This window comes from Leopardus geoffroyi, chromosome C2, assembly GCF_018350155.1.
Source record: "Leopardus geoffroyi isolate Oge1 chromosome C2, O.geoffroyi_Oge1_pat1.0, whole genome shotgun sequence".
In the NCBI taxonomy this organism is placed as follows: Eukaryota; Metazoa; Chordata; class Mammalia; order Carnivora; family Felidae; genus Leopardus; species Leopardus geoffroyi.
Window position 1 is genome coordinate 135891502 of NC_059333.1, and position 72089 is coordinate 135963590.

The window sequence follows — 72089 nt, forward strand, 5'->3', positions numbered from 1 at the left end:
AGAGGGCTGGATCAATTCATCTCTAAAGGCTTCAGTGACTCCCTTTCAGGGGTAAGATTTGCCCAAGCTAAGGATCATGCTGGGTGGGTATGCATGCTATATAGGACGGTGGTCCTCCAATTTTAGGATTATATGTTCTATGTGTTTCTCTGCTACAGATCCTGGATCTTATGATGAAAAGGATAGAAGAAAAATAAAGCGAAAAGAAAAACCCCAGAACGTTTCCATATTCACCAATATTCTGCTTTATATTAATCATTTACGGTAAATGTTAAGTAAAAGTGTGTACAGCATGTTGAAAGTCACTTTTACTAGTATGCCTTAAAAATACAAACAAAACTAACAAATTAATAGTTAAAAAATTGTTATAGTGCTGCTGAGTAGTTTTTACTGCTCTGATACTAAAAGTCAAAGATGATAAATAAAGCATTCAAGTTATATTATTTGTAATGGATTTTTATTGCTAGACTAAAATCTAACAAACAAAAATAATAACTATGATACATGAACTATAGTCATTAAAGTGGGATTGGAAAAAAGTGATGTAATGGCTGCTAAGAATATTCTTATCCAAATATTAAAGCATTTCTGATAGATTCACCACGTATAAACACAAATTTATAGTAACAACTACTTTTCACTCATGACAATTAAATGAAATGTAAATAATTAGGTTTTTTGGTTAACATTAGTATTTACTTTGTTAGCCCAGGTGAGCTTGTTCCAGGAAGAAAGAAGTCACATATCCCTAATTAAAGAGAAATATATGTCTGTTTTATCAACAAAAGTATGTACCAGAAGACCCAATTCAACATAACCACTGACACAGAGATGATTAGGACAATAATGTCATAATGCCTCGAATAATCTGTTTTTAAATTTTTTTAAATGTGTATTTATTTTTGAGAGAGAGAGACAGAGAGCATGAGCAGGGGAGGGGCAGAGAGAAAGAGGGAGACACAGAATCTGAAGCAGGCCCCAGGCTCTGAGCTGTCAGCCCAGAGCCCGACCCGGGGCTCGAACTCACGAACCGCGAGATCATGACCTGAGCTGAAGTCGGATGCTTAACCGACTGAGCCACACTGGTGCCCCACCTCAAATAACCTTACAGTTAGGTCGCACCTCTCGCCTTTCAAGTCGTATTGCAGAATTTCCCGAGGAGTCCTTTGAGACTCTAACACGTTCGGGTTTGTCATCAGCAAGGAGCACACCACACTCCTGTCTCCACTTTTGGCACCATCCAGCCCTATGGAAACAAAAGCTGGGTGAACAAAAGTTTGGGATGCTGCAAAGGGTCTCAACTTTTATATGGCTCTATCACAGGTTAAATAAGCAAGGCTGATCAAAAATGGCCGGTGAACTAATGATTAAGGCTGCGCTGGTAGAAGAGAGGATGTCAGTGACTCTAGTAGATGGGGAGAAGGATAGAGGAGTAGAAACTCAAAGGACGGACTCAGGCCAGCAGGGAAAGAACCATATCAATGATATGTATGGGTGGGCAAGAAAGGCGGTCATTGGCAAAGACACAGTGTCCGTGTTTGTTTTCTGCTGGTCTGCTGAAGGCCAGAAGGCTAATTCTTTGCACATAGGCTCAGCAGAAGATTTTTTTAGGTTATCATGGGAACCGAGTAAGAGGATTCATCATCGTTCTTAAAAATGAACAAACAAAACAAAACAAAACTGTGTTATATGGATGCCATTTCCCTAAATGAAAGTCCAATTCCTGTGCCACAGGCTGGGGAGAGAAAGTAGAAGCTGCCCTTTGCTGAACTCATTTTCTCCTTCCATTTGCTTCGTGAATCCTGCCCATCCTGTTTCTCCTGTGCAATTTTTTTTTTTTTTTTTTTTTTGGCTACTTTTCTTGATTCCCAAAGAGGCCACATCCTTTTAGTATCTCAGTCTGCTCAGCACCCATCACTTGCAGTTATTTATTTCCTCCTTTACTATCATTTTATTTGGCCTCCGGAAGGAACAGAGATAAACACTGTGAGGGCTAATTTTATGTGTCATCTTGGTTAGGCCGTGGTACCCAGGTGTTTTGTTAAGCACATCTGGATGTTTCTGTGGAGGTGTTTTTAGGTGGAATTAACATTTAAATCAGTAGGTTTTGAAAAAAGAAAACCCTCCGTAATGTGCATGGGCTTCATCCAATCAGTTGAAGGCCTGAAGAAAACAGACTGACCTCCCCTGAAGAGCGAGGCATTCTGCCAGCAAACTGCCTGTGGACTTGAACTGCAGCATTCGTTCTTCCCTGGGTCTCCAGGATGCCAGCCTAACCTTGCAGCTTTTGGACTTGACAACCTCCACAGTCACGTGAGCCCATTTCTTAAATTAAGCAATCAATTGATCTCTATTTTTATTGATTTGTTTTGTTTTTGCATTTTATTTTATTTATTCTTTTTCTTAATATGAAATTTCTTGTCGCATTGGTTTCCAGACAACACCCAGTGCTCATCCCAACAGGTGCCCTCCTCAATGCCCATCACCCACCCTCCCCTCCCTCCCACCCCCCCATCAACCCTCAGATTGTTCTCAGTTTTTAAGAGTCTCTTATGGTTTGGCTCCCTCCTTCTCTAGCTTTTTTTTTTTTTAACCTTTGTTTTGAGATTTATTTTGAGAGAGAGAACATACACGTGTATGGAGGAGGGGCAGAGGGAGAGGGAGAAAGAATCCCAAGCAGGTTCCATGCTGTTAGCACAGAGCCCCTGCCACGGGGCTTGATCTCACCAACTGAAATCAAGACCTGAGCCAGATCAAGAGTCAGACACTCAGCTGACTGAGCCACCCAGGTGCTCCTCTCTGTTTATATTTATTTCACTTATTAATATATAATATAATATATAAATGATTATAATATAGAAATTAAAATGATAAATGATAAATAAATACATAAATACACAAACTAATATATATTATTTAGTAATATTATACATTTATATGTAATTAAAAATAAATATATCTATTTCTTTTTTTATTTTTTATTTTTTTAATTTTTTAAATTTTTATTTTGAGAAACTCTGAGAGAGAGAGAGAGAGAGAGAGAGAGAGAGAACAAGCAGGGGAAGGGCAGAGAGAGAGAGAGAGAGAAAGAGAATCCTGAGCAGGCTCCATGCTGTCAGCACAGAGCCCGACGTGGTGCTCGAACTCACGGACGGTGAGATCATGACCTGAGCCGAAGTCGGCCGCTTAACCGACTGAGCCACCCATGCGCCCCTAAATATATCTATTTCTATAGAGAACCTTAAAACAAACACACGTGCTCATTCCTCCACATTTAACTGAAAGTCACACTTTGTCTTCCTTTAGCATGATAAAGATGTCAATTCTCCTTCGATTTATTATATTTGCATGGATTTACATATTTCTTTTACTGACATAAACGTGGCATATTTACTTTTTTTGTACCTTTTTCAAACCTAAAAATTTGTTAAGGATCTCTCCATCTCAGTGTGTAACAATTTTTGTTTCTTATGACTGCCTGCTATTCCCTTGTTTGCCTGTGTCCTAAAGAAGGACATCTGGGGGTACTTGGGTGGCTCAGCTGGTTGAGTGACAGGCTCTTGATTTCAGCTGGGGTCGTGATCTCAGGGTCATGGGATTGAGCCCTATGTCAGGCTCCACACTGAGGATGGAGTCTGCTTGAGATTCTCTCTCCCTCTGCTCTTTGCCCCCACTTGTGTTATCGCTCTCTCTCTCTCTCTCTCTCTCTCTCTCTCTCTCCCAAATAAATAAAAAGGGGGCACCTGGGTGACTTAGTTGGTTAAGCATCTGAGTCTTGATTTTGGCTCAGGTCATGATTTCACAGTTCTTGAGTTCCAGCCCTGCATCCAGCTCTGTGCTGATAGCACAGAGCTTGCTTGGGATTCTCTTTCTTCCTCTCTCTCTGCCTCTCTCTCTCTCTCTCTCTCTCAAAATAAGTATATGTAAACATTTTTAAAATATTACAAAATAAAAATAACATTAAAAAAAGAAGAACATCTGGGTTGTTCATAATCTTTTGATATGATAAAAATTTCTGCAAGGAATGACTTTGTGCATAAATAAGGGGGGTTTTCTGGCAGCTTAACTTTTGGATAGATTTTTAGAAGTGGAGTATAGGGTTGGAAAGATAATGCATGTTATTTTTCTAGTTATTAACAACACTGCCTCCATTAGCCTTTTACCAGATTAGATTTCCATTGGTAAAGTAAGAAAATGCTAATTTCTACAGTTTTCTAGCCTGTATTTGTCAAACTGTGATTTTTCCAAATCCAGTAGGTAAGAAGGAGAACTTGATGCTCTTTTATTTTTATTTCCCTGATTAGGCATTAAGGTTGAGTATCTTTTCATCTATTAAAGAGTATTTTTATGTGTTAATCTGTGAGCTTTCTGCTGTTGGCTTTTCCTCGTTATCTATTGGTTTGTTCATTCTGTCCCTCAGATTTTAGCAGTCCTTTGTATATTAGAAATACCGATATTTTGTGTTATAAATTTTCCAATAGTTTTTGTTTTTTATGTTTGCTTGATTTGCCTTCACATTTTTTTATGTAATAATATTTACCTATCTTCAGTTGCTTTTAGATTTGAGTCATAGTTAGGAAGAATTTCCCCGTGTCCAAATCACAAAATTCTCTCCCAGGATTGATACTTATGGGGGCCAAATGTATCCATGATGTTTGTATGAGGTATATATCTAATTTCACATTTGCATTTTTCCAAAATGGCTATCCAGTTAACCCAACACTGTTTATGAAAAATTCCATCTTTCCTGCACTGATTTATGTTGCCCTTTTTATATAACACTTCATTCCCATAATCATTTGTGCCTTTTTCTTTATTGATCTCTCCATCTACTTATGCAACAATATTTATGCAACGATATTTACTATATTGTTTCAAATGTAGAAAGTTTTTAGAATTTTACTTTTAGGTTTTAATATCTGGTAAGGATGGTAGCCCTTTATGGCTCCTTTATTGTATTAAAGAAATATCCATTGATTCTCATTTCAGTGAGTGTTTTATCAAGATTGTTGGTTTTTTGGGGGTGCCTGGGTGGTTTGGTCGGTTGAGCGTTCGACTTCAGCTCAGGCCATGATCTAGCAGTTTGTGAGTTCGAGCCCCACAGCCGGCTCTGTGCTGACAGCTCAGAGCCTGGAGCCTGCTTCGGATTCTGTGTCTCCCTCTCTCTCTCTGCCCCACCCCCGTTCATTCTCTCTCTCTCTCTCTCTCTCTCTCTCAAAAATAAACAAACATTAAATAAATAAATAAACAAACAAACATAAAAAAATTAGGGGCACTTGGGTGGCTCAGTCGGTTAGGCGTCTAACCGGCTCAGGTCAAGATCTCATGGTTTGTGGGTTCGAGCCCCACGTCCGGCTCTATGCTGACAGCTCAGAGACTGGAGCCTGCTTCGGATTCTGTGTCTCCCTCTCTCTCTGCCCCTCTCCCATTTACACTCTTGTCTCTGTCTCTCTCTCTCTCAAAAATGAACAAAACAAACAAACAAAAAAAAGATTGTTGAATTTTCTCCAATGTCTTTTCATATTTATGAAGATCATCATATAATCTCTCCTCTTAGGGGCGCCCGGGTGGCTCAGTCAGTTGAGCATCCGATTTCAGCTCAGGTCATGATCTCACAGTTCATGAGTTCCAGAGCCTGGAGCCTGCCTCAGATTCTGTGTCTCCCTCTCTCTCTGCCCCTTCCCCGCTCATGCTCTGTCTCTCTCTGTTTCTCAAAAATGAATAAACATTAAAAAAAATTTATAATCTCTCCTCTTAGTTCTATTAAAGTGATAGATTACCTTATAGATTTCCTAATATTCAACAATCCTTGTATTTCTGGAATGATTCTATCCTGATCCTAATGTACTGTTATTTAAAAAAAAAAAAAAACAAAAAAAACTTTTATTAGGAAATAACTTTAAACTTGCTTTGTATTATTGTAAAAAAAATGTAAAAAAAAAAACCCATAACTTCTTTATACCCTAATTCAGCTTCTCCAGCTTATCCAATTGTTAAGATTTGGCACAGTTAATGTATAATTCTCTCCGCCTCTCTCTGTATGTCTCTTTACACAATACACACACAGTTATCTATATCCACACATATCCAACTACATATACACATACATAAAAATTCTTTTCCGAACCATTTTAGGGTGTTAAATTATACTCCTTTACCCATAAATACTTCATTGTGTATTTTTCAAAAACAAGAATATTTTCTCACATAATCTGTTATTATCAAATTTAGGAAAAATAACATTAATGCAATATTATTATCAAATTTTTCTTTAATCATTTGGTACACTGCAACAATGAGGCAATCTAGGCCAGTGCTTTTCCTAATGGAAAGATTTTTATTATTTTATTTCTTTACTTTGATATTCACCTGTCCAGATTTTCTATTTTTTCTTGAATCAATTTCAGTAGTTTCTGTCTTCTGAGGAATTTTTTCATTTTGTCTAGATTATCTAATTTTTTTAGCTTACCATTATTTGTAGCATACCTTTATAATCCTTTTTATTTCTGTAAGGCCAGTAGTGATGTCCCTCTTTAATTCCTGCTTGTAGTTATTTTAATCATCTTTTTCTTTTAGACAGTTTAGCTAAAGTTTTATTAATTTTGTTGATTTTTTTCCAAGAAACCAATTTTGGTTTCATTGATTTTCTCTATTTTTGTATTTTCTATTTTATAATTTTCCAATCTAATCTTTATTATTTTCTTTCTTCTGCTTACTTTAGGTTTCATTCGCGCACGTGTGTGTGTGTGTGTGTGTGTGTGTGTGTGTGTCTTAATGTGGAAAATTATGTCATTGAGTTTAATTTTTACTCTTTTAGGGTAGTGTTTTGAGCTATCAGCTTTCCTCTGTGTGGTGCATAGCTGCATTCCATAAGTTTTGGGAATTGCAAATACATTTATTTCAAAGTATTTTCTAATTATCTTTGTGATTTCTTTCCTCACCCATAGTTTTTAGGAGTGGGTGTGTTTTGATTTCCACATATTTGTGAATTTCTCAGGTTTCTTTTTGTTATTCAGTTAATTTCTGTTATTCATTTCGTTGTGGTTGAGAAACATATTTGAATGATTTCAATCATTTTAAATTTATTGAGGCCTATTTGATGGCCTGGAGTATGATCTATCTTGGAGAATGTTCCATGTGCACTTGAGAAGACTGTAAATTTTGTTATTATTGGGTGGAGGGTTCTACAGATGTATGTTAGATATTTGGTTTACAGTTGTTGAACCCTTCTATTTTCTTTTTGATTTTTCTGCCTAGTTGATCTATGCATTATCAAAGGTGGGTATTGAAGCCTCCAGCTATTATTGCCAAATTGTCTATTTCTTTCTTTTTAAAAAAAAAAATTTAATGATTTTTTTATTTTTGAGAGACAGAGAGAGAGAGAGAGAGCCAGAGCATGAGCAGGGGAGGGGCAGACAGAAAGAGAGACACAGAATCTGAAGCAGGCTCCAGGCTCCGAACTGTCAGCACAGAGCCCAATGCGGGGCTCGAACCCACAAACTGTGAGATCATGACCTGAGCCAAAGTTGGAAGCTCAACCAACTGAGCCATCCAGGCACCCCTGTCTGTTTTTCTTTTCCATGCTGTCAGTTTTTGCTTCATGAATTTTGGGATTCTATTTTTAGGTGCCTATATGTTATATGTTACATCTTTGTGATAAATTGACTCTTTTATTATTAAAAAGTGTCCTTTATGATAACTTTTTTGTATTAATGTCTATTTTGTCTGATTATTAGTATAGCCATTTCAATTTTCTTATGATTGCTGTTTGCCTGACAATTTTTTTCAGGTGATATTTGTAAGTGAAATTGATCTAAAAATTCCCTTTTCTTGGGCAATCTTCATCATCTGGTATCTATCTTATACTTGTCTTGTAAAAAAAAGTTTTCTTTCTTTTTTCTGTTCTGAAAAATATAGTAATTATAAATAAATTTTAAACAATCATGAAAATTACATTATGGACTTGAACATGAGGTGATTCCAGATAAATATGGTTAATTTTATGGCATTATGGTTATATAAGAAAATGTCTTAATTTTTAATGATGCATATTGCAATGTCTAGGGACAAAATGATACAATGTCTGGGCTTACCTTAATATACTTCAGCAAGGAAAAAATATCTCAAAACTTGATAATTATTAAATCCAGGTGATGGCTACATGGGGATTTATTATATTCTTTCTATTTTTTTTTGCACTTCAATTTTTTTTATAACACAAGGTAGACTTAAGTTCCTATCCAGATTTACTTTATTTGAATTTTCAAGTAGTAAGCCAAGGAAGCTGTATTTTTGAAAAACCTCTTAAGAAACGAGGACTGTTGCTTAAAGCCACAAGGGCAAAGAGAGTGGAAGGAAGCATCATCAGTTGAGAAATTTCAATAAAATTTTAGAGATGCAAAGCATTGGACGTGTGGGAGGTGATAAAACAGATTGAGGGAAGGTACAGGTTAGAGTTTTTACGAGGATTGCAGAAAGGAAGAGAAATGATGTGCACTACAAGCTCAGATGCATCAATGTGGTGACAGACAGGAGTGCGCTGAGGGGCTGAAAACAAGAAGAAATTGAATGAAAATCTGTATTTGGAAGCGCTGACCTCCCTACCTCCCCCTAGAGCAAGAAGAACCCTGGTAGCCAGATATCTACCCCCAGAAGGGATATTGGAGCTTTTCTCTCTTCAGAAATTCAGTGGCCCCAGATAAAAGACATCGGCATTGAAGAGACTGCTCTGTGTCTAGCCCTGTAAAAACGTGAAAGTTACTTCAGGAGGAACTTAACCTTTAGAAGGGCTCATGCTGACTTTTCTGCAACAATAACCACAAGTATGTCCAACTTTCAAAGAGCTGTTAGCTTTCCTCCTGCTGTGCTATCATATCCACACAAATGTCACCTTCTAAGGGAAGGTTACTTAGAAGCCCCATGTACTTGTCCCCCCCCCCCCCCCAGCTTTACTGACATATCATTGACATACAGCTTGTGTAAATTTAAGGTGTATAACGTGATGATGTTTTGATACACATATATGTTACAAAATGCTTACCGTAATAAGATTAGCTAACACCTCCTTTACCTCATGTAACTATTATGTTGTTGTTGTTCTTGTCGTCACGGTGAGGACATTAAAGCTCTACTCTCGTAGCAACTTTCAAATACATGCTACCATGTTGTCAACTATAATCTCCATGGTGTACATGAGGTTCCCAGAACTTACACATTTTACAACTGAAAGTTTGTGCCTTTTGACTGGTAACTCCCATTTCCCCAGCCCCTGGCAACCACCATTTTACTCTCTGTTTGAGTTCATCGTTTTTAGATTCCATATGTAAGTGAGCCCCCATGTGCTTTGAGCCAGCCTCCCGACCCTCGAAGAACGGGTCTCCAAGGTAGGATTGCTCTGGTTCCAATCTTACCTTTACTACTTACTAGCCTCCGTTTCTCAGACTCCTTGCGGTGAAGGGCGACCAGTGGAATGTGGGCAGAAGGGCGTGCTCCTTTGAGTCCTCCCATGTGGAGTCTTTCCCCCCCTTCATCTGGCCAAAATGGAGTCAACCGTCAACGCGAACTTGGTAGCCTCAAAATGGAAAGCCCCACAGTTCCCTGGGAAAAATGTTGTCTGACCATTAGTAATACCTAGCTTAGACTTCAGATGAGTGAAACGAACTTGTATGGCGTTAATCGACTGCGATTTGGGGGGGTTGCTCTCTCAGAGAAGCCAGCTTCACACCCCTTCTTTTTCTGCTTTCTTATCTATCTTAGCAAATGAAAACACAAGTCTAGCTGCACCAGAAGAAACGCAGGAGAAAGCAATGCCTTCACTTTTACCCTTTGTTCCCTTGCAGATAAGTGACTGGCTATTCCACACGCCGCAGGAAAAGCAGTGGAATGTTTGAAAAGACCACAGAATGCTCATTTCCAATAAGCAACGGATAATAACAACAATAACAGTAATAGCATTAATGGCAATAATAATAAACATTAATCTCTCTTCGGGCGAACCCTGAATGGTGTTCGGTGGCCCCAGGGCCATTATGACTCGGGCGTGACTAGGCCCCGCTGTGGGCTTTTCTGAGGCAAAGAGAGGGACACAAGCCTCTAAGCCCAGCGCACAATGGAACATAACCTCCTTCTCTCTGTTGCTTTTCACAAGCAGCCAGTGGAGATCTGTCAGGGCAAAAGCTTTCTGCAGAGCCTCCCAGAATGAGAACGCCTGGTGCCGAACCGCTTTAACTGGAGATCAACAGGCAGGCATAATAAAGTCAGTAATTTCTCCTGCCTGCAGCCTTGAATTAGGCCACATGGTAGAGCTTTTTAGGCTGATGAAAAAAAAAAAAAAATACCACACAACTTTAGAAAAATGGTTACGCCTTATTAAATTATCTGAAATCTCTGGAGTTGTATCTCTTTTATGGCCCCCAATTGGCATACCTGTTAACTTCGAGTGTTCAAATTTCTCTAAAATATTATTGTATTTAAGACATAGTGCCATCCCCAAACTGCATATGAATTACAGAGCATCAGGGAAGGAGAGAGAGAGACTCACCATTTCCCGGCTTAAAAACCTTCACCACAATTAGTAGTTAGTAGCTTTCAGAAACATTTGCTGGCTAAGTAACCACGGTCAAATCGCATAATTTTGCCCCTACCCCCTCCTTCTCTCTTTTCTTTTATTCCAGGGTTTTGAGTGCTGGCCTAAGAGCTATAATTTCATCTTTAGGCATATTTCTTCAGGCATTCTTAATGAGGTATTTGATTTGTCCAGTCCTGCCTTCCTGCATTCAGCCTTTTAGGGATTTGGGTCTGGGAGAGTGTGGGAAAAGGGGAACGTGGAATACTACCATGCTGCCGAGAAGATACAAGGTAAAGATTTGAAGAGATTGTGAATTATCTTCTCTCCCCTTTAAGCAGGGCTCTATCTAAAAGCCTTTTAGACAGATAATTTTCCATTCTCAAATATTTACTTCTATTGTGTTCTGTACATATTCTAGGCACGAGACAAAAAATGAATTTAGATTATTTTTTAATTTTTGAGAGCCACAGTGTGAGCGGGGGAGGGGCAGAGAGAGAGGGAGACACAGAATCCGAAGCAGGCTCCCGGCTCTGAGCTGTCAGCACAGAGCCCAACACGGGGCTCGAACCCATGAACCCTGAGATCGTGACCTGGGCCAAAGTCGGATGCTCAACCAACTGAGCCACCCAGGTGTCCCTATGTTATTTTTTAAAAGCTTAAAAAAGTGGGGAAAGCTTACTATCGTTATGAACTTTTTATGAACTCAGTCTCACAGTAACTAAATATTCTACTTTTCTTATGTAGCAACTTCAGACATGAAAACAAGGAAGAAGGAGAAGTAGGAATCTATTAAAAAATAACTGGCTTTTTGCCTATATGTTTGCTTAGTTTTGAGAACCCTAAATATGGGCTCATTAATATTTGCCCAGTAAATAAGAGAGTTCTGAGAAGAAAGTCATTTAAATAATCGTCCGATAATTGAAATAAAACAGTTATGCCGAAATGAAATATTTCCAGACAAGTTAAATATTTCCATACCAGGAATATGAATTTTTGTTTTTATCACTCGGCTTTGTGTTTATGGAGTCACCAGTGGTTACATCTCTAAAGTGTATGTCCTGGTGGCTTTGGAACCCCATTGCGTCAGAGAAATAATGTCATACGTGGTGGGTAGGTCCCCAGTCTATTCAAGATCCTGCAATATAGCTTTTCAATCAATGAAGTAGAAACTTCTTTTTTTGTACAAATGGATATATTTGAGCAATGAAATTCAGTCAGAAACCGTACTCTTCTGCTTGGCCGTTATCGGAAAAGAGCAAGCATAATTAGGAAGTACAGAAGATATAGGTGTCAGTAGCTCTGACAGAGATTTGGAGATAAGAGTTTTCAAACCCGTGGCTGGCTCGAGTAGGTTAGGGCATTTGGTTGTTTGTTTTGTGTTTCTTTTTGTGAGGGATGGGTGGGCAAAAGGTTTAATGCTTCAAAATGTATTTCATTTTCCTTTTCTCAATACTGATGTGTTGGTAGAAACCCCCTTTGATTCATCAGTCATATTTTGGTTCACCAAGGAAATACAAGGCAGGAGGAGGAAGAACAAAAGAGAAGTGCTTTCTGAGGGGAATAGAACATGATTGGAATTATGAAGAGATCAAAAATACAAGAAAGAGACTGTGTGGAGGGAGCAAGAACAACAAACGATACACAGAGTAAGATGCCAGGGGCCCGGCGTCGATTCACTCTACCTGAGGAGGACAATACATGGCATTAGAAGAGAACCTTCTAGAAGTGGCTGTCACGAACAGCCCAGATGAACGTCTTAGGAGAGTGTGGTCAACAGGCACAGTGGGTAAACTGTATTAAGGGGAACAAGATAACCGGTCTGAGAAATGAATGGTCTCTTGTTGCCTTGGCCGTGAGCTACCAGGGGAAGAAGGAAAGATACTTCTGCGTTTTTCTTCGAGGGTTGGCAGAACTTATTATCCTGAATGCGAGCTTTCCTTAATATCAGAGGTGGGGGGGAGTTAAAAAGCCTTTGTGTGTTAAGCTAGTGACTGAGGACTAGATTGCCCCAAAGTTGGAGGTTTGGGATGAGGAAGGGGCAAAGAGGAGGGTTAACTCTGGGAAGAATGAAATTTGGGTGGGGGAGGGGAGAGGTAGGTCTTCTGCCTTGTGTCTAGGTAATTGTGCCAAGGTTCCCAGGGCCTCCGGGGAGGGGGGTCTCAGGGAAACTGGGACTGAACACTACGTGTTGGTGACCCCAGGAGCTGTGGAACAGGTCCTAGAGGCACATCCGGCACCAGCGAGTGGACGTTATGGAGGTTCAGCCTTCCTGCTTTCAAGAGGTCTGCGTAGATTCAGACAACGAGCGTCTTAGATGTGACCCCAGTGAACTGAAAGTTAGCAGTTCTCTCCAATGTCTCCAAGTTGCGGTGGCAGAATTCTTGTGAGATTTCAAGTGAGGAGGAGAGCCATTCTCCAAAGTGACGGAGATGTGATTTCTTGGAACCCCCGATAGGCGGGGATTGAACTACATTTCATCTAAAGTAGAAAAACAAAAAATATGTTCAGCTGTTGGCATGTCCTCGCATTCTTGTTTTTATAATTTTACTACATATGCAGCGGTCCTTAAAAATACATAGAATTGTTTTGAATGTTTTAGAATTTTATATAAATGGTATCATACGGTTAAGAGGAACAGGATGGAGGGAACAGAGCTGTGTGTGCACAGTGCTATTTATTTTAAAAAAGATCTAAAGCAAATATAGTAAAATGTTAACATTTGTTAAATCTGGATGGTGGATATACAGGTGTCTTACAAGTTTTTATTCCTCTACTTCTCTGTATGTTTAAAACATTGCGTTATTTTTAAAAAGAAAAGAAAAAAAAAAAACAAGACAGAAGCCAACATAATGTTTCTGGACTCCAAGCGTCATGGAATGTTTAATACCGATTTCACTTAAAATGTTGTTGCGACTCTGGAGTTACTTTTACAGCTCGAGTTGAAGCCTTTCCAATTCGATGACATAGTGGCCTTGCATACTGAGCGTGTCCCGAATGGAGCTCTTGAACTTTTATCACCGTGTCTCGTTTTCTCTTCTCCATTTTCGTAAAAGTTCCAACCATCCATTTGATTGCTCTATCCCGAAACCTGGCGTTCATCCAGGATTCTTTTTTTCCTGATTTCCCATGCTCAAGTAGTTGATTCTGTCTCCAAATATATACAAGAGATCCAGACTTTTATCTTTGGCTTTACCGTTGCTATCTTATTTGGACCATCTTCTTCCCCACAGAGTACCTCAACAGCCATCCAACTAACATCTCTGGTGTGATCCTTCTCGTACCGACTCCTTCCCCAGACAGCAGCAAAAGTGATTTTCTTAAAAAAAAAAAAAAAAAAAAGGAAATTAGATCACTTTACTCCCCTACCTAAAAGTCCCTCCATTTATGCCCTAGCTACTATTCGTTACAGGAACACACCAAGCTCCTTCTCATCCTAGAGGCCCTTACGTTGGTTCTGTCCTCCACCTGTGACCAGCCTTGCCAAAGCCAGATCCTTCCTTCTTGAGGTCTAGCCGACTTAAGTCCCTTGCTGACCCCTGTATTTCGAGTAGATTACACCTTTCTCTTCCTTTATTAACCCCCATTTTTGCTTCTTTCATAGAACTTTCTGCAACTTCCAGTTATTTCACAGTATTTACTTATTGGTTGATCGATGTCACTTGTCATTAATTTTTGACTGCCCTGGATCTAAATTCCCTCCATGCATTTGGGGAATCTCCCACCTGAGGAACCTAAGCCTATCTCCAGTACAGAAGTTGAAAATGGCTGATGTACACTTTCTCAGAATGCCTTGCATCTTGGACACATCGTCTAGACTGTGCCATTCAGATCACTTGCCCAGATTTTGACTGAGAAGCTAGTGAAGTTACAAAGCAGTGACTGCTCAGGATCCACAGTGACAGCAGCAGCGGCAGCGGCAGTGGTTCAATCCATTTCCAGAAACAATAGGGACCATGGTTACCGTGGAACTGTTCCACTGTCTAGTCCCAGCGTGGTGAGCAGTCCACGCTTGGGTGTATCTCCAACAGAGCAGTCTGGGATGTTGTCACTGCACCTGTGGCATGATTTGGGGCCTTGTTCCTCACCATATAGCCTCCAAACCTATTTCCCCCGCATCCTTTGTGATTCTATGAGTCACCTTCAAAAGGTCTTTTTAACAAACACCTTTTCTGCTTAAATTAATTCTGGTTGGCTTCTGTTTGCTTGTCAAGATTGGGACTAGAGGAAGCAAACGAGGCTTGTGGGGCATAAAATTTAAGGAGGCTCACAATCAGGTCATGAAGTGCCAACGCCTTACTTGCACATCCCTATGAATGAAGCCTCTTTAAATTGTGTACCCTAAGAGTCTCACATGCCTCATCCAAGTCCCAGCACTGTGCTTGCAATGTAAGAAGATATTAAATTCGGTTTTTCTTAAGACCTGGAATTTCTGCAAATAGGTGATGAATGGTCTATCTTGTAAAACTAGGTGGTGGAGTGTTTCCACAGGACCTACTAAGAATGGGAAGTTTGTTCTTCCAGAATTAACCCATCACTGTCTCCCAGTTTGTGTAAGGGAAGGCAAGAAATAAACTGGAATTGGGAGAGGCTGGTAGGGAAAGTCTTTTTTAAGGGAATTGTCAGTGTGCTGTGTTTCTCCCTCCTTCTACCAATGGGAGAGGGGAGGGTCATGCTTGCCCCTCATCTCAAAGCTTCAAAAGAATGGCTTGAAGTCCTATATATCTCCTGTAAAGACTGAAGGACACGGTAACCAGTATTTTGAGCTCATTATAAAGATGAAAGGCTGTGGTTGGTTTGTTGCCCTTGGATGGCAGAATAGACTGGGCAACATTAGAAATGGCCAGAACTTCCTGGGTTCGGCAGGACAACTGATAGTGAGTCTCTATTGGGGAATGTAGACATTATAAACAGGAGCTGGCCTGCCTACTCTGGCCACAGAAAATTGTAGAGGAGCTGAGGAGTTCAAACCAAGAGGTGCAAAGCCAGAAACCACAAGCTGGTGAAGAGAGTCATACATGACCAGCTAGCTGGTGGGGCCTTGACTCTATCAATGGAAATGCAGGTGTGAGATCACCAGCAACAGGAAGTCCCTACCAACCCACAAAGGTGCCTTAGGAGAGAAAGATTCAACACTTGACCTCTATCACATCCAGAGGGTATTCTGTGAGGTTCCAACTGTTGCAGTTGGGTAAAATTTTTTCTGCCCTCAACCCTTCCGTTGTATCTCCTCCCTCACCTCTGGCTCTGGCCCTGAGAGGCTTGAAACATAAAGGGATTCACAACGTCTATGCCACCGACACATCTCACTTGTATTTCTCCAGTGGTCTCCTGATTGGTTTCTCTTGTCCTGGCTTTGCCCTTTCTCCCATCCATTCTAATCACAACAGCTAAATGATCTTGATAAAACCCACCCCAGATCATGCCATTTCTCTACTCAGAGCCCTCCAGTGTCCCACAATGATCTACAAGGCTCTGTAGGATCTTGGCCTCTCTTTACACTCTGGCCTCACCTTGTTCTACGCTCCCCACCTGCCATTGTCGTACTAACAGAACTGTCCTCCTCAATGAGCCAGGCCACGTCCCACCCCAGAGCTTTTGCATTTATTCACCTTTGACTCAGAAACTCTTCCTCCATTTATCCATTCAATTACCTTTATTTCTACTTAAATGTCATTGTCTCTGGTGGACATCCCTACCCCAATAGCACTTCCTTGACACTTCTTATCCCCTTTTCTACTATAGCTTTTACTCTAGAACTTATCACTATCATATTATACAATTAATTTGGCTTTTATCTACCAAGACTTAAACTCCTGGAAGATAGGAAACCTTGTCTACCTTATTCATTTCCGTATATCCAACATCTAGAACAGTATCTGATGGAACTGGTGCTTAATAACTATTTGTTCAAAGAAGGGGTCAGTAACGAGTGCGGGTGGAAGCATATCCAGAAAGAGAAAAAGTGATCAAGCCTTAATCTCTCATACACAAACACCCTCTGAAGTCTTCCAAAACCAACCTGAATATGCAGTGAGATTTTTAAACCAAATGGAGCTTGGAGTTCTGATATTACACTAGAATGAACTATTTGCTACCACAAGACAGAGACTATTTATTACCCAATAACGACCTGAGAAGTTATGGGAAAACCCAAGATGACATGTTGGGGAAATAGAAGTAAACAGGTTATTCATAAGTGCAGTGTAGCAGATAGTTTAGTTTTCTGCTTCTGGGCACGGGAAAGAATTGCATTTCCCCTTTTTCTTTAGGCATCAGGCATGGCCATATGACTTTCTTTGCCAATGAAATGTGGGTGTAATGGCAAGTGTCATTTCCAGACAGAAACTTTAAAAACTAGTACATAGCGTACCACACTCTCTTTCTTTTACTATGATGGCTGTGAAAACATGGGTTGAGACCATACCTCAGAGGTCACTAGTAAGGTCACCGGGTGACTCCAAAAGGAAAACCCTACCTCCAACTCACGAGGGGCACGCAGTAGACGTGAGAAATAAACCTCTGTTGTGATCAACCTCTACGATTTGGGGGTGGTTTGAATGGGTTGCATATTTGGTGGAGAATGGTGGTCATCAAATTTTTCTAGATTCTTGCCTTGGAGGTATGTGGTAGTTTTGAGTAGTTTTGAATTTCTTGCTTGTCGTGGTTAGTTGAGCCGTATGACTAGTTCTGGTCAATGACCTCTAAGTAAATGTGACATAGATGCTTTATAGATGAGAACACTAAATGCTGGATGAACCTCAAGAGATCTCATTCCTCTGCTGAAGGGCCTAAAAGTTCACGTTCCCAACTGAAGTTCTCTGAAATTTAGAGACCCAAAAGAGATCTTTGAAATATAGTAATGATTTGTAAAGCGCGAGTTTGTCAAATGAGAAAGCGAATTCTAGCTTGTTTTTCCTTCCTTCCTTCTTTCTTCCCTATTTGTTCTCTGCTTTCTCCTTTGTAGTAATTATTGTGGCTGGCCCCTTAAAATTCACTCCACCCTAAATCATTAATTTTAACCAGTTTGGTAATCCCATTCCCCTTGACAGTAATTGGCTTATAAATAGCATGTGACCTAATTCTGCCAATGACCCATGACTAAAGCATTATGGGCAACTTCTGTGAAAGGTTTCCTTCCTCCAAAACGAAAACACATGAACTAGCATTTTCCTTCTTTCTTTCAAATGTTTTGTCTAGTATGATGCCTGGAATTACTGTGGCCATTTTCCCACTGGGCCAAGGATGAAGCAAACACAGAGAAGGACTGAGCCAAGAGAATTACTAAAAAGCACACTCAGAACTCATCCTGCTTCTGGACTTTTTATTATGAAAGTGAATACATTGCCATATTATTTATTTATATCAGTTCGAGTTAGAGCTCACTGCTGGTTGTGGTCCAAAGAATCTTACCCGATTCACCTCTACTATTTCCTCACTGTACTTAAAAAACTGGATTTTCATCCAAGTAAAAACTAAGTCAGTAAGGAAATAAAGCCATTTAGTCACTAGACCCATCCGAGAAAGTATCTAGTTAAGGAATCAAGGTGAAGGTCACAAATTTAGGAGAGTGGGGTAAGAGAAATGGACCTGGTGGTAAACAATAGGTTTGAAAACCACAGTATTTGGGAAGACACAGAATAGAGAAAATATGTTAAGTGGGGAGACGAATAAAGATGGTAGCTCAGGATGAAATCCGCGCCCGCTAGTTGCCTATTGGAATGTTTCTTTACCTGAAACCCCAGATAGCCTCGGCCAGTAGAGCTATCAGACTTTAAAGAACCAAAATGGATCATGCAGTAATGACAATGCCCTTCATTGTGTCCCATCCTGAACATACTTTTATGAATTATGGGAATTCAAGATTATTTCAGCCTTATCACAACAAGTCTCTCCTTCCAGGGCTTTTGTATCACGTTAGAGCAGAAAATGTATGAGAAATCTTACATGTCAAATTTTTGTATCTAGCAGTTACTAAGAGTTTCACAAATTAAGCTAGTGGGTGCGTACCGAGTACACTGTATTCGATGCATTGAGGTTGGTGTCATAAATATAAGGGGATTAGTCTCCACTGCGGATCCTCAAGGAGCAAGCAGTCAAATCAGGAAGACAAGTCCTCACATCGTGAACGTGAAACCCCCAGAGGAATGAATAGCGTGAAATAAGAGTTCTTTCAAACGTGCGTTAGGCGCTCTTTGTATCACCATTTCATGCCAACTAGGTGAATCAAGAAAGGTGTAACGAAGGAAGGGACATACTTAGTGGGGTCTTGAATAACAGGTAGGCCTTCGAAAGGTAAAAATTTTGACTGGTGGGAGACCATGCATAGAATAAGAAAATTTCTGGGAAAATGAGACATCCAGTTAGGCTGGATAGAGTTATACATAAGGAGGTCTATGGGAGGTAAACCTGGACAGGTACGTGAGCAGCTGACTGCACCTGATAATCATGCAAGGAACACAGTCCTTATCCTACGGGCAAATAAATTGCTTTCCATCAGGGGAATCAGTCTGTGAAAGTTAATGTAGGCAGTAGTGTGGGGGATATGGGTTCAGGGATAGGAAAAAAAGAGAGAAAGGAGGCAGGTAGATCTCTTAAGGAGTTACCTTGGTGGTATAGATAAAAGATGAAGAGTATCTGAAAAGGGCCAGTGTCAGTGAGGATGGAAAAAAAGGGACACAGTTCAGATGCCACTGAGGTAGAATCAATGGATTTGGGGGCCTTGTGACTGAGTTCTGGTTAATGGAATGTGGGTGGAAGTGAGATAAGCCACTGAAAGTCCTGGTTCTACAAACATCTGAGGTGACTTCCCAGTCCTCCTTTCCTTCTGAAACAAGCTTGGAAGGTGTACGTGATGGGGTGGCCGCACAGTAGAGGGAGTTCAGATACTTCTGTCGCGAGATGCTGAGGAGAACCACCTGCCCTCTGCTGGTTGGTGACATGAGGTTTCTGTTCTATTTGTTACAGCAGCATAGCCCAGCCCACCCTGACTTACTTGTTTTTGGAGAAGTCCATGATCCCCTTTGAGGTGTGATAGGTTGGTGGTAACTACCAAGCAGTTGCAAAGGCATGTTTGGGGTTCAAGAGGATGTTAAGAATACAGTTGCCACGTTCCTATTTATCCACGTAAAAGTTTCATAGGAAATGATTCGTATATAGAGTTCAAATGGTCCAAGACCCTTTATTTTTCTGCTTTGAACAAAAGATCTATAGCTAAAGTTAGCTCCAAAATTTGAACTCTTTCATCATTTATCTAAATAAACTTTCTCACCACTGCACTCAAGACCAACACTTCAGAAGGAAAGCCTACTCCATCCTTCCAAAGTACTCTAGGGTTGTAGGACACAAGAGAGGCAAACATCTATTTGTGTGTTACGGAGGTCACCAAGGAGGGCTAAAAGCTTCTAAAATCTCTCCAGATTTTAAAACAGAGCTTTATATCACCAGGCAAACCCCCTCGTTTAGGGATAAAAGCCCACTCAATCAGATGTGTGCTCACTCTTCTGACTGAGAGTAAAGAGCTTCTGGAAAGGACATTAACAGAAAAAGTGTAGATTCCTGGACTCTGCCCCACGACTAGTGGGGAGCCACCCTATACAATCAGGTCATAAAATCAAGGGCTTTCTTAGGGCTCATAGTAATGACAATAGCAAACATTTATCAAGATCCTACTAGATCCCAAGCCCCTGGCCTTACACTTGTTCTCTTATTTAATGTTCACAACAGCCCTTGGAGTTAGACTGTGATAATAGTCCCATTTTGCAGATGAAGATAGAGGTTTAGTGATTTGCTGAAGGTCAGAGTGTGTAGGATGACCTAGATTTCAAATCCAAGCGATCTGATTTAAGAGTTCCAGTTCTTAATTACTATATTCTATTGATTTGAGAACTTTTTTTTTTTAATCTAAGATATCAGAATCTGTTGCATGCTAGATTTTCACTGGGAGTGTTTTTCTTTCTTTGTGGTATATAAAATACGAGTACACCTTACAATTGATTGTGTCTTAGATTCCATAAATATAATACAATGCTAATCGGCCTCTACTGACTATTCAGGCATGTGTAATTAGGCAGGAGAGCAGGGACTGACTTAGTAAGAAGCTATATATATTAGAGAAGAGGCTTTCCAACTTTCTCACAGAGCAGAATGCATTATGCAAACGAAATCTGACACAGAACTCCAATATGTAAAGCAGAGAAATGTGGCATTTTATTAGTATAAATGTACTTCATGTTTAAATATATAAAATGTATTTATGATATGATTAATCAGTAAGACTACTAGTTAGCACATTGGAGACATCTAGTAGGTCGGATTTCCATTTGAATGTGCGGGGTTTTTTTTAATGAGTGTTTTAAAAATATTTAAAGATATAATTTAAGCCACTACATTCGAATCAAATATAAATGTGCAGGTTTTTAAAAAAAATTAGTATTTTTAAAATATTTGAGGATATCATTTAAGCCATTATATTCAAATCAAATATGGAGGAAATCAGGACACATCTTTGTGAATCCATAGCTTACAAACCATTCGTTAAGGATGGTTTAAGTAACCACACGACAATTGTCTTCGTAAGGCCCAAAGATGACTCCAGTTCCTTTTTTTGTACTGCACATTATTATGTTGAAAGCTATTTGAAATGAATTAACTATCCAAGGATTAGCATCGTCCTATCACAGAGTTTGAGGGAGGCAGGAGAAACACCTTCTTCAAGTTCTCTGACATCATCACCCTAATGGTTACCATCTCCCGGCATTTTTAGCAGTAGAACAGCACTTCCTGAGGCCCGCTTTCTAGGCTTGAGTCCCAACTCCATACCTTACTAACTACATGAGCTGGCGAAGATTTAACCTTTCCTATCTTTGGATTTCATCTGTAAACAGGAATCAAAATACCCATAGTTATTTTGTAATACTGTTTTAAGAAACAAACGAGATAATATGAATAACTCATTACCCACAATATCTGTAGTACACAGTTAATAACTTTTAGTTTTTGTAGTTATTATGGTGCCTCTACAAAGGGAAAATTACCACGCTAGGGACTGGAGACAGAAAGACACCCGAGGGATGGTTTCTGCTGTCCAGGAGGTCTCACCTATTTGAGGAGATTAGAAATAATTGTGAAAGTTAAAGAGCAATAAAAGTCAACACAAAGTAAGAGCCAAACGAGTGACAAGGACAAGATTGCTAAAAATCACAGGAGTGAGGGCACCTTGCCTTCAAACCATATTTATGAAGCAAGTTTCTAGACCTGATGACAGTATAAATATGTATGATGGACATTGTAATCTAGAGGTCTGTGTCACATATCTGTGCCACTGCTATGCTCGTTCTAGACTATAGCGTTTAGAAAGGTTTGGAGTCAACTTTCAAATATCAGGATATTTCACATATGAATGTGGATTTCCATAGAACTGTGGCTCCTGTCAAGTCTAGAGACCTCACCTCTTCCTGGCAGAAGTGTGGGGAGGGGACGTCCAGCCTGAGCACAGGAATCAAAGGGAAAACACATTCAAGCAGCTGTCCCCAAATCTTCCAGCCATCTGCAGGGGACAGTGATGTGGTCCTAGACTTCCTCTGCGAAGTGTCATTTAGGAAGAGTACTTCCAAGTGGAAGAGGAAGATGGCTGGCCCTCCATGGGTTGTACTGAGATCCTTTGGAGGCTGGGGAGGAAACTTCCAGAAGGGTACCTTCCTCTTGTTCAGAGCCATTTTGCTAGGAGATGGGAACCAACAATCCTTGTGGGGAGGCCCAGTGCTTCTCAGCACAACCAGGCATCAGATCAGAATATCGTAATAAAAAAAAAAAAATGTGAATGAAGGTTAGATTTAACTTCTGAGGGAGCAGGATAAACTACCACCCCACCATATGTGTGTGACTTCTCCATTTCTTACTGCAATTTCCATTTTTTAAATAGGAATTTTCAACCTTCTGTGCTTGTCTAATGTCTGCTCGGAACAGTTTGAGACCCTGTTACAGTTTTAAAATGCATGCATGTTAAGATGAATCTCCAACCCAAGGAAAAAAATAAAACTCAAAAAGTTTTGTTTAAAAATAAAATCTGAATTTCCAAGTTTTTTTTTTTTCCTTTTAACCAAGAGATCTTATCCAGTGGACCTTCAATTCTGTACTTGCGACCAAGCAGTGGTTGCCCTTCTTACAAAAGTGAATGAGCTCTCTGCTAAGCCAGAGACCTCATGGCTCCCTATTGCTCCCCTAGGCTGTGGTTAATCATGTACCTTTTTTTTTTGTTTGTTTTTACCTCTTCTTTATGGAACTAAAGAGTATAGTTGAACTTTGAATTATACATGTTTTCTTATACACAGATTTTTTTTTTGGATAAATACAACATAGTATTGTAAATATGTTTTCTCTTCTTTAGATTTTCTTAATTTTTTTTAACATTACATTTATTGATTTTTGAGAGAGAGTGCAAGTGGGGGAGGGGCAGAGAGAGAAGGAGACACAGAATCCAAAGCAGGCTCCAGGCTCTGAGCAAGCTGTCAGCACAGAACCCCACGCAGGGCTGTAACCCACAAGCCGCAAGATCACGACCTGAGCCGAAGTCAGATGCTCAACCAACTGAGCCACCTAGACGCTCCCAGATTTTCTTAATAACATTTTCTTTTCTGTAGCTTACCTTGTGGTGAGGATAAAATATTTACACATAACATACACAAAATATGTGTTAATAGACTGTTTATGTCATCAGGTCAACAGTAGGCTATGAGTAGTTACAGTTTGGGAAAGTTATATATGGGTTTTGGACTGTGAGGGGGTCGGTGTCCCTACTCCTCCCACCCTCTGCAATTGACAAGGGTCAATTGTCATGTTTACCATGCAAACAAATGTCTATCCTACCTGGTTTGCTTTCCTCATTTACCATCTGTCTGTCTCCAGTAGGTGAATTTCTATCCTGAATGATTTGCAAAGACTTGGATACAAAATGACACTTGAAGAATGCTTACACTGGGAAAAAAATGTGCGAGGTGGGAAGTGATAACAGGAGAAAAAACAAATGCTACAGGGATCAAAGAAGGGAATTGGTATTATCAAATAAGATTTCATAGGGGAGCTGGGTCTTGAAGAAAATGCCAGTTTTTGGACTAGGAGGAGGGTGTTTGGGCAAGTAAATGTCTAAACTATGCAAGATAAATAGTTGTCTAGAGACTCTTGACATATTTTTTTCCAGTCCCCAAATATAATCACACTACTCCCCTCCCTTAACAGTTTTTGATGACTTCCCATTGTCTTCAGAATAAAATCCAGGGGCACCTGGGTGGCTCAGTCAATTAAGCATCTGACTTCAGCTCAGGTCATGATCTCACAGTTTGTGGGTTCGAGCCCCACGTCGGACTCTGTGCTGACAGCTCAGAGCCTGGAGCCTGCTTCGGATTCTATGTCTCCCTCTCTCCCTGCCTCTCCCCTGCTCACACTCTGTCTCTCTCTCTCTCTCTCTCTGACTCCCCTCCCCCCCCCCCAAAAAAAAAGATAAAATCCAAAGGCCTTGGACTGATTGGCGTGGGAAAGTCATTGTGATGTGGCCCTTGGCTACCTTAATAGGCTTGTTTCAGGCAGAACAAATCTCTCACCTTAACTTCTGAGAGTTAGCCATGCTCAACCGTTTGCTGTTCCCTCAAAGTACCAACCAATCTCTGGTATTTTGAAGGCACTGTTTGTTCAAATTTACCCCCTGCCCCACCCCATGTAGCCTCTTCTAAGAAACCTTCTCTGACACCGTCTTCCTCTAAGGCTGAGTCTGAGGCTCCTTCTGAGGGTTCACTTGGCATGCTAAGCAAGACTGCAGTTTCACAATAGGGCCCCTTGAGTGGCCATAGTCTTCTCATTCATTTGTCCCCAAAGGGCACCAGACTGCAGCTCTGTGACAAAACATAGTAGGGCTTATCACCTCTGAGGGAGTTACCGTACGAGTTAGCAGAGCACCGTAGAAATAAATGTTCTTTCTCTCGTGCTACTTAGCTGTCAGCCAGGGTTTCCTGTCCCTCAGGGATTTCAGCCAACTCCTCATGAACTTCTCTGAAAGTCCAGAGGCCTCTCCGTGAGTGTTGCAAATTCCTGACAACTTGGTTCCTCATGCGTCTGTCCATCTACATTCTGGCTGTCACATGAGTCCCCTCTTCCCTCCTACATAGTCTGGGAGGCAGCATCCAGCCTCTCCACCAGTCTCTGTGAAAGACCCTCTAGAAATTAGCTTTGTGCTGGTTTAATTATTTTATTGGAGGTTTGAGGGGGCAAAGGAGAGGTCACCACACATAGATGAATATTCTGTCCACACATAATTCTCTGTAACGCTCACCTTCGTCCTCAAGCCCTTGTCAGGGTCTGTCCCTAAGCAAATGTTGCTCCCTTTCTACGGGCGAATAGGATGCCAGCTGCTAATACAATGACGTTTTGCACCATTAACTCATATTAACTCTGAGTCTCTCTTTTTATATATTTCTATCCATTTTCTTCAGTTCTACCCCATGGAATGACCCAAAACAAGTTTATTTTCTACAAGACAGATTTTCAAATCCTTTATATTGTACTGATCTTTTATAGGTCAAACATCCACATTATCTTTATCTGGGATTGGGGGCTTTGGAAAATATTTTTTGTCATGAGAAAAAAGCTCTCAGGTTTTCGTCGTAATATTTTTGAGAGTTTGTAAGGCGCAAACTTTTCTCAAGGTTATCCTAAATTAATCCTGTGAAATCTAAGCTCTCTCTTGCCTTCAGGTGGATGAACACTTTGGGGACCAGTAAAATGGATTATTTCACCTGACTTATTTACACAAAGTAAAAAAACAGGTCACAGCCTTTTTATTTAAGCTGATCAACTTAATTATAACTCTTTGGATGCAAGCATTTGCAATGTTTTCTGTGGTTTGGGTGTAATTTCCTGCCAGAGAGGGATGTGGGGGCGGAGGGGGAGAGGAGGGGCTGCTGAGTTCTGGCATCAAGTTCCCCAGTCCAGCTGCTCTCTGTTAAGTGTCAATGACCTTACTCAACAGCACCCAGACAGTCAAGGTCCCTATAATGAGAAAACCAAATTACAGGTATGTAATTCTCACAGCTTTCTGCCAGAATCTCCAAGCTGGTGACAAATTGATATACTACTGTCTGTACGGAAGGCTGGCTTTCAGAAAACAGGCCGCTCTCAGTTGAAATGCTGTATCTGAAGGATTGTGCAATTTCGAACCTCTGAGATATAAAAACCATCCTTCTTCACCCCAGTCTCTTGTAGAATGGTGAACTGTATTTGTTTACACTTGGAAAGTCCTGACCAAAAAACAAAATGTGAGAAAAATCGTCAGGCACCGGGAGCCAGGAGATCGTGGCAAAGCATGATTTAACTAGGGGAAGATAACGTAGGTCTCGGGATTAAAGTCTGAAACTGAATTTTCTTATTCAGTTCCCTGCCTGACTTTTAAATGTTGACAGTCGTGCAATAGCTCCCTTATCACTACACGTTTCCAGAAGGTGATTTCCTAAAACAATAATAAAAAATAGTAGTCATAATAGTAAGAGAAATAACCAACATTAATTAATATTTTCCTACGTGTCAAGTTCAGTTCTAAATGTTCCCCATTCACTCATCTGACCCTCACAACCACTTCATGATGCAAGGACTATTATTGTTTCCATTCTGCAAGCGAGGATGGGGGGATGCAGTGAGGGCGTAATTTGTCTGAGGCTGGACAGCCAGGGAATGGCAGGACCAGTAGTCAACCCGGGCAACCTGTCTCCACAACACTCGGGCTCAGTCACCAAACTGGATCTTTGGAAATCACAGTATCTTTTCCCACATGAGAAAAAAACATCATCAGTTGGTGTATTCCTGACCACGAGCTCAGCCTTGAATAAAAATGATGATAAAATGAATGTCAAAAATGTGAAGACATAACTAAATGTATCTCTTCTCAGTAGAAATAGTAAATTGTCAAGCTGAGATTTTAGTTCCCAAAGGCAGAAATAGGCCCTCCCCCTTGAACCCCAGTTGTTCACTGGGTTCAAGGTCAAGCATGAGAATCTGTACTTCTAACGTTTCTCCAGGTGATTCTAACGCACGTACATGTCAGGCTATCACTGATCTAACTTTTATTTTCAAATGCTTATTGAGCATATACTATTTGCTGGTTAAACAAAAGTAAAAGAAAAATGCAGCCATGACTTCAAGGTGCAAAAAAATCTAGGTTTGTGTGGGGGTGGAAGGAAATAGGCAAGTAAACAACTATAACACAGTACAACAAAAATCTCTGATACAGTAGAGGGGTGATAACAATTCCAAGAAAGGGAAAGAAAATACTTTGCAGAGGACATGACCTTCAGGCTGAACTATCTGAGAAGATGAGGAAGAGTTCCTCAGGGGAGGGAGGTTGGAGGAAGAAGGGCAGGGGAATGTCTTCTGAACCCGAGGACATATATTCAGTCAAAAGCAACAACAGCAACAACATTTCTTGCACATTTTCTGTGTGCTTGATGTGAGGGACATAGAACGTGCACAAAAGAACATAGAGGTGAGAGTATGTGGCCCCTTCAAGGGACTGAGAGCAGTCCATTTTGTTTAGATAGGCCACCAGGTGAAGGTGTGGTGTGGTGAGAGAAATCTCAAGTTTTGTCCCCCCCCCCAACCCCCACCCCAGAGAAGGGGACACTAAGATGGAGATTAGCAAGTAGGCTGTTTATCAGGGAATGCCCCCCAAGGGCAACAATGGTGGAAATTCTTTTGTAGGGAGGAAAGTGAGTCTGTGCCAAGGCAGAATCTATGCCGGGATGCAGCCCCTACTGAGACAACCCACAGGAAGCTCTGGATCTGGGGTGGCCAGAAACTTAAAGATCTGTTTAGAACAGAAAAAGGAACTTTTTATTTTTATTTTTATTTTTTTAATTTTTTTTTTCAACGTTTATTTATTTTTGGGACAGAGAGAGACAGAGCATGAACGGGGGAGGGGCAGAGAGAGAGGGAGACACAGAATCGGAAACAGGCTCCAGGCTCCGAGCCATCAGCCCAGAGCCTGACGCGGGGCTCGAACTCCCGGACCGCGAGATCGTGACCTGGCTGAAGTCGGACGCTTAACCGACTGCGCCACCCAGGCGCCCCAAAAGGAACTTTTTAAAAATGGTAGCTGGTTCATCTGTAAGTGGACAAAATGATGGGTGGGATTCCTGTCTGTTGCCATAATGGGGAGAACGGAAGAAGACCGATAATTCTGTTTCTGATGATTGCTATTCTCTGAATACTTGACCATGCCTTTCTAGCAGATTCCCCTTTCTGACCCCTTAACCGCTTCTAATTAACACAGGATCATGCATGGAGAGACAGCAATGGAGCTTTATTGTCTGCAACCCTACCATGCTGCTTATGAGCCTAAAGCAGAGCTGCATGTAGTTCTCTTGCCCCATGTCAGGGACAGAACATTTGCTCTCTGGCTGTGACGTTGGCCAAGAGAGCCATTTTGTTTCTATTCTATTAAGTGACAGTCTAATGCTAAGACTTACATAGGATAATAAGAACAATCACTCCAAACGGGTGACCTATGTATTCATAACCAGAATATTGATTTTATTGCTGATATTAATAACAATCACGTAGGCCATTGCTTGCAAAACCACTTTTATCTCAATGGGTTCATTACACCCGTAATATAGTCTTAAGAGCCGCATGGCAAGAATTTTAGTTCCATTTTGCACAGGGACAAATTGTGGCAAAGCACTGCTAAGTGTGTTACTTAACCTGATTTCCTCAGGTTGACGGAATGGCCCTCCCTCATCCGGACGCTTGTATTTTCCCTTTGCCATCTTGGGTGGCATTCATTTGTGGTTGCGGTCTCATTCTGCACCATTAGGTGGTAAGTCCTCTGAGAGCAGGAGTGTTGTGTCTCAGTCACCTTTATATTCTTCAGCACATGTCCTGTAGTTCTTCTACACCTTCAGTGCTCATTTGGCAAGCTGACAGGGGGAAGGAAATGAGGGAATTTTATAAAATACCACTTGAACTCAACATTGAGATAGGCATGTGCCCGGGTTGGCTGCCTCCCAGATGAATGCTCATTCCTAGATTCCCCTGTGACTCAAAGTCTAGTCTATAGACCAGCAACAAGGCAAAGACTTGGGTCACCAAAGACCTACTAAGTCAGAAAGTACATTTGCACAAGATCCCCAGGTAATTCCTCCCAGGAACATGGACACTTGAGAAGCAAGGCTCTAGACTATACTTCTTTGTGGTCAAAAGTACTAAGTTGTTTGCCACAGGTAAACGGACTCTCCCTGTCCTTCATTTTCTGGGGCTAACCTGTATGGTTCAACCATGACCCAAGTGCAACAGACCAGAAACATATGTGAGAGCACCTGAGGAAATGGATGTGAAACAAATTAGTTGTGAGAATCAGTATTTCATTAAAACACAACTACTACTACTAATAAACATAATATTTGGGTGTCTGGTTGGCTCAGTTGGTTAAGTGTCCGACTCTGGATCTCAGCTCAGGTCATGATCTCACGGTTGAGATTGAGCCCCATGTTGAACTCTGAGCTGACAGTGTGGAGCCTGCTTGGGATTATGTCTCTCTGCCTGTGTCTCTCTCTCTCTCTCTCTCTCTCTCTCTGCCCCTTCCCACCCCCCTCTCAAAATAAATAAATAATAAACATAATACTGAGAGATAGCATTTTTTGAGACTATGGTAGTACTGTATTTTATTATATACTTCATTATATATCTCATTTACTGTATGCCTGGTACTTTTCTAAATATATATACATCTATATGTGTGTGTGTGTGTATATATATATATATATATATATATATATATCTCCAAATTTTCATTTATCATAGTTTTCCTGTTGATTCTCATTTATTATTAAATACAACCATATGGGTTAAGTCCTACTATTGTCTTCACTTCTAAGGTGAAGGATCAAAACACTGGTATCCCAGATGTCCTGGCTACATGTGGAGAGGCCCGGGCTCACACTTAGGCAGTCTGGCTCTAGAGCCCGTGCTCTTAATCACCAGTTGAAATAGATTTAGAATGACCTTGGTCTATATGTGTAGTGTTTTCTCTGTCTCTAACATCTACAACAAAGAGACGGCTTTGGCAAGACAGTGCTCATAACTAGAAGAAGAAGAAGAAGGAAGCACAAGTTGGGAGATGCAGTGGGTCCACTCTGCAAGGATTTCTGACCCCAGATCTTGACTCAGTCTGGGACTGAATGTCCGGACTCCAGCACCAGCCTCCCACGATTTGAGCAACATCTTATTCCCTTAAACTCCTAGCACAGCTTAAAAATTCCACCCCATTGTCTTGTGTTTTTCCTCCCCCTTGACCCCTCATGCTTATGTATCTATATAAAACTAATAAAACCTTGAACAGGAAATATAAAATCACCGTGAAACCAAAGCAAACCTCAGCAAGACCTCAGAGGGCCCCGTGCAATCAGAGCCGTGTGAAGCTATTTTCTGGGAGCTGTAAACCTAATAGCTCGCTCTGTGCGAGGCACAGCTGCAGGGCTCCGGGGACAGATATCCCCCTTGTTGGAAAACAGAAGGGCTTGTAAAATTATTTGCACAAAAATTTTCCCTTTAATATTTTCCCAGCTACCTCGGGCGCTCCTTCCCCTCTGCCCTACTTAGCTAAATAAGTGGGAGTCTGGGAGGAGCAATGATGAAGGAATAATGATTTTTTTCCCACTTACCATTATTGATGAATAGAAAATTATTTTGATAATCTTTTCTCTTCAGTGTTTGAATAAATCACTCAGAAGGAGTTTTGTTTGTTTTTTTACAGTTAGGGATTTTCCTTCTTTTCGTTTGTGGTGTGTGTGTGTGTTTGGGAGGAGGTCATCCTAAGTTTGTGGCCTTAATTTTGCCACAGGAATATTCTGTTGCTTCAAACGACCTTGCTTATATCCAAAGCAGTCTTCTATTGCTTTGTACCAAGCTGTCCCCTCCTCACCTCGCGTAGACATGGCTCTATCCCGACCCTTCCTTCTTGCCCACCCTCACAGAAGCCCATTCTTCTCCGAACCTATATACCTGCACAATTCGCTGTGTTTCTGGATACTGGGATTATCTTTTGGTGTGGGTTCCTAAACCTGTTGTCCTGTAAAAAGAGATTTGATGCTTCTTTTATTTGGCTTGAGTTTCCACTCCCTTCGGCGTCAAAGCTTTGGAATCAGCCCCAGCCAGGTTCAAAGCTTGTTTTGGTGATTAGTACACATGTAAAATCACCCTGAATGCATCATTCCGTCTCTCTCACACTCAGCTTCCTCAACTGTAAAATGTATTCAGCACTATGCCTCATTTTCATAAGTATTTACCATGTGATCAGTCTCTGTCCACATATTAACCCATCTGGCCCTCACATGACCCTCTATGGGAGGTGCAATCAATATCCTGTTTTATGGAAGAAGAGAAGAGAGGGTAAATTCATGCCCAAGCTCACAGACATAGTAAGTAAAGACCTGTTATGACTCAGGAGTCTTTGCTTTTAACTACCTTGTGATGAAATCTTCCAAACTACAGTGTCGTTGCGGAAAATGACGAATGCTGATTCCACGGAAGGCCAGTGCCTGGTTCTGAGATCATGCGTAGTGAATGCAATTTTTCTTCCACATTTACACTCAGTAAAGCACTCAGAAAATCACTGTCTCTTCTGTCTCTTGCTTCACTCCGACGTTACTTAACTTATTGCACTTTGTAGTCTGTAGAAAGCTCAGCTGGTCATTCTGTAAGGTTATGTTATCCTAAGTCCATACCCTTCAGAGTTCATATCAAATATTATCCGCAAATATGTGGTTACGTATGCATATGTCTGAGTCTTGTCTAAGACAAGATTAAAACTTTCATCTTCGAAAGATGGAGAAGGGAAAGGCACTAAGGGATGGAGTAGGCAGTGGAGAGAGGGGCTGTCAATCTATGTTCAACATGCATTATAACTCTCCTTCTCACTCCTCCCTCTAGTTCCTCATGCACACTCCCTCCTCTTGGACACACAATAAAACAAAGAAAAAGAGGAAATAAAAACAGGAATTTGATTAAAATTAACAAGCCAGGATGCTTGGGTTCTCTAAAAAGGCAGAAAGATAGACTGAGGTCTTCAGAATGGCGTTGGACCTTAGAATCATCAACTGAAGTCCTGTATACTTGTAACAGTGGTTCTCAAAGGGTCTGTCCTATTCCCGTAACATTGTATCACTTTGGAACTTGACAGAAATGCAAATTCTTGAACACATCCTAGACCTACTGAACCGGAAACTCTGGGGAGAACCCAACACTCTGTGTAACAAGGCCTCCCTCCACGTGATGCTGATTTGAGCTCAAATTTGATCAACATTGGTTTGCGGGGATGGGGAGACAATGGATGAAGTTTTAAAACTATAGGTGCAAGCTAAATACAGCCCACCATCTGTTTTTATAAATAAAGTTTTACTGGAACAGAGGCACATCCATTCATCCATTTATTGCCTTTGACTTACTGTGCTTTAATGGTAGCCTTGAGTTGTATGACTCACAACTCAAAACCTACAATTTTATTAGTAAATAAAAATATTTACTAATACCTAGCACTTTACAAAAAAAGTTTTCTGGCCCCTGGCTTAGAGAATTAGAGGAAAAAAATAAACCACTTGGAAAGGGCTGTCACATATATGCTTTCTGACTTTGGAAAATTTCCTTTTGATCTCTAGGTTTCCTCTCAAAATGTAGGAACAATACTCTATCCACTTTGCAGGTTGTGACGATCAGTTAATCTATGCAAAGGTATGAGCGGAATTCCTAACACTTAATAATCACTGAACAAGTGGTAATTATAATGGAAACAATACTAGATAAATTTACTAATTGGTTAGTTTATAATTAAATCTGAGCAAAAGTAGAAAAAAATACCTGATATATCAACTAAACTAACTGGTTTGATAGAGACCAAAAAAAGGAGCTTAGGCCTATAATCCTCAATAGGAAAAACAAGTGTTCAAAGTAATATCATAGGCTTAGTTTTATACTTCAATTTTAACATGTATCTGTGTACTTAATGTCTTTAGTGTCCGGCACAGCCAATTAACAAACATTTATCTCTCAATACGTCAGAATTTTGTAAGTCTGCATCAATGCTTTTATTTATCTTGAGTAAAAATATGGAGAAACATACTTTTGGAAAAGAGACGTTAATTCAAGCATAATTTACACTTGACAATTTGTGTGTCTTGCCCACTATGGGCATCAGAGTTGAAAGCCTATGTGAGTAATAAAGGCAACAACAAGAACTACCATTCATATTACAATGTTTACATACATACATTACATCTTGTAACATACATGTACACATGCACATTATATAGATATTTTTTGTATTAACTGAAATGTGGAGTTAAAACTATATAAGTAACATTATAATTCCTTATATATTTCCCTTGAGGTTTAAAATAAGAACGATTTATTATTATTCATGAGTCTGTGGGTTGACGGGGCTCAGCTAGGCAGCTTTCTATTCCACATAGTATAGCTGAGGTCACTTACTTGGCTGCACACAGCTGGGAGCTCTGCTAGAGGCTGGGACTTTCAGGACAAGCTCGCCTCTTCCGGGGCCTCTCTCTACATGGCTTCCCACTACATGGCCTCCCATCAACCAGCAGTCAGACTGAGCTATTTTCAGAACCGCAGTGGGCTTCCAAGGTGGGATATTCCAGGAGGATGAGACTCAATGTGTAAGCACGTTTCAAACTTCTGTTTGCATCAAACTTCCTAAGGTCCCATTGGCCGAAACAAGTCACATGTTCAAGCATAGAGTTAATGTGGGAGGGGCATGGGTATGGGTACACAACGGCGTGAATACTGGGCGGTTGGCTCATTAGGGGCCACGACGCAAGCAAACCACCATCAATACCTTCTGAATAATGAGGAGTTAGTGAATCCGGAAGACGGATTGGCCGACTAGACTGCTTCCAGTTTTGTGGGTACTGGAGAAGGGCTATGCACGCGTATTTATTTCAACATGTGTTTGGAATCCATTTATAGACGATAAATTTGTTTCCGAATGTTTGTTTAAGGGCCTAGGTTTTGAATAACTAAAGCACATAGGGAAGATCTATTTTCCACTATCCTATATCCTCTTTTAGGGATTTTGAGCACAAAGTGCAGGACAGATGTTTTGGATTAGCTTACCACACTACACCAGGCAGACAGAATTTGGAGTGCAGTCATGTAATATACAAATTATGCCAGATTATCCCGAGATGAGTCAAAAGCCAAGCTTTGGTAATGAGAAATTAAGGTAGCATTTAGCCGGTATTATTGGTACAGTTAAAAAAAAAAAAAGTAGAAATATCTTCTACCCAAACCACCTGTCTATAAACAGGATCATGACTACAGTCAGATGCTACAGTGACAGCCGATTTTTAATCCATGGGCAAAACCCCTGATTCCTTATTGCTTGTGCTGAATATTTTAGGAGGTTCACACTTCTTTTATCACACGATACTGGATTCCATTAACATTATTCAAGAGAATAAAGGTAATAAAAATAATAAGGTGATGCAAATAATTAGAAAATAGGAAGATAAATAAGAAGATGTCATCATCTCCTGGAAAGGACCAATTAATTTGAATGAGTTAGATAGATATCCTTATAAAGCCTCCTGGAAATCTGTACCAAACTTGCGTAGAGATTTCATTTGGGGTTCTTGAGGGAATCTGCTCAGATATACTTGAATTAAAAAGTGCCCTCCTCTCTTTGGGGAGACCACCCTCTCTGAATAAATACAGAACTTTGGGAGTGAATACATGCCAACCCAAGCAGCTGAAGAAACCCTGGTGATTAGTGGAGTGACTGATGTGTTCCTGAAGCATTCTCACTTCCATACATCTGAATTTAGTTTCTATGGGGGATGAACCAATCCTTAGAACTTAATTGTTATTTAGTTTGCAGATAACAATAAATGTAAGTGGATATTCAATAAATAATTTATTTTGAGGGATGATGATGTGACATAGACTGCATTTGTGAAGACAGAGAACATAGAGTTCGTGGGATAGACTCCCTCAAGGAGCATTTTTGAGCACTAATTGCATGCTCATCGTGGGCACTTAAAAAAAATTTCCCCTTCTTTTTTTGAAAAAAAAATTTAATGTCTTTTAATTTTATTTTTGAAAGACAGAGAGAGAGAGAGAGAGAGAGAACAAGCCAGGGACGGGCAGAAAGAGGGAGACATAGAATCTGAAGCAGGTTCCAGGCTCTGAGCTGTCAGCACAGAGCCTGAAGCGGGGCTCGAACTCACAAGCCGAGATCATGACCTGAGCCAAAGTCAGATGCTCAACCGACTGAGCCACCCAGGCACCCTCCCAAAATTTCCCCTTCTTACAGAACAATAGGGGAGGGGTTTCTGGAGTAGGGAAATGGGTTGGGGTCAAGTCTGTAAATCCCTTGGATTACTTCCAAAATTTCTGAAGCATAAACTTTTTCCCCCCAGTTTTTTTTTAGATTCTCAAAGGAACCCGATGACCCCAAAATGTTAAAGCCAGTAGAGCATTACAGATGGCGGGAATCATGACTCTTCGTCCTATCGCTCATTTTCTAGGGTGACTCCTTAATTGCTTAAGTGAGAAAATCTAGGCTCAGAAAGCTGACATGAGTGCCTTGTTTAAAAATCACTCATATGGTTATTGATAGAGCTCCATTTAAAACTCCATAGTTTTCAAGAGGTGTTTGTTATCCTAGCGGGAAGTTTCCCTGGTTTCCCCATTCTCTACCCCATCATTCCCAGGGAGAGCACAGGGGCAGGAAAGAGAATTACTTGCTTGGCACAGGGTCTGGGGATCTGTGAAGAATGGTTGCAGTGAACTGAAGTCCCGGGTAGAGCCATTCTGCCCTCTGGCTTCCATAAAATGGCAGCTGGGAGCGAGATTTTGCCTTCTCCCTTCCAAGCTCTTCTTTCCTAGTGTAGTGTATTGGATCTGTTGGTTAGAAAATGACCCTTGATAGCAGCATACTCAGTAGACAGCATGTTAAATCAGAGAATTCAGGACTCCGGAGGACTTGGGAGAAAGAGACAAGATACAGATGTAGGAAGGAAGCTGCACGTGGCTTACGTTCCTCAGCCATAAGAGTAAGATGAGTTTAGGGTCCAGTCACAAGGAGTGGAGGGTCCAGTTGTGACGGAGCTGTCAGGACCCACTTCTAGCCATGTAATTCCAGGGCCCCTCTTCATATGAATGTTGTCGAGGAAAAGAAGAAAAAGCCACAGATAAATTAAGTAAGCCATAGTTATGGGTGGAGTAGCCCACTAGCTCTACCAGGACTTACGGTCTCGGGAGAGTTCTTGCAGTTGACCGTGCAAAAATCCGCTTGAGCTATCAATGAAAGAGGTCGTATTAAGTCTGCTTACACTGGAAATTCTCAGGCACTGTATGTCTTTTTCATTGACTGCTGACCTGATCCTTGGTAGTTTAAGAAGTGAGTGTGCATCCACATGACTTTTCCCTCCTGCCTGATGGTCATGGCAAGGTGGGAAGGTAACCCTGGTGGGGAACCTGTGGAGCCACTTCTCCCCATGTGATGGTGTTTCCACACTGGTCTCATTTATTGTGTGGATCGTGTAGACTCCTTTCTGTCCTTTGTAGCCATGCGGGTGGGAATACTGTCTCAATACAGCTGCTTAAATGTGTCGCCATCAGGACCTCAGCATTGAGATCATCTCTTTCAGGATATTCAACTTCTCTAGTCAGGAGTCCAACCCCACCCAGTGTGGATTCATCTCTGGTCTGGGGGACAGCACATGAGGGAAGGGGGGAAGGGTCCGATTCCAGTTCTTTTTAAAAACGGAGACCACAGCAAGTTCAGTCATTACCCCTAATTTCCCATGTTTTCACCACATAGAGAGAGAGAGATTTTAAAAATGCATGTTTGTTAAAGCTTTGAGAACCCTGGCTACAAAGCTGCCTTGTAGGCATAAAATATTAATGCTGTTGGCAACGCCTGCTTTTACTTCCACCCACACCAAGAGTTTTTAGACCAGTTAAACTCAGGAGACTTCTTTTGTGGGAAAAGAAGGTTAAGCTGTAACTGCATTCCCTAGACCCTATTGCTCAAGGAAATGTGTCCCCGGAGGACTCCTGAAGGATAGTTTAATTAGCCCCAAGGTAGAGCAGTGGCAGAAAAATTGGGGCCAAATTGGTACTTGGCTTTGTATTAGTTCATCATGTTTGTCTGACAAACTGTAAACTCCAGAAGAAAAATTTGGCTGCCCAATGGCAAGGTGCGTGGATGCTTGGATGCACGTCAACTCCATTCATTTTTTTTACATAGGTGCACAGCAGTACTTTCAAAACACAGGTTCTAGATTCTGCCACTCCTTTGCTTAAAACTCTTCAGTGAGTCCATGTTACCTGCAAAAAAAAAAAAAAAAAAAAAAAAAGCCCAGTCTTCCTAGGATAAAAGTCAAGGCTCTCTCTTACCCTAATATACTTTTTTCTGGCCTTCTCTTATTTTCTATAGTCCTCCTTCTCCAGCCATAATTGATAATGTCTCTATCTCTGAAACTGCTACCTCTAACCACACCACGTACTTGTCTCTCCAACTGGGTGTCTGATGACCCTTTACAATCTCTCAGGGGTCTCCTTCCTTTGGAAGATTGTCCTGGTCAGCCTTTTTCTGAGTTAGGAAAATTTACTCTCTCATCTGTAATTCCTCTCTCCCTCTGTACATGTCAGTGTGGGCATCTCTTACTACCAGTATTTGAGCTTCTCAGGAATCAATATCTGATCGCGGGCTGTATCCCTACCATTTGTGTCGAGGACATAGAGAGCGCTCAATAAGGCATGATGAGAGAGTAATTGGATGACTATTGGTCAGACTTGGGAAAGCATTGCCACTGAGGGTGTTTCAAATGTCTCACCCTTTTGACTGAGTGGGAGGAGTGCAGGTCAAATTTCTCTTCCTATGTAACAACGCATAAAACATCTTTTTTATTATAACGACTATAATTTCAGTGTTATTCTCATTCCATAGCACCAACTCCTTTGCAGAAAAGGGATTGATGACATCTCCCGCCATTTATGAAGTCTCCCTAAACATTTGAACACCACCAAAAGAACATTCGCGTTGACTCCTAGGGTGTCAAGGTCTAGTACTGCGGCTTTTCACGTTGAGAGGCAACAGGGAGTAGTGTCTGGGATCACCCACTGCGTTGAAATCTCAACTTTGCCACCTGCTAGCTGTGTGACCTAGGGCAAGTTATATAACCTCTTTCTGCCATTTTTCTTTCCCCACATACAAAAAAAATGAGGATAATGATTATACCTCATAGATACCATGAGACAAGGAGTAAATCTGTTGATGTTAAAAGCCTAAACAATGCCTCACACAACACTGTAGGAAGCAATAGAAAATAATGGCTAAAATCAGGGGCACCCGGGTGGCTCAGTCGGTTAAGTGTCCGACTTCGGCTCAGGTCATGATCTCACAGTTTGTGAGTTCGAGCCCCACGTCGGGCTCTGTGCTGACAGCTCAGATCCTGGAGCCTGCTTCGGATTCGGTGACTCATTCTCCCTCTGCCCCTCCCCGACTTGTGCTGTCTCCCTCTTTCTCTCAAAAATAAATGTAAAAAAGATTTTTTGGAAAGTAATGGCTGAAATTAGTGATTTGAGGGCAGATAGATCTGAGTTTTTGTTCTCCCATTTACTAGCAGTGAGATCCTGGGCAAGTTGTTCAATGTCCCTGCCCCTTACTTTGCCTTCTCTCTAAGTTGGAGCTAATAATTTCACTTCCTTCAACTTTCACCCATAAATGAGAGATCTCACTGAAAGCACTTAGCATAGTAAGTGGTCAACAAATGCTGCCCACTATTGTTATGCCATCAGATTAGCTCTCTACAAATATTTGGGGCTAAATCTCCATTTGGGTTCATTTCATAAACTTATTTTGCCATTGGAGTTGAAAAAAGGTCGTTTGCGTCAACAAATTGGCTATGGATCTAGAGAGTCACGGAATATTATACTTGTGGACTCTTAGAAGAGAAAGCTCTCATAAATGTTAACTGCTTTATTTTATACCATTGGTTCTCCATTGAAGGCAATTTTGCCTTCTCGCCCTTCCTCAGGGGATGTTTGGCAGTGTCTGGACGCGGTCACAAATGGGGGTACTACTGGCATCTAGTGGGTAGAGGCCAGGGATACTGCTGAACATTCTACAGGGTACAGGGGAGTTCCCATATGACAAGAATTATCTGTCCTAAAATAGTCAATAGTGACAAGGTTGAGAAACTATGGTTTAGGCTAAGAAAATGGAAGCTAGGAGCGGCTTTAGAAATGACTTGTCCATGGTTGTGGATTTGATGCCATTATTTCTGGCTCTGTCTGATCTCCTACAGGATACCCAAACAAACCCAGAAGCCAGAAGCCAGCCCAGCATCCAGACTCTTTTCTCGGCAATCCAACTTCCTCTACTATAGTATGAGAGCACAGCATCCTTATTCTTCCCACATATCAGGCTTCCCCCCACAGCCTCCCTTCCCCCGCACACACATGCACACACAATTTCATCACTGGAAAAGTAAAGCAGAGAGTGTGACTAGCTCAGGCAAAGGCAGATTTCCCCCTGATCACATCTGTTTCAAACCCACCAGTTTCATTACGACTGAGAGCGCAAATGGGAGCATAGGTGAAAGGCAGTCCAGGCTATCGGTCTTTGTTGCTATAAGACTAGAACTGGGCCAAGGTTCTCACATATGATAATCATGGTTTGTGGTAAGCGGGGTCCACAGACAATTGCAGAAACGCTGTGACTACAGGATAAAGAATAAGAATAAAAAAGGGGATATGACTTGACGAGCAAGCCACACAAATTCACAGGAAGTAGACTTCATCAGTTCTAGTATCTGTGGTTTTCTTGAATTCTCTTCAGATCTTATTCTGGGAAAAGAAAGTTATCAGGTCAATAGTGTTAAGGTGCTTTGTTTTGTTTTGTTTTTGCTCTGTTCTCCAGGAGCTGAATGAGGAGGTACGCACACACACAAGGGCCTGGGAATAAAGAAGGAGAAGACATCCCGAGAAAAAACCCCTGGTACGATTCAGGGAGGAAGAGAAGAATGGGAACCAAGAGGAGGAGATGCATAGTTTTTCGACACGAAAAGGATGACTGAAATTAGTTTGTTCTCCTCTAATATCATTAATGAAACCACACAGTGATGTCACTTCTGATCACGCTGTAATTTGAGTTGCTGATCGTGCGATAAGCAGCTTCCTTTTTGCGCATTCACAGCGTGTCTACAGTGGAAAAGACCTTCAGGTTAACTGTGAGTAGGTGGAACTCGTCAAGAAAAATAACTTCACCACAACAACAACAAATGACAGGAGAGACAGAAACTTCTTTGGGAGAGCAGAGGGAAAAAAAGCGAAGTCTAAGTATTATTACACATGTACAAGAAGAGTCATTTACTTAATAGGAAGTAACTCATTCACACAAATGTAACTTTGTGGTCCCTCAGAAGTACGTAAGTACTACCAATCAGTCCTCCACAGATTGTCATCAAAATTTCTTGGGAAATGCCTCATGAGAGAGTCTTTAAAGACGAATCTGAGTGTGCATTAGTCAAATAATTTCAGAAAGCCGTTCGACACTATCAACTGTAATAGAAATTTCTCTCCCTTCCACGGGCACCACATTTTGCCAAATTTAGTATGAGTTTTGAATTGAGGCAACACATGAACCCTTTGAACAACATTCATCTTTGCAAGAGAAAGCTGTTTCCTGTTTCTAAGAGAAAAGCCTTACACGGACTGAGGAAAAGTGTTCTTTGGCGTTAAATAGCCCTTCCCAGATATGTTTATTGGAAATGCCTCTATCTCATAAAACTTGGTGGAAAGTGATAGGGACAAACCAGTTAAGGCTTCGTAAATCCCAGACTTTGAAAGAGAGTTTTTTTAAAAAATTGGTGCTCTCAAACCTACCCACCCAATGTGAGTGCTCATTTCTGTCTGTGGCTTTGTCTCTGGGGTTGTAGACTCTGTATCCCTTTATTAAAGACGTCACTGGTCACATCATGGTTCTTCATTACACATGTCATTGGAACGATGCATGTATGACATATTGGGAATGGTTAATTAGTTCATTCTCTGCTGTCCACCAAGTTTGTCACCATCAGTTGCTGGTCTGCTGAGGGCTCGAAGGGTCCCTGTTTTGGTTTTAGGCCAATGTGCCTCTCAAAGTTGACGTTCCCGGTCCACCTGCCTCATAGGCCTCCAGATATGCTTACGTAAGAAATGTGTACTTCTGTGCCCGACCCTAAGCGTGACGGTTCTGATTTAGAACCTTTTGGCGAATGGAATTCTGAAATCTGCACTTTCCCCTGTTTCTTCAATGGCTCTCGTCTGGTTAGGAGTGAATGTTAGAGATTTAAGGTAAGAAAGACTAGTATGCATCTTTACAGACTGAAAAGGGAGAAAAAACAGATCGCATAGGGAGACATTGTGGTGAATCGGATTTTTTTGAGGAAGCAAAAATTATACTGCAAAACCATGTATGTGCGTGTGTGCGTGTGTGTGTGTGTGTGTTCACAGCTAATGTCTATATTACATCCTTTATCCAGGCTCTTCGCTTAGCTAAGTTTTCCTCACTTCCTGTTTCCCCCCTCCCCATTTATTCTGTTTTAACACCTTTGCCACAAGAGAAGAAAAACAAAGAGGAAGAATGGGTGAAAATAGGGAACTTAATATGCCCTTCCAAGTAATGTAACATTTTGAAAGTGTGTCCATTTTGACCTTTGTAAGGCCGTTAACTGGCATTATCCAGTTTGTGTTTTGTATGGGATCATATGTTGGGAAGTAAAAAAGTAGCTAGAATTATTTTTCAAACCTCACTTCCCATTATTCACTCTATTAAATTGGTACAGTTATTTATTTAATTATTTTACAGGTAGAGCACACACACACACTCACACGCACACACACACAAGATACAGGTCACTTCTTAAACACAAGAGAAGAAACGTGAATTTCTAAAGAAGGCCTTATGCTTCACCTTCATTGCCCTCCAGTGACTTTAACACTTCTATTTTCCATGCCGTAACAGGAAACTGTAGGAATTTTTTAAGCATTTCAATACATTGAACCTTCCCCAAACTGCTTCTTGTAAAGCAGAAATGTTTTACCCTCACCAAATTCCAGTCACCACAGCAATCTTGAATCTGCTCTCGACTTGGTTTCCACCACGAGGGAAAACTTAATGGTTTTGTGATCTCTGTGTGCCCTCTGCCTCAGTTCCCTCGATCAGATTTAATTGCCAGCCTCTTAGGCTTAAACCCTGAAATTGTGTTGTCATTTCAGTTTAGAATTCTTCGGATTCTCATAATCCTCATTAGCGAGATTCCTGCTTTGTTCAGAGAGTTCCTGTTATAATCAGTAGCAATGACAGCTATTACTATTGACAACGCAGGGCAGACAAAGAGCCCTGGACCCAGCGGAAGGCTCGGACCCAGAAGAAGGCTCAGCCCCCGCATCGCTCTGGCCGCTGCACACACAGCTCTTGGAAACTGCTGGGAAGCCAGTCTGGTGCGGTCATACTCACGCCCTGTACATTCACGGGAGGCCGTGGCAAAGGGGACTGGAGGCATCAGCAGGGTAGGGAATCTGGGGGCTGGTCCTCCAGAGACTTGAGGAGAGAGACGCCTTCCTGAAGATGGATATGCTTACTCACTGGAAGGTGAAAGACCAGGCTCGAGTTAGAACATTCGCGAAAATGTCGACGATGGCCAGGTCGAAGTTCAGGCAGAGTAAGACAAGGTCATGTGTAACAAGGCTGTTAAAAAAAAAAAAAAAGCTGGGGGCGGAGGATGAGTTCTGATCCAGCGGACGGAGCGAAAGGATGATGCAAAGCTTGCTGGGTTTGCTTTCAGGGTAAGAGGCACACTCCGTAGGGCAATCCTTGCTCACCCCTCTGCAGACACACGCTCTCCTCTACTCCCGGGTGCCCTCTCTGCCTACCTGATACCCCGAGCTCATCCAAGAGCGGCTTTACCCTAATCGTCAAGTGATCTCAGACATGCTCATTCCCCAAAGGCCTGGCGCAGTGCTGAGAGGATGTGGCGGGCCGGAGGGGACACTGTGGGGAGGCAGGCCCCAGCAGACTGCTTGTCTACAAACCTGTGAGTTCATCCTGGGAGGGGTTTAGTTAGGGTGGCTTAGTGCTGGGGCAAAACAAAACTCCAGCCTCTCATCTAGAGGCCCGGCAGCCTTTCTTTGAACCAAAATTCTCAAAGTTTGTCAGGGATTTGCCCTTCGCCTTTAACCAAAGTTACAACAGCAATTTTTGCCTCCGTGTTATTTTAGTACAATGATAACAATAATCCTAAAATACCCTGTCTTCTTTGAAAAATGTAGACACGTCCACCCTCCTTTTAGGTATCGAATGAACACACACACAGTCTCTCTCTGTCACGCACACACTCCCTCTCACATAGGCACCGTCCTGCACTCACACACTTCCCACTGTGTCTCACACACGTTCTCTCACACACGCTGTCTCGTGCACTCTCTCACACACTCACATACACTTTTTCATGCCTACTCTCACGTACAAACACACACACACTCTCATGCGTATCCACACACACACACACACACACACACACACTCACACAGTCTCTCCCTGTTACATGCATGCACACACAATCAGCCACAGTATTTATTTCACCTGATCTCCAGTGAGCCCATGTTTACTCCCCTCTCTTCTGAGAGGTGAGCATGGCAAGAGATGGAGGTAAGGAGCCACGTTGGCAGAAGTGACAGAGAACTGGGACTGTGGGAAGGGCACGGGGGAAGAACACACCTTGTACCAGCACTCTCTGCTGGGTCGGTGGACTATAGGCTTTTTTGTCTAGAACAGAAGTGATGACCAGTGACCCGTGTTACCAGTATCGGGACGCTGAGCTCTGGCCCCTCCACCGTGACCTTGGCTACGGCTCTCGGATCACGCTACCAATCTGTGTTTTCAGTTTTCTCATCTGTGAAATGTGTTTAATCATATGGACTTGTCTCCCAGGCAAGTAAGGTGATATATTAATATTTGCGAAGCACTCTGAAATCTGACGGTAAAAGGTGCATCATACTAAGTATAATATTCTCCTTGTCGCCCCACCCCCCCCCCCACCGATCATCTATCCCCCCCCATCGTGAGCCTAGTTTTGCAAAGTTCACGGAAATGATTCCAGGCTGTGTTAAGAAAAGTTAATGCTTGTGATATTTTTCAAGAAGGACCTGAAAAAAAGTGACTACAAAATAAAAAAATAAAATAAGAATAAGTGTGACATACAGTGAAAGTTTGGGTTTAAAAAAAATCCATAAGAAAACAGATTTCAGTTCTAGGCTCATACGGAGTTATTATAAGCAACAGTGAGTAATAATGATTACAGAAATGAGGAAAAATACATTGACAGTGTCATTTGAAAACAATTGCGCTAAGAGGCTTTTTACACACATTTTACACAGTGTGGATATCCAAAATGGGTTTTAAATATTAAGAGGATTGTTTTTCAAGGTATTAAATGCACGAAGCACAAGAGTGGAAAACATGGAGAGCTGGCGGGTAGCACCCAGCCCGGAGGAACGATGGAGCCAGCATGGACAGCAGCGGGACCCAGAACAGTTGCTGCCTCTCTTTCAAGAGTTCAAAAGTCTTTAAACAACATCGTCTCCTTTTCACATACGGTCACGCTACAATGTTTCCCTTGCTTTTCCCTCTCCTGCAGTTTCTTTCTGTATCCCCGGACTCCTGTTACAGAAAGTGAGCCGCGTTTGATTGCCAGCGACTCGATGGACAAAAGTTGGGGCGGCACGTTTCCTCTTCTCTCAAGCTGCGTGGCATCGGTCTGCCTCTCCCTCACTCCCGCTTCAAACCAGTTCGTCTCATCTTCCGTGTTTTAGTCCGTGTGACCATCATTTTCTTAGTCGCCCAGACTCGAAATCACAGCCTTCTCAGACATCACCCTTGCGCCCCGCCGAGGACCTGACACATCACTGGATGCGCAGTGCCTCTCAGAACTCTACACGCACACAGATCACCCGGGGATCGTGTTCAAAGGCAGATTCCGATTCTGTCAGTCTCGGGTGAGGCCTGAGATTCTGCCCTTCTCTCCAGCACCCCAGGGATGCCCATGTGACTGGTGCACGGATGGCATTACCACCGGTGGCAAAGCATGAACCTTTGTTTTCAGGCAAGAGGATGGCTTTATGTGGATATGACTCTCCCCTTCCTGCCCCCCCCTTTTTTTTAACAGAAATTCCCAGCCCAGGCAGGGATGCACCGATGATCCTGAGCATATTAGGCTCTGAGTTAATTTTTTTTTAAAGGCAATAAAAGAAGAAACAATATAAGATAAAAACACCAAACAACTGGGAGCAAACGAAGCTTCTTTTTTTTTTTAATTTTTTTTTTTCAACGTTTATTTATTTTTGGGACAGAGAGAGACAGAGCATGAACGGGGGAGGGGCAGAGAGAGAGGGAGACACAGAATCGGAAACAGGCTCCAGGCTCTGAGCCATCAGCCCAGAGCCTGATGCGGGGCTCGAACTCACGGACCGTGAGATCGTGACCTGGCTGAAGTCGGACGCCTAACCGACTGCGCCACCCAGGCGCCCCAAACGAAGCTTCTTTATCTGTCATCTCCTCCTTGCTGACAGGCGTTTGTATTCCATTCTTTTAGTCTGTTTTATCATAATTTGTTTCTTCAACCAGTATTTTTTGAGGGTCCTCTATGTGTGAGACACTAAAGTACACTCAGGAATAAAAAAAAAATGAAATGATTTCCCACCATCAACAGCTTGCAATCTTACATAGTTTCGAAAGAGCCAAGTAAGCAAAAAAATGCAGTGAAGTTCAATATTTTCCTGTGCCTACGATGTTCTTTTCATTGTTTTTGTTTTATTTAAATTTTTTTTTTAATGTTTATTCACCTTTGAGAAGCAGAGAGAGACAGAGTGCAAGCTGGGGAGGGGCAGAGAATGAGAGAGCGGGACACAGAACCCAAGGCAGTTTCTGTTAGCCTAGAGCCCAATGCGGGGCTTAAACCCATGAACCGTGAGATCACGACCTGAGCAGAAGTCGGCTGCTCAACGGACTGAGCCACCTAGGCGCCCGTCTTCTCACTGTTTTGAACTCCCTTTCCTATCTCAAAAGCCTCATTGCTACATGTACACTTGAAACTGTAGCCATACCGAACTACATTCTGTAATACTCTAATGTAAGCCACAGTTGTAACCATCCTATAACCATAGTGCAAGAATTGTTGCATGATCAATGATCCGATTCCTATACATTTTCAAAAATTGTGTTGTGATACTTATCTCAATGGAAGAGGTTGTGATTTTGAGCTTGGATTGCTTTCAGGTTTACAAGGACTGAAAAATCAAAGAAAATATGTATAGAACTCTAAGTATATGGTGCAAAACATAAAAATCACTGAGAAGACGTGGTAAGTAAAATCTAGCAGTACCTGTCATGGTAACAACGTAAATTTGTATGCAGCATGAGGGGTGATTGGTTCACCTGGTCATCATCATCCCAGACCCTGTTCTCAAATGGAAAGTCCTAGAGGAGCTGAAGGCAGTGTAAGGGAGTCTTACACTGCAGGAGGGGAAGAGCCATCAAGGCAGCTCCACCTTGGGGAGTGTGGGGCTTGGGGAGTGCGGGGGGGGGGGGGCGGGGAGGGTGTAGATCTCAGGGAGCCCCCACCTCTATTTCTTCAGAGTAGGATGCTGACACAGGCATTGAGTACCCAGAAGACTCCTGGAATCTCTGTTGCTGTTCTGGACATTTTGTGTAGCCCCAAGACCCCCAGGACCATTCCTGAGAAACCGCCGCATTGATATTCAAACTACCACTAGTTAGTGCTAACTGTAACCGGAATTAGGACAATTTACGATCGATCGATCGATCGATGGATCCTGCAGCTAGACCGGAAACTACGGAGGGCACCAGGAATGCAAAGATTGCCCAGCTGGTTTTTTTGACATTACGCTGGTGCTCCCCCATGTTTCATACACTGGAGAGTTTCCTTGATTTGATTCCAGTAAGTCTGTTACCTCTACTGACTGCATTTCTCTTTCTACCTTATCAGCCCAGAGCTCATTCATTTTATCTCTTTTTCACATTTTTTTTTTTTGCGATGAAGCCCAGAGCCACTCATACAAAAGTAGCTTGATCACTGCTGATTCCTGATCAAGGCAACCCAATATCCAGCGGCAATCTGCTAATACACCTTACCAGCCCATCATAAATCATAACAAAATATAAAACAGAGTGTTGATAATGTGCCAGACATTATCCTAAATGTTCTGCATGCATTGACTTATTTGGTCTTATGAGTCCATTCTTACCATAGTTCACATGTTACACGTGAAGAATGTAAGGCACGGCGAGGTTGAGGAACTTGCCCGAGGTCACACAGGAGGAAAGTGTCAGAGCTAAGATTCAAACCTAAGCAGTCTAGCTTTGGCATTCATACACTATACTGACTTTTAATCACGAAGACTCTCACACGTCCTAGAGGGTTGTGTTTCGATATTATTCTGGACCCAACAGGGAGCCATGGAAGGATTTTCAGAGAGCAGTATGACCAAATTGAATACCTGAAAAAGGTGGAGAGGAGCTGGAATATGCAAGACAGACATTGGAGGTAGAATTAGTAGGACCAGCTGATGGAATGAGAATGTCAGGAAGCTGAAATTAGCTTTCTTTTGTTCTTTTTCATGAAGCCTGTAGCTCCCTTTCTTCTTAAATGTATACCTTCCAGAATCTCCTTCCAGATGTATATTTTGCCTCGCTTGTGGAGATGTTCCGTGATTCCAAATATACAAGAATAGCTTTTCAAACGTTTATCATCAACATTGTGATGTGTGTTTGTGTTGAGCCTCCCTTTCCAGTGGATTCCCAGATAAATCCTGGAACACTTGTGTGGGTGAGGGTTGGGGTTTACTTATAATAAAAGAGAATCTTTAAAGATTGATATGTTAAGAACTGAGGTGTGATAGGCCTTTGCTTCTGGTTGGGATTCAGTCTTCTCTTCCTCGATTAAGAGTCCATGCAAACAAAAAAGCCTTGTTTCTGAGACTGTGGTCTTATTTTCAAGATAATTGCAAATATACTTAAGTGTAATAATATCAGAAAACCATTTCCACATTGTAAGTTTCTCACATTAATTTTCTAACATTAATATTAATAATAATCCTAGTAGTAAGATTCATGCTATCAGTAGTATTAGCCCAGTTATTAATCAGATTGTAGTGTTAATGACCAAACATTCAAAAAAAGAGAAAGAACTGAGATTCCAAGCGGTGGAGGGAGCTGTTCACGATCATGAAAGAAGACAGAGGCATAACTAGGTTAAAAATTGATGAACAGAAGCCTGGCTCCTGTTCTCCCTGTATGAAACAATGAATTCTAATAAAAGGACTCTTAATCACTGCCCGAATAATGACATCTTCAACAATACTGTTCATTGCAAAGCAACTTCCATGTGTTTGCACAGAGCTGTTCATCCAAGCGGCGAGGTTTACATCATTTCTCCTTTAGCTTCAAGTTCCCATCATCCGCTACTTCATTCATTCACGGAGCAGGTGCTTCTGAAGCCTGTGTGCTGCTGTTCCAGGCGCTGTGCTAAGTACTAGAAACTAGAAATGAGTAAGTCACCATCCCTCACACAAGGAAGCCAAAACCTTCAGTGTTTGTTTCACATGATACGTTTCTCAGTTTCCATTTCCTCTTATTTCCATCTCCTTAAAGGCAGCCCCAAGTGCTTATGACAACTGACCCACCTCATTCATTTATTTATTTAGCCATTCATTCAGCAAATATTTATGGAGAGCTCATTATATGCTATAGGGATAAAGTGATGAATGAGACAAACACGTCCCCTCTCTGATGTACCTTAAATTTTGTAGTAGAATACACAGATTAAAAACAAACAAATAATTACGATGATAAACACTAGGAGAGAAACAAATATGAGAGAGAGTGGGGGACCAGTTTTGGAAAAGATGGATCATGAGGCCCCACTGGGGAGGTGACATTTATTCTGAAACCTGGAAGATGAGAAAGAGCTATCCACACGAAGACTGTAAAAATCAGCTCAGAAACAGCAGACCTGGAGGCAGGAAGGAGCTGGGAGTTTTTCTAAACAGAAAAGAGCCATAATCTGTTTTTGTTTTTAAGACTATAATTTTGGCTGCTGCGATATTATAGATTGGAGAGGGGAAAGAATGAAAGCTGGCAAATTCTTGCATGGTTAGGAGATGGTTCTGATTGTCTAGGCAAGCAGAGGTGGTGGTGAGGGTGCTGGGAACGGAGATGGACAGGAGCTGGAAAACGCAAGATCGATAAGCAGAAGCAGAACCAGTAGAACCTGTGGATGGACTGAGAATGGCAGGAAGGTGAAATTAGCAATCCAGAATCATGTCCACATTTCCAGCTTGCAAAACTGGATGATCACTGTTGTCATTGGCTGAGATGAGGAATCCTGGGCATTGGGAGGTAGGTTTCGGGGGCGGGGGGAACCAAAAATGAAATGCAAAGGAAGAAAACACCTTAAAAGCATTCCTCATATTCATAATTTAGAAATTCAATAGAAATATATAGACGGGAATGAGCAGAGCAGTGTCTCGGGAAGGATATTTGGATCTCATTCTAGAAGTAAGGTGCTTGTGTAGGACCATCACCCCAGAATATCTTGGTCGGAATGTATTGATTGTCAACACTCTTCCGATGCTTGAATCTTCTCTGTTACATCCCTGCCAAGGGATCACACAGCCTCTGCTTGAACGGGCACAGGTTCAACAGAGGGTGCAAGATTAACAATAGTGGCTGATGCTTACATGGCATGTAATATGTGTCGGGCACTCTTGTGAGGAGTAAACAAAAACAACCATTTCTTCTAGGACTCAGAAGGAATCTGCTTCCTATTCTCTTCACTTATCAATCTTTGAATCTTAGTCTTTTTAAGAACAGAAGTGCCGTTCATTTTTATGTTCATTTTGTATGTTTGTGAATTTATTGACAAAATCCGGCTTGAATACATTGTCTCCTATTAACAAAATATTTTGGGGGGGGGACCCAAAATACCTTTTATGGGATGAATACCAAAATATGGGATGAATACCTTCCTGACTCTTAAGACTCAGTTTACCTAAATTTATCTCTACAGGCAAAAGTGTATATTTTCCATACCCGTTTCAAGTGCCACGCCTTAGTGGAATGCTATCCCAGAAGAACCACTGATGGAGAAGGGAGAAGATGGAAACCAGCCAGGACGTCCCAAAGTGAAGGCAAGGAAAACAAGTGTTCTTCCACTTCCCCATTCACCCACCCCCTTCCTTACTTCCTCAAGAACAAAGGAGACATATGATAATGAGAGCCATAAAATTACCCTAGTGTCTGGAGATCTAACATAGGAACCACAAATTAATGCCATGATTTATGTCATTAATGAGAAATCTGAAAGATGATATAAAAGTAACTCCACAAGGCCCCCTCTACCCCATTTGTTGGTGGTGAGTACATAAATAATCTATCTCCAAAACCAGTTCTCACTGAGTTTGAGATGGCTCAGAGCCAGGGTGAAACAGGCTCTTCACATCACGGGTCAATGGAGTGGAACTCTAACAGTAAAACAACATGTTTCCCTTTTTGACTTTACTGCCAGGGCACTCAAGTCCCAACTCCAATTAGCAGGTCACAATAGGAGCCCAATAACACGTATGCCTTTAGTGTAAATACTCCTGTCTTATTTATGATTATTTTCTTAATTGACACTATTCCATAACAGTGTGCTGCATTAATTGGTATTCTCCAGTTAGTCTGGAAAAAAAGTCTGAGTGATGTGAGCCTGTGAGTTTATGTCCCCAGCAGTTGAACAGAATGTTTACCAGGAGGCAGTTATGCTTGATCCTGAGCTAGTTTATCCCAGTTGTATTATAGCAATTATTATAATACAAATTTTAATTAAATATTTCATAAGGTTTGAAATATTCGTGCAAAAAGAAATGGAATCATTTTTATGAAAACAAAGTTGTACGCTTCGGAAAGATTCAATAACATTAAGTTGCTAAAAATAATGATGTGGAATTAGGCATCAGTGAAGAAAGTGGAAATGCTTGGGGAGAAAACCAGTTACCTACAAGAATTCCATATCCTGGTTGTTTTGAAAGTATCTTTAAGTTGTTCCTTCATTTTAAGGCAACCAAAACTTGAAACTGCATGGCAGTGGTCAATTTTGAGTGGAGCCACATATTCAAAGAAAAGATTTTTATCTTATGTTCAAATATTAGTGAATGAATGTGCATTTGTGTATTTAAGGTAAAATGAAATGATTAAGCTATCTGACTGTTGTTTATAATTTCCTATATTAACTGACCCTTTTCAAAAGAAACCAACTAACTATTATATCAGAGACTACCTACCCTATAGGTCAATTTTGATCAGGTTGTGAGTAGAAGGGGTATAAATCTAAAAACTACATGAAAGATAGAACAATTAATACTAAGTGCCTAGTGAGTCCAATATCATACTTCAATTTGGCCAAATCATCCTGGTACTAGAGTGATGAGATGAGTAGGGAAAACACATGTTCACTTACCTCCGGGTTACTTTAGAGAAGAGCTTCTCTGCTCTATATAGCTAACACAGGTCATGAAGCGTATGGATGATCTTAAGACAGGCTTGGAGCTACAACCTGGACATCCTCAGAGACTGTTTTCAGCAGGTTGCCATGGTAACAGAAAGGTCTTGAGCTACAGAGTCAGCCAGACCTAGGTTTCGTGGCCCAACTCCATCACTGGCCAGTGTGTGATCTCAGACAAGTCCTTTCATCCTTTGGAACCTCAGTTTCCTTACCTGTGAGATGGGATTACTGTTCCTCTCTCGCAGACAGGAGAAAGCGCAAGAATTCACATACAAGCATCTAGCGCGGAAACGGTCTTCAGACACTCGGGGAAAGAGTGTCTCGCTCCCTTTCCTGTTTCTTCTGAATGCAAAAATTAGCATTTGGGGTTATTCAATAGACGTACAGAACATACAGGCTATCACCCTGTTTCTCTGTCTGTTGTTTTAACCTCAGAGCTTGTATTCGTTCACTCAATACACATAAACTTTACCTTGAGGAAATCCATCAGCTATGGGCCCTTCGGTGCATCACGACATTTAAAATTTACAACTCTTTGGAATGACATAAAGGCATCTCTTGACAACTGTTCCTTTTGATTCCTTCACATAATGTTGCAGAGGCTCTTGGCTTATCAACCAGGTCTGACAAGAAATGGCAGAGGGCCTCTGCTCTTATTCTCTAGGTCTACATGAATAAATGCGGTAAACTGAGGCACACATTCCCCTTAGGGCCTTAGGCTCAGCCTGAGGAGCTGTAATTACAGGGCAATATTTCAATGTCTTGGTCTTTAAGTTTCTAAGAATGCCATACTCGCTCACCACCTTCTTGGAAACGAATTTGGAATCGTCGTAAGCGAAGACATGTTTTTTTTTTTTTTAATTTTTTTTTTTCAACGTTTATTTATTTTTGGGACAGAGAGAGACAGAGCATGAACGGGGGAGGGGCAGAGAGAGAGGGAGACACAGAATCGGAAACAGGCTCCAGACTCTGAGCCATCAGCCCAGAGCCCGACGCGGGGCTCGAACTCACGGACCGCGAGATCGTGACCTGGCTGAAGTCGGACGCTCAACCGACTGCGCCACCCAGGCGCCCCAACGAAGACATGTTTTTAAAAGACCTCTCGATAGGACTTCATGGGGCCTTCTGTTCTCTGGGCTGCGGTGGTAAATCTAGGCCAGTAAACTGCTTCGAGTCGTTGACAAATTCCACTGTTGCTTACTTTTTTTTTCCCCTTCCACGAAGTTTAAAATAAACAATTAACCTATTTCCAACACAGTGTTTGGTATTGATTTAATTTAGCATGTGTTATTCATCTGCATGCCTCACAACGGTTGCTTAATTGTCTAAATCTTCCCGTGTAGAATGCTGCCTATGGAATCTCTTCCCACAGAACACTCTTAGCAGAGTGTGGCTTACTATTTCCATAACATCTGTCTTTTCTACTAAAGAGCAGATTAACAATTATGCTTCTTTAAAGGTGTGTGTGTGTGTGTGTGTGTGTGTGTGCATGCAAGTATGCATGATTGTATGTGTGTGTTTAGGGGAGGCTGGGCCAGATACTCGCTTTTGCTACCATTGGCTTTCTGGTACAATAGTTTGCAGTCCTATCATGAGGTCATGAGTCCTATCATGAGAGATTTTACTTGTACCCATCATGCAGCTGGCAGGATGGCCCTTTTCTTTTGCCTTAGTGTGCCACAGAACGCTGCATTATTTCCAGCCACGCGATTGTCTGCAGAGGAGACAACATATGCAACCCCCTCCTTCTGCTGCCGCTCCCCATGTCTGTCTGTCTGTCTCTCTCTCTCTCTCTCTCTCTCATACACACGCATGCACACACACATGCACACATGCACACAAAGCTCCTTTCAATTGTGTTAAGCAGTAAAGCAGAAGGATTTTTTAAATTAGTGTTTTGTTTTGGCAATGGTTGCTGATGTGTTCATGTAATACAGTTTTAATCAAATCCCCAAAGCTGAAGACCTTTCAGCGTATCTTAGGCTGCACTGTGCAGGGTTTATTCCACTTGAAGTGGCCACCAGGGAGGTACAATTAGCTGTTCCCATGGAGAAGTTTGTTATAGTAATAAATAATAAGTAGCATAGGTAGCGATGGAATCAATTAAAGATATTTTTGACCATCTAATGGTTTATGGGAATGCTAAATAATTGACGACAAGTTTTTGACTATGTTTTCCATCTGCGCGTCTCCTTGTAACTAAACCTTGACCATGCACATAGGATGGTGGCTGAGGTCACTACCTTTTCTCTCGTAGAGCCACATCGTCAAGGGTACTATGTGAAAAACAGTTGCAGCTCTTACATAACCAAGCTGATTTTGAGAGGGTTAAAACTCTGCTGTAAATATTTGCTGCAGGCGGAAATCTAACATATGAAGCCGGAGAACAAATTGTGTTATCAGTTTCAAAAACAATCTGTTTCGCCATTCATTTATTTATTTTTTTAACCCGTGTAAAACAGAACAATAGGAGTTGACTGGCTGAGAGGGCTTTGTGCTTTGTCTCCGGGTTCCAACGGCTTTGATGTTAAAATGGAAATTTGGCAAGTGGGACGTTGGTAAAGCACTCTAAACGCTTTTGGCATCTTGACAGGGGAAAAAAAAATTGTCAGGCTACCTTGGTTTGAAATTGGTGGAGTGAGTGCTCACGAAAATCTCAGAAGGAAATAGGGTGGATGAGCCCGTTGTGTGTATTCGGGGATGAATTGACATGCCACACATCACCTAAAGCAGGTCAGTGATCCATGAGCTTAGCAAGATTTACGTGAAAAGACACAATGGTTCCTTCAGTTATTGGATAAGTGACATACAGTCTCGATGCCAATGTGGGTATCAGCGGGGATTCATCAGACCAAAATTTGGGCTAAATAAAGCTTACGTTACAATTTCCATCATTTGATGACGAAAAGTAGTTCTATCTGATGCTCTATTTTACAAATATTATTCCATGTGTAAAAACCGACTCTGGGGATTGGTTTCCCTTAATGCAGAATGCTTCCCGCTCTTTCCTGAGGGTCTCTCTGAAGTCGAAGTGAGCAATACATTACACGAGACCCACAGAAACTGCCTCTGTGGACTACTGGGGTGTGAAAATTTTTGATAACTTAAGTAAATTGTATTTAATGTAACTATACCTTTACTTCAGCAGAGACTGGCAAACTACAGACCATGGGCTAAATCTGGCCCACCTTTTTTATAAATAAAGTTTTATTGAAACACAGTGACATCCATTCATTTACCTATCGTCTATGGCTGCTTTCATGGTATGATGGCAGAACTGAGTAGTTGCAGCCGAGACTATATATATGACCCACAAAGCTGAAAATATTTGCTATCAGACCCTTTACGGAACCCCTGACTTATAAGGATTCCATAATCTGATGATATAACATTTACCTATCTTCACCATATTCCTTTGAGAAGGAACTTTTCATCTCATCTGTCCCATGCTCCCTCCCTCCGGTCCTCCCTGTGGAAGATGGACAATGTCTGCATTTTCACAGTAGCTCTAGTCTGTAGAAAAAAATGCATGCTGGTCCCTTTCTCCTTGGCCACATACAGGATGAGTTTCAGCAAGCAAGTTAAAAATGATGAGACTAGAGACCGTAGAAAGGTGGTCTTTATTCGCTCTGAGCTAGGAAATCACTCAACTCTCACCCACACGGTTTAAACCTACACTTACCAGTGTTTCCTTTGGGGACAGAGTGTAGAATGGTATATATTCTAGAACTGGCTCATTTCACAACTTCTACATGTTTTCTGACTAGGTAGGAATTAGCAAATGTGACCTGGGGTTAAGATTCCTCCATTCAGAAGAGAAGGACTGTTTTATTGGTACTATTTTTTTTTATTATTATTTAAAGTTACTTGGTAAATAGAGAGAGAGAGAAAAAAAAGAATCAAGTGAAGAAAAAGGATTGAATGGCTTGACCATCATTCTTTAGATGCAAAAGGCTGAAGTCACCTCATTTCCATGTCCCAGCTACTCTGTATTCTTTATAGACCGGCAAGCTCACCATCCTCTTTTCCCTCGACGCCAGAGTTTTTTTCCCCATTTTGCCCAAATAATTCATTCCCTCTTCCTCTTTATTTCTTAGACTCAGGTTAGTTCTTCCTGGACACGTGATTGGCTCCTCAGACAGATAAGGAAGGGTCTTTCTGTTCCTTGATTCTGTCATACCCTGTGCTTCCCACTGTATAGCATTCCTCGTGTCTTTAAACCTATTAACTTACTTCTCTTCTAGACTGTAAGGGGGATTATTCACTGCTGATTTCATCATGATGATGTAATGGTTACTCAAATTTGGAGACTGGATCTTTAGTTTAAAGACCAAGATTCCTTGGTCATGAATTTCAGTTCCTCTAGGTTGGGTAATCTTCACAGTTCTGTTAATAGGGTTGGTGAAAGCTACAGGACTAACATTTATTGATCACCATCTTTGTGCAGCCACTGTACCTTGACCTTAAGCACATTATCTCATTTAACCATCTCAACAAGACTATGTGATTGGCGCTCCTGTGAATGCACAAATACAGAACAGATCCAGAGAGGTTCAGTGACTATGCAAGGGGCATGTTACTAGGAGGAGAGAGGCCAAAACTTGAATCCAAGCCTAACAATTTATACCGCCCAGTCTTTCTCACAACTTCATGCTACTTCTAGTAAATTGCTATTTTTGGATGAGAGTCAGAGAAAGTCAACAAGTATTCTTGTTCCTTCTCTCTTTTTTCGCTCTTCTTTCCTTCACTCCTCTTTTTATTTCTTTGTTCCTTGTCCACTGGCCAAACCTGAGACCTCTCAAAAATATCTATAAGCACTCTTCACCTTAACTATGACCTAAAGGTTGTTGACCTCTGCTTTATTTGCTGGAAACAGCATATCAACTTCTCATTCTGTTTTTTCCCAGTCCAGACCATGCATTTTCAACCACTTAAAATGCTTGCAAACTTATAATTAGGTTTTGTGTAAATATTTAAGGGTTTTATTTTCCTTTCAGAAAGGGGTGTTAAGTGAGATTTGGCACATCCAGTCTTTATTTTTTTCAAATGACTTATTAAAAAGCAACAACCCACATACCTTTTTATATAACACAAGTAGGAATTCAGCCCTCCAAACTCATCATCCCTACCCAATCTTCTATAAAATTAGCAGAAGATTAGATAAAATTATTAATCAAGGAAATAAAAATGGGACAAGTAAAATAGGTATTCACACAAAGTTGTTTTGCCTTTGTTGTTGTGTAAAGAACTCAGAGATGTGCCTGCCAAGGAGCTCTTTTGAGGCCTTTCCATGAACGAATATTTAATCTTCAAAATTAAAGCCTGAAGAAGGAAAAATTGTTGTTGAGAATCAAGCTAAATTTGAAGTTGAAATTATCTTTGAATATGACATTTAATTTTTGAGAACCTGTGTTGCCTAGTAATTCATATCTACTATTCTTCTGCTAATATAATGGAGGCGATCTTCCTGAAAGAATAAGACATAGATTTTTGTCCTTCGAGGTGCTGGCTTTTCAGTTGTGTTTTCACATTCTTTCAGTCTCCTTGATGACCGACGCTTGTCATCAGGTCGGTAGAGCCTGAATAACTATCCAGTTTTGCGAGTTCTGTACTCCTGATTCCCTCTGTAGCCTGTTCCCAGGCCTTAGTCCAGGATTCTCCACTCTCGGTCCTGTGCCTTTCTCCTCAGCTTTACTTGTATGGCCTCCCTGTCACATCATCGTCCAGCAACACAAACAAAGGAGAGTTACTTAAACAGGTTGTTCTATTTTGTACCTTTTCACATTCTATTTCCTTTTTGTCCAAATCTATTCTCTTCCTTCTTAGTTACGCTCAGGCATTATTTCTCTTTGTGAAGCTGACCTCAGTGCCTTACTTCAGATGAAGTTCATTGCTGCTCCCTCTAAACTACTTCAGCACCTCATTCACATCTCTTGTGTCGCATGGATCACACTGTCCAGTAATTATTTGTTAAATGCCTATCTATCCAAAGGGCAAGTGCCATGGCCTGCCTTTATCCCTAGTACTTAAATTAGGAGCTAGCGTGTATCTCCTTTGTTGGGTCTTCCTACCCCATGTATGTGTTGAGCTGAACTGATGGATAGATAAAGGCAAAATTATCTCACTCCTGGAAGATCAGACACAAAGCCTGGGATTTCTAACCTGCCAAGACATTTCAAAATTTTAATATAGATTGTCAGTAGGTCTATTAGTATTGCTTTTGTTAGCTCCTATAAAGTTGACTGCTGGGCTAAGACTTTTGGAGGTAGTGATTAGGAGATAAAGTTTAATTAAAAAAACTAGCTGAATTCCAATTAGATTCATCAGTGTTTCGGAGCCATAGGCCAAATTTACTTATACACACACACACACACACATATATATATATATATATATATGTGTGTATATATATATATATATATATATTTGTATTTATATGTGTGTGTGTGTGTGTCTATACACACTGATATAATCTGGTATCTGCAAAACCAACAAATACAAACAAATCCCTCCTTCTAGTGAGTCACTTGAAGGCAAAATCAACTGTAATTCAAGCAAACAAAAACACTAAAGGGTGAGTTTGTCAGACTGGACCAACTTGTTCTACCTGTTATGAACAAAAAAGGACAGATGAGGGCTCAAGGTACAGGGAGTTATATCTTGGGTTACAAGGAGCATTCTGTGTCTCCCCCTGCTGGTTGGTGGAATAACTAAAGGGGACAACCCCCAGAAGTCTAAATGGCCATGACCTCACAGCTCTCTATCATCCAAGTCAAATGGACACTGTGAACTTTTAATAAGAAAGGTTGATAAAGAGTTCATGGCAGGATATTTTATCTCATCCCCAGCTTTTAGCTCTAGTTAATTAGCATTCTGCATTTCTTAACAATTCTAACTTCACATCCCATTGAAATAAACCATTAAGAAACTCAGTTCTTGCATATTTTAATTCCAGGCTATAACTACATTTTGATTAGATTAAAATGGTTTTAAAAAGGTTGTGTTTGAAAATAATCTTAAGTGTTACCACAAGGGACAACATTTCCTCTAGTCTTCAAAAGATTGTTTTATATTTGGAAATATGAAAAAAGGAAAATAATTCTTACAGACAAGAGCAGTAGATAAAGTAAATCCATGGAAAATGTGGGGGGAAAAGATTTACCAAAATTCATTTGTATTATTCTATTACCTTTATTTGGTGATTATATATCTGACAGACTCAAATTTCGAAAGAATTTGAAAAGGCTTTTTATTCTGAGTATGTGGGTATTCATGACAAGGGCTGAGACAAGCCAAGAGTCCACAAAGAATATATTGTATGATAGATGGTTTACAAACCAGAAAACGCTCTTATTCAGTGGTGACAGCTCCAACATTCAAGCCTTGCCATTATCAGCTGAAAAGCAAAAAGTCCGCAACAAAAAGTGAGGGGGAAAATGAGAAGGAAACCCAAAAACGAGAAGAAGTAGGGATTCTCGCATCTAAGAGTAGATATGAGAACCAACAACGAAGCCCCCGAGAAGTCGATGCAATAGTAAGCAAAACAAGGTAATGTCAGAAAAAAAGGAACCATGATAAGTAGAATGGTTTTTAAAAAGTATAAAGGGTATACCCAGCAGTGGATATTGCAAAAGCCTTTGTAGACCTGGTTCTGTAGCATAGAACAATATTTGATACTGATGATTAACTTGTGTGCATTGTATACTGTTGGCTATGTTAGAGAACACATTTTTATGTCTTTTAAGGAGGGTTGGATTTAAAATAACGGAATTTTTTACTTATTCATTCACAAATATCTATTAAGTGCTATATTCCTTCAGAGTATGCTCATTGTTAAACAAGTCTAAAATATCAGTATTTAATGCAAGGATTGAATTCTTGCTTATGTCACAGACCAATGCCAGTCTTCCTAAGACCCATGTTCTTTCTACCTAAAGGTGCTCCCATCTATAATAAACGGCCTCCAAGTTTGCTGCGCCAGAAGCAGGAGGAACATCACTCATGAAGCGTTTTATGGACCAGGCCTCGACGTGACTTCCAACTCATCTGCCCACATCCTACTGACCATAAATCAGTCATAAGACTCCAATCTAACTGCCAGGGGACTCTGGAAACTCTTGCCTTCCTATTTTCCAAAGAATACAATGACATGGATATTGATTGGCAACAGTATTGTCTGGAGATTCAGCAGTGGATGGTGGGTTGGAAGAATAGAAAGTAATCCTGCCTTTATGGATAGAGAGGGAATAAAAATACTAAACAAAATAGAAGAGTTACCTGAATGACATACTAATGTAAGCGCTAGGTAGAAAACTAAAGCACCCAGGTAAGGAGGGTAGGAAGCATGGCAGGACTCAGTTACCATTGAAATAAGGTAGTCAGGGAAGGCTTCACTGAGGAGACGTTTGAGAAAAGATCGAAAGGAGGTAAGGGAGTTAGTGGATATCTAGTGGAGGAAATTTTGGGCAGCAGATATTGCAAATTCAGGAGCCCTGACCCAGGACTGTGGCTGTCAGGAGACCATTGCAATAATCGAGGTGAGACTGGGAGCAGTAAAAGTGATAGGGAAGGACTGGCTTCAGGGTATATGCCGAAAGTTAAGTCAGTAAGATTTGCTGATTGATTTGCTGGTGAGGACAAGCAACAAAAGAGCGTGGGAGGTACAGATTTTTAGAGGGCGAGTGGTAGTCTGATCAGGAACTAAGTTTTGACATGTTAAATTTGAGACGGTTGTTAGGTAGTCGTGTGAAAATCTGGGAAGGTTCTCAGATAGAATTAGTCTGGAGATTGGTGGCCAAGTCTGGCTGGAGACAGAAATTTGTAATCAGACCCTGGTCAGATGAGATTCCTCAGGCAATGAGAAAAGAGCTCCAAAGGCTCAACTTTAAGGCACTCCAGCATTCCAAGGTGGGCTAGATGAGGAAGACCTACCAAAGGTGATGGAGAATAGCAGCTAGTGAGTACAAAGAAAACCAGTTGGCCACAGAGGGAAAGGCACGCTTTAAGAAGAAGGGAGAGATCAAATGTAACAAGTTTTGCTGATAGATCAAGTAAAATAAAGATTAGAGATTTGATCACTGGATTGAGAAATTCCCTCTTGACCTTGGCAAGAGCTTTGTTTTCATCAAGCGATGCAAATGAAACCTGGCTAGAGGAGTTCAAGAGGACGTGAGCAGAGAAATCGGGGATCGTGAGCATAGATACTTGATGTGCTATGCAGAGAAGGGGAGAAAGAAGGTGCTGGTTGGAGTGGGAAGTGGGTTAAGGGATGGGCTTTTTTTCATGGGCTGATGAGAAGCATTTGGGACAGGAGTTGTTGCTGCAGGAGAAAAGGAGGAGATTTCTAGAGTAATTTTCTTAAGTAAACAAAAGCAGATAGGATCAAGTACACAAGGGGAGGGATTGGTCTTTCTGGCAGAGGGGACACTCATTCAGTAACAGGCCAGGAGAAAGAGTTAGATGACAGAGATGCGAGTAGGTGGTGGGTGTGGGTGTGAGAACGTGTAGAGCTGCTCCTCTGATTGCCTCTACTTCCTCAGTGAAATGAGAGTGAGAACAAAGGAGGACCAGTTAGGCATTCGAGGAGAGAGTGGAAAGCACAAAACAGTCATCTGGGAAAGCAGGAAGGTGAATAGATCGGGGGCACGTGCTATGATTGTCCAGCCACATTAAGGGCTCTTTCATGGAGCGTGAATAGGAATTCAAACTGAGGCGAGTGGCGGCCCCGTGTTTGTTTCCAGCTTCATTTAGTGTCACGGGTGCACGTGAGCGTACGGGGAGGGTGGGGTTTGACTAGAGATGCGTTTTTCGAGTGAGCGGGCCAAAGAGAGCACAAGGGAGACAAGGGCATATGCAAAGAAGCGATATTAACAATTGACTTAAAAATTTTACCTGGGTAAGAAGTGAGGTGGGGGTATAAAGAGTGAAGAGGTAATTTCAAAGGTCAGATCACTAGCTTGTAGATGCTCATGGTGAGCCGGAGTCGTAGAGGGTGTCAGCTGGAAAGACTGAAGATGATGAGCAGAGAAGGTGAATTAAGAAGAGGTTACACGTTTAGGTAACTAAGGGTCTAAGGCATTGGGGCTTCAAGAAGGGATGACCGAAGTTGTGTGAAGAAGAGCTTAAAGAAATGAGGAAAACAGGGTTTTGAAATTCTCATCTGTGCGGATGTCGAACTCACTAAGAATGATGATACAAGTGGCTTTGCAGTAAATGACACAGTGCCAGAAACTAAAATCTTCAACGCATTGGAAGACAGTGACCCATTCGCCTGTACAGGCCCAGAATAAGAAAGAATGGTGTAATGATGGCAAGGAATTCAAGCTGGAGATTGTTGGGAGGCGGAAGGGAGAAGGGTTTGATGTGGTCAGAGGATGGAAGAGGGCGCGCCAATCACCACCAGTCTGGTCACATACAAGAGGTGGGAAAGAAAAGGGTGCAGAGGAAATGGTGTCCTCGGGAGAGAATCTGGTCTCAGTTTGGAAAACACGATAAATGAGAAGAGATTGAGGATGGTGGCGATTTTGATGATGTCCAACAGTGGGTAAGGGCACTGCAGAAAGGATTCCGGTAATCCAGAGAAGCGAGAGAGCTGTGTTCAGAAAGGCAATTATACAGATCTATATGAGGATTAGAATATAGGCACAGGATTCCCGCTAAAATCAAGAGCACTGAGTTCAATTTGAGGTAGATAGACAGTAGATACTTCCTGTATTTGTACCCACTCCCATCTCACCACTAGCCTCTCCCTCATCCTTGTCCCCTGAAATCCACTAATCTGTTCATCTCTATAGTTTTGTCATCGTGAGAATGTTATGCCAGTGGATTTGTACAACATGTAACCTCTTATGATTAACATTTCTTCCTAAACATCATGCCCTTTAAGTCCATCCATGTTGTTGCAGATGTCAATCATTCACTGCTTTTTATTACTCAGTAGGATTCTACTGTATGGACATGACAGAGTTTGTCCAGCCATTTGCTGAGCTAGGGACATTTGAGCTGGGTTATGAACTGAATGTTTGTGTCCTCCCAAAATTCATATGCTAAAATCCTAACCTCCAATGTGATGGCATTTGGACGTGGCATCTTTGCTTCTGATGAAGTCATGCGGTTGGTCAGCCCGAGCTGACGAAAACGAATTATTTTAGGATTTTGCTACCATCCATGAAGTTGCTATGAACATTTCACATACAGGATTGCAGTGGTCTTCTTCAAGTTCGTTTTATTCTAAGCTTCTTTGAAATCATAGGCTTGCTGTTCTTGTTACGTTCTTTTGCATCGCTCAAAATAAAGAAATCCATAAATGTTAGAATTATTTTAAAAAGTTCATCCATGGAAACAACATTCTAAGGGGCACACCCTATAGAATGAGTCGCACACACAATACAACACGGATGGCTGTTGCCCACATAACGAGAAGTGAATGCGGTCAGTCACAAAACTTTGATTTCACTTACATAAAGTACAACCAAGCAAAGTTAAAGGACATGGTCAGAAGTCCGGTTAGTGGTTGTCCTCGAGAAGAGGTCATCACTGGCCTTTAGGGTGCTGCTAAGGTTCTATTACTTGATTTCGTTGATGACTTCACTTGTCTGTTGGTGAAAATTCATAAGGCTGCACACTTGTAAGAGATGCACTTTTCTGAATGTATGTATACTCCAATAAAGTCCAAACAATAAACTTCGCATGTGACTCAAAGACTTCCCTCATACATTCCTTTGTTTCATTGCTCATAGTCAGCCGGAATCCATGATTCTACTTAAAGTTGCAATCATCAATAACATTTTATTTTCTCAGGCTCTCTGGGAGGACAGGGGAGAGAAGTATTTCAAGCTTGGTGGCTTGAACAAACTCTCACTAATTTACTTATAGTGGTAGCATTGATTTCATCTGTAATTCTTTTTTTCCTGTAATCGATCTCCCTGTCAAAACCCAACCTGAGAACAATGGAATGGGTAAGTGGAGTTTTTATTTATTAAAAGGGCAACATCTCAGAAATGAAATTACAATTTAGTTGGGATAAATTGTCTTATAACTTCATTTTTTTACATTAAAGCTATAATTGAGGGGCATTATATGCTGTTTATCACCGCAATGAAAATGTAGTCAGAATGAACTTCTCGAGGCTGTTAAACTGCCTCTTATTAGCATTGAAACTATACTCACAGCCCATTATCTTGGGCTATATTTTTTGGTATAAGGGAATTGCTATCCAAGTGTACTTAATCTGAAAGGAATTGGGTTATAATTGGAGTCTTTGTGAAAAGGGAGTTAAAATTATTTGGTATTGTCGTGAGGTAACAATGCACTGTTCAAATATTAAAAGAATGTAGCAGTGGCATTAGAAGGGCACAATGGTTATCATCACTGAGGCCAAATGATACTCTGCATTTTTGCTCCTCGTCAATCTGGGCAGCAAAAGAGAGAAAACATTTATTTATCAACTCATCTGATAGATGTGGTTTTTTCAAGAAACATGGAGGAGTTTTCATCATGCTGTTACCCAACCATAGATATCACTTGGTCCTACTTCACAAGGCGTGTTAAAATCTGAGAGTAAGAATCTCCATTTTTGGAACACAGTAGGTGTTCAAATTTCAGTTAAATAAAATCAAGTCACCAACAGGTCTGGGTAAAGAGAAACAGAATATTCCCGCTAACAGATTATGTCAAAGGTAGCAAAATAATGGATATAGGATGATTCTTTAAATCATTTTTGTGTTGTGATATGCCAGCCTAATTATTGCCAGGCATGCCCGTGAAGATAAAACAAAGCAAATTAAGCGTTGTCACATAATCTAGGTCAGATGCTGGCAACTTTTTCAGTAAAGGGCCTGATAATAAATATTTTTAGCTTTGTAGGCCATATAGTCATTTTCACAACTACCCATTTCTGCCACCGTAGCCTGAAAGCATCCATACTTGGTATGCTAACAAATGAATGTAGCTGTGTTCTAATAAACCCATAAAAACTGACAGCCAGCTGGATTTGGCCTGTGGGCCATAGTTTGCAGACCCCAATCTAGATGATTGCTTGGGAACTTTGTGGTTGTAAATGGGAAAACAAACCTATGCCTGAAGTCTCATGTCTGTATAGGGTCATAAGTTGGCCCTCCGGTTTCAAAATATGGCTTTTTTTTCAGTTATAATGATATTTATCATATTACATTATTATTAAAGTACAAGGTAATTGTGATGTAACAATGTTATTTTAATTATAATATTCTAATAACACCTACTGTCATCATTAGAAACAAACAGCAGTTTATTCTTTTCTCTTCACGAACACTGAAATACGAACATCTCCTAACCTTCAGTAGAAACAAAAAGCAAGTCAGTATGATTTCTGAACAAAGAAGGAATTCAAAAGTTCATTTTCACACTTGCTTCCTCTCCTTCATTGATATAATATGCAACCCGTGTGTGTGTGTGTGTGTGTGTGTAGCATTGATTGAAACGCTTCTAGCTGTGGGTGTTCCCCAACTCACCATTGCTTTCCCAAAATCTTTAAATAGGCAGACTGCGAGTGCGTTTGTCTTTCTCCTGACTTAGGAGCAAATTTGTTGCATTACTGAAACAGTAGTTACAACAGGATCTTGCCTAAGTTTTGAAGCATTGAAAACAATCCAGAGATAACTGAGGGGATTTCTGCCACCAGTGACAGACAGAGGAGGTCTCACTGCTGATCCATGCGCTAGCACTGAAATTTGGCTCAGAAAAGAGCCATTAAGGGTCGCTGATGTCATCACTTGAGAATGGCACAAGTTACCTTGTAACCAGTAACTTAACCTGTCCCATTGCCAGAAGTGAGATAAGATCCCCACTTTCCAGGGTTGAGATGAACATTGATCCAGTGCTTGGGACACTCAACTAAGAGCAGTTTCACTGTCCAACATTTTGCTACTCGGTTTGCTCAGTGCTTCCCTCAGTTGTTACTGCCTCTTTTGTTTATGCATTCACCCAGGTGAATTGCAGGCGCTGATAAATAATCACGAACTTCTTTTCCTACCTCCCAATTTGTATTCCTCTTCCGAATCCGCCAGACTGACACCAGAATGCCAAACCTGAACCGAGGTGCCTGACATCTTCGTCTCTGTCAGCTACACAAGCCATCTAGGGCAGCAGTTGCGGCCCGCTTCACAATACTTGTATTTCCAGTATTTTTTGACATTTAACACCATTAGAACATATAGCAGAATCCAAGCACAGTTTCTTCGAGGTAAAAATGTGAGTGTTTTTTCATATCTCAGTGTGTTGAATAACCTTTAGATGTAAAGTTAGCACAGCAAACATTGACATGATGCAGGCAGCTCAGTGCAGAGTGCCTAAAAATAAATATAAGAAGTTCATATGCTGTAAAAAAAAAAAAAAAAAAAAAAAAGGGAGTTACACATTTAAATGGAAAAACAGCTTTGAGGCTTACAGGTTCATGAGATACCACTATTGTCTTTGATCCCACCGATGCAATCGCTTGGAAGACATTAAATGTAGTTGTACCCATTATATATACATTGCTTAGATGAACCTATCAATCTACTCTGGGGTTTATTGTGGTAAAAGTATTCTAAAGGCTGTGAAGTTTGGTTATTTCACATGAAGCCTCAATTTATGCAATTCTACAGGGCCATATGATTTTTAAGTCAGAGTTTTTGGATTTGAGCTCTAACCTAACCTTTTTAGGCAATGTAGATGATCTTTTATATCCTTGGTTTTCTTCTTGGTATGGTTATTGTGACATCCTTTTTTTTTTTTAAGTTTATTTATTTATTTTGAGAGAGACAGAGACAGCACAAGCAGGGATGGAGCAGAGACAGAGAGAGAGAAAGAGAATTCCCAAGCAGGCCCCACACTGTCAGCGCAGAGCCTGATGCAGACTCGAACTCACGAAACTGTGAGATCGTGACCTGAGCAGAAACCGAGAGTCGGACGCTTAACTGACCGAGCCACCCGGGTACCCCTATTGTGACATCCTTTAAGGGAGAGCCTCTACTGCTCCTGCAAAATGATACCCTCCTTGCTCTCTACCCTTGCCTCCACTGGGTATGGTCTTGGGATGAAGCTCTGAAGACTGGTTTCATGATGAAGCATCATTAAAGACAAGTTCTTTTCCGGGTCCTTCAAGCACCATTATTGGCTGGCAGGCATCCATCCCCTCTCTTTAATGGTAATACTATGTCTAAGGTCTTTGGAAAAAGACTCCTCTCTCTTATTTTCAGCCTTGCAGTTTAAGGGGATTGAGCCTAATTCCAGTTTCAGTAATGGGTTCAGATTAGTTTAAGCAAATCAGTATATACTGTCTCCCTAATCACAGTGAGTTGATTAAAGGACACTGACGCTCTCCCTGGGACATTTGGAGTCATGTGACCTTTCCTGGAACCATCAGTGTATGTGAGGACTTTGGCTTGAATGCTCAGATAAAGACTTCCTCTTCTCTTCCTCTTCCTCTTCTCCGAACATGAAGGCACATGCAAGTCCCATGGAGAGCCTCTGGCAGTCATGTTTGGAATTAGATATGAAAATAACTGGGTTCTTGGTGACATTTCAGAGCCGTGGGTTCAAGCTTTGCTTGAAGCCAGTGTCGTCTCTCTATTGTAGTTACATGAACCACTAAATTCATTTTAGTGCTTAAGCTGTGTGATTTGCACTTTCCTTACCAGTCAAAAAGTGTCCAAACTGATGTAGATAGGCCTTCCAGATAGACACGTGCCTATTTGAACCTGAGGGGGGCACGGCATAAACTCAAATGGAACCTTAGCTACATATCAAAGCTCCATGCAATATGAAGAGCTACACCAACATTCTTACTCCGGTATCCTCCTGTTCCATCCAGATATTCCATCAGCAATAAAGGGAAGCCTATGCCATGACTTGATAGGAATTAGCCAGCTGATGGGTGAGTGAGAAGTATTGCAGGGTGAGGGAACAATCTAACCAAAATCCTGAAAAGAGCACAGTAGGTTCAGAGAGCCAAAAAAATATTGAATCATGTAGAGAAAGTGGCCAGAAAAGAAGCAGGATAGGTAATCTTGGGAGGCAAGTTACAGAATTTAATTTTTTTTTTTTTTTTTTTTAAGAATGGTGACAAGGATGAAACATTCAGGCAAGTCTTGATCAGAGCTGCTCTTTAGGAAATCACACAGGCTGTTTTGGAGAATGGATCAAAGTTGGGTGAGCATGACTGGGACCTGGGAGACCAGGTAGGAGGCTAGGCAATAACACGCATGAAAGGGGGGATGGTCTCAATTCAGAGGCTGGGAATGGACAGAGAGAGAGACATGACACACCTGAGACCTCTTTAGAAAATGGAATTGGCTTCACTTGGTGACCGATGGGACCTGAGGTGTGAAGAAGAAGCAACATTGAGAATGACTCTTGGCTTGTGTCTAGGGAAACTGGGCAGACAGTGACCACATACACTGAAGTGAGGACTACAGGTTTGCAGGAGAAAGATGAAGTCATCCCTTTACTATGTCAGTGGTGTCTGAACTCCGAGCTAGAGGGCCCTTCTTGATTTAATTTTCTCCCACTTTTTCCCTCTGTGATGGCAACTATAATCACTCTACAGATCCTCCTCGACTTCAGGTGGAGTCAGTATGTTGAAAATATAGTAAGTCAAAAACATTTCATACACCTACCCTACCTGATATCAGAGCTTAGCTTAGCCTACCTTACACATGCCAAGTACACTTCCAGTAGCTTACAGTTGGACAAAGTCATCTAACACAAAGCCTAGGTGATAAAAAGAAGTGTTGAATATTTCATGTAATTTATTGAATACCATTCTGAGAGTGAAAACCAGAACGGTTGTAAGTGTGTTGGTTGTTTACCCTCACGATCACGTGGCTGACTGGGAGCTGTGACTGGTGCCACTGCCCACATCATGAGAGAGGATCATACTGCACATCACTAACTGGAGACAAGAACAAAATTCAAAACTCAGTGTATGGTGTCTACTGAACTTGTATCACTTTTGCACCATCGCGAAGTCAAAAAGTCGTACGTTGAAACATCCTAAGTCAGGGACCATGGGTACTTGGTCACATGCGTGGTCTTTCTCGGGAAGCAAAATTTGGAATTGCTGCTCTCGCCCTGTACAAGAGCCACTACAGTGAGCAGGGAATCAGTAGCTCCTCCAGACCAGAAGCTCAGCATTCCCAGTTAATGCAGACTTTTTTTTTTATTAGAGACAGACATTAAATAAGAACAAATAACTTAATGGTACTTGAAGGTTTAGACAATTTGGGGAGCAGACAATAGATTTCATGTGGGTGTTCAAATAGTGGTGCGATAGAAATAAAGCTATAAGCCAACACTTCGACGCCATTTTCTTAGGCTTTTAAGCAAATTATCAACAAACCTTAATAAGGAGCCCACACAGAAGAAACCTTTTGATGAGCCCAAATTATAGGAGAAAAACAATGGACTTTTTGAAACCAATTCCAGAGTTAGCCTTGCAAAAAATTAAGCTTCTTTTAGCCCAGCATTTGCATTTAGTCCCCCTACACTGATCTGCCACTTTTCTATCTCCTTAGTATTCTTAGTCTAAATCCCAGACTGGAGAACAGTGAAAAGGAAAACAAGTAAGGGATATGGGACATTGAACCTGTGACAGGGCTACTGACCAGGGATGTTTCATAAACTCTGGGATTGTTGACAAATAGTTGCTTTCTTGATTCCCCTAATCTGATTCCAACTCTCTCTACAGCTTTCTGCTATGTCATCAGATATATCACAGACTGTGAGAGGCATGGCAAATTAATCATGGCCCGTCTTTCAATGAGCCCAGTTGAAACTGAGATGAGCTCAGTCGAAACTTCAGATTCCTTCTCAACACAGTGTTCCAGAAGGTCACTGGCAAGTGGTGGAAATTGCCCAATGCAGTTCATTGAGTTATCGGTACCTGTTGTTTACCTTTCCCTGTGTTTATGCCCTTTGTCAGGTAATTTTGCATTTCCTCCCATTTCTCTTCCTGTTGACTTTAGAATTGGCCACGTAACTTGATTGGCTGATGAGATGCTATTAAACTAATGCAAACAGAGGCTTGAAATGTGCATTCGTGATTATACTTCTGCCTCATTCTGTTGGTTAAGGGGAATAACAAGGGCCAAATGGGAAGATCCTGGAAAGTTACACGGAAAAGAGCCTGGATACAGGGAAGGGTAAAAAAAATTGGGCAGTAATAAAATCCACCACAAATGTATCATTGCTTTGTTTGGCTGCTAAGAATTACATAGTGGGTGACAGAGAGTATAAGGGAAAGTGTGTGTGTTTGGAGTGAGGAAAGCTTGGTGAAATATAATGGCCAGTGAGGGCTTCTCTGAGGGGCGAGATCTGAAAGGTGGAAAGGAACCACACTCACTAAAGGCTTGAATAAGGATGTTTCAGGCCTAGGGGCCTCCGTCTGCACACACAGAATCTCTGTGTCAACTGCAGAAAAATCCCCTTCTCTGCAGAGTTGAATTTCAAGGGATGTCCTCCCACGGGTCTACCTGGATTGGCCAGTGAAGCTAGAGCTGAACTTCAGCTTCCATTGGCTGAGCTGTCCCAGAGAAGGACACAGACAGGGAAGTCTCTGGTGCATTATAAGAAGTACCAGAAAGACCCCTGGCTTGCAAACACGATTAGCTAGGAGTGATTATTTATAACGGAATCAGAAAGATTCTATATCAATAAAGATTAATGCTGAGGGCACTATAAACACTTGGGTTTGGCAGACCAGTGTGTTCACTGCCCCAAGAGAATGCATTTAACGTCAAAATGTTAAGAATCATACTGCCCAATAATCAATCACCGATAAAGCCCAAGAGGCTCTCAAATAAAAATGCGCATTCGTGAGAAAATACAATCCATTTTTTAAGGTTTATACATGTTATTCTTAAAATCTGTCTGTGAGGTAAGACAAGTCATGACTCAAGACAGGGCGAAGCAGAAAACCATTTCCGTGACTCAAGCACTGAGAAAGAAAAACAGCAAAAAAAAGAAAATGGAACTGCCTAAAATGGTTTTTGAGATCATCGAAGCCCTTCCTTCATCTGGTCATTGGGAAATAGGATACAGGTAGATTAGTGAGGTTGGCCCACGGCTCACCCCATTCCGTGAGGTGTCCAATCAAGGATTCGTGATTGTCTCTAAGCACTAGATAGAGCCTGCTGGTTCTCCTTTGTATTTTAGAAATGGTTGGCTTAGTATCATACTAGAAGTAGAAGGGGAGGGTGAAAAGGAAGGCTAAAATGCCATATTTCTTGCTCCAAAGTACCCCAAATCTTGGTTCAGGAGTTCATGCGGGATTCTGAGGCTGTGTTAACTACCCTTTTTTCTTGGAAGAGGCAGAGGGGAGGGAAACCAAGAGAACAAACATTAGGAGGGATGAGGGTGTGGAAGTTGAGCATTCTGCAGTGACTAAGCAAGCAGCTGGTGTGTGGCTGGACAGCTTGAATTCTCTGCGGGTAGATTGGATATTTGGATGGAAGGGCATGAGTTGCTTGGCTTGGGCTTTCATTGTGAGCAGCAGGTGTTATAATGGGCAGCCTGGATAATTTTTTCTGAGAGGCTGGAGAGGGAACCAGACTTTTGCCATTGCTACTTTTGTAGCAAAACATTTTTTGCTATTGTTTCTAGTACATCCATTCGGAAATCTCATCTGATGGGGTTGGACAGAATTAAGCCATTTTAACAAAATTGGGCAGAGCCGGGTATTTTTAGAGGGTCACGTTTGCATATTTGAACACTTGGATTCTGTTTTATCTTATGGCCAGAGGCTTTAAAGCAAGCAACTTTCTTTTCAGAGAACTATCATGTAAAAATGTCTTCATGTTATTTTCTTTAAGAGAGTGAGAACCTATGTTCACGTGTATTGCTGTCACTGCCTTTGGCAGATTCGGAGTAGGATCCATTGTCACTGTGGAAGCTGTTTTTGCTACTGAGGGCAGCTATTCATTATATTTACCTGTTTCCTTTTGAAGGCTTCTGCAACTTACGCACACTGACACTAGCTCCAAACCGTGCAAAACAGAAATTCAGACAGCTTAAAAGTAAAATGCAAAAATGGAACGATGGCAGCCTCCCCCACCACTCCCCTGCTCCCCAGGAAGACAGGCGTGCACATGGCAACCTCCCCTGGGAAACACATTAAGTACTTCAAGGTCCAGCTGGCTTTCCATGGGATGTGCAAGAAGGTTCTCGCTCCTCTCACTCCTGCTCTCCGCAAATGACCGCTTTACTGAACTGACATTTCCTTCTGAAATCAGGTGGGAAGGATTTTCCCCGTCTGCCTGCTCCCTTTTGAACAGAACGTCCTCTGCCATTGGTGCTGCAGTTGCCCATCCACAGCACGAGCCAGGCAAACCAGCAGAGCATTGCTTGAGCACCAGGACGGAATGTCTGACTGGTTGGGTAATGGTGACAATCTGGGAACAGGCAGTGACTTATGTTGATCAGCATCTCCCCTGCCCAAACTGATGGCTGGGAATCGAGCCCCTTGGCCCGCAGAGAGGACAGCGCGTTCCCTCTCTAGCTGGCTGCAGGGTGGGAAGTGCTGCGAATCCGAGCAATGCGAGCCGGTTAATCTTGGAATTATCTAAGAAAAGGCAATTGCTTGGCACTTCCTCAGCCTCCAAAGCCGAAGCCTCTATCAGTACTGCCGTCAATAGGGTCTAATCGGACAGAGGCTTCAGAACAGCTGGATAATGTACACCCGGATGTCTGTTGGTCCTCAAGATGCCCACCATCTGAGTTCCAGATGAAATGCGCGGAGGCTGATTAAAACCCTACACAAGTGATTCTCAAACCTTGCTTGGAGAAATTGTTGAAACGCCTAGCCCTGGGCCCTTCTTTAAGAATTCCGCATTAATGGGTCTGGA